The sequence below is a fragment of the Hemicordylus capensis genome, chromosome 6 (genome assembly GCF_027244095.1).
Source record: "Hemicordylus capensis ecotype Gifberg chromosome 6, rHemCap1.1.pri, whole genome shotgun sequence".
Classification (NCBI taxonomy): domain Eukaryota; kingdom Metazoa; phylum Chordata; class Lepidosauria; order Squamata; family Cordylidae; genus Hemicordylus; species Hemicordylus capensis.
The window spans coordinates 56079195-56148151 of NC_069662.1; the positions used below are offsets into that span (position 1 = coordinate 56079195).

The following is a 68957-nucleotide window of genomic DNA, read 5'->3' on the forward strand; positions in this document are numbered from 1 at the left end:
CCTGAATCAACCTGAGCAGGATCGAAAATGAACTGAGTGGACATCCAAAAACTTATGAGCGCGTGCACGTGCGCACGTCTGAGGGAACAGTCCTTTTGAGTATTCAAAGATGTACATTATGTTGTAATCAGTGTGCTGCTAAGTGGCTACAGTTGCCCAAACTGTATCCTGAGCATCAGAGCTGACCCCAAACGGCAAATGATGAGGATTGGGGCTGGAAGACCAAGGGAAAATGTGAACATGTGGAGGCTAAGTTATGAGAATAATATGCAAGACTTTAAGACATGTCTACTGCTTGAATAGTGCAGTAGTCTTAAAATTGTTATGCTTTTTGGTACACGTGAATTTGTAAGCAACAAACACTTTTAAAAACAGCTTTTTGATCCTAAAATACTACAGCCTTTAGTAACCAGCCCACCCCTTCCTGTGATAGGGAGAACAAGTGAGACTGAGCAGAGAAGAAAAGTCAGGAATGAGGACAGCAGTGGTAGGATAGAGATTTGCTATTTTCTAAATGTAGTCTAGAGGACTACGTTTGTTCTGATAGCTTGTGTTCTGTATTTTTTAAAAAACTTCCTCAGGCAACCAGTGTAAATAGTTAACAGTATCACTGCTCTGCTCTAAACTTGTCTGACTTTGAAACTGGAGAAAGGACTGTTGTGTCCTTCGTGTAGAGCCGGGGGAGAGCCCATGGTCTTGTGCTGCTGAAAACATGGATTGCAGACAATTCATGCCAGCTTGAACCAAGTGGAAAATTCCCTTCCCTCCCTTAAGCCTCTTAGGGAAATGTGCATTTGACAGATGCTTTGTTTGGCTCCTGGCCAGCTGCTGCTTTAATGATTTACTTGCCCCAAATAGCATTTATAGGAGAAAGGAAAAAGGCAAGAATGGCAACAATACAGCTGTGAAGGCAGCATATACAAGAGATGATGCCTTGGGCCAAGATTTGCAAGAGTTCTTCCTCTTCTAGACTGAACAAGTGTAGCTGATACTTCTGAAGAAGACTGAACTCTTGCTTCTGGGAAGAGGTAGAGAGGTTTTCCCAATGACAAAAATTTTTATTGCAGAGCAGAGCTGACTCATCAGGATGGCCATAAAATTCAGCACTGTGCTAAGTTTTTCAAACCCGTTTGACTCCTATCCCTGCAGACGTGCTCTGCAAGAGGGCTTCCCAGCCTTCATCTATGACCTGTATCTGGGACAATTCTGAGTTATGTGTCAACAGCTTTGCTGTGCACCCACAAAGACAGCTGAAACTGACATGTAACTGGCATACTTCTGATCTCTCAAAAGCCACAGACTATAGATGGTATGGTCTGTGTTTTATTTTACTTCAGCTGGTGGTTAAAAATAAGCAGATTCTGACATGACCTTATATTGCATCTTTTACCCTATGAGATAGGGCAATCAATGGCACAAATTAATCTTAGCTTTTGTGTGTTGAAAATTTGCATGGTCTTACTATGATTCCAGTTTAGAGGAAGTCTTCAAAGCACAGAAATGTTAGATAAAGTAGGTTCAGATGTCAAAGGGGCTACACCATTCTGCCTCTTCTTTGTCCTGCTCAAGGCAGGGCAGGCCTAACTAACCTTCAGCTTTCTGCCTATCTCTATTAGTTCAAACATCCACCTCAAGAAACATTCTTCAGGCTTGAAGCTGAATGAGTAAGCTTGCACAACAAGGAAGATATACTTTTTTGCTGGGCCATATTTGCCTCCCACCCTATCAGATCAGAGCCTCCAACCTCCATCTTCACTCACCTTGCTCACAGAGTAGTTTGCAACAAGGGTAAGCAGGTTAGAGAAACTGGATTAATCTCTTGCAAGAAAACATATGGGGACTGTGGAATTACAAATTTTACAGTGGAATTTTACTCTTATTTTGAATTATTCAAGAGTCTTACTGTCACATTTATAAATATAGCTTTAGTGATGATGGTTAATTGGTAAAATGAAGTGCTACTCCCATAATGCTTGAGGAATCCAAACAGGTAATGGGGGTGGTGTCATCTCTACAACTCAAAAGGTACCTTCCATGCTACTATCTCCCTTTCCAATGTAAAAGGATCACCAATTGTTTTAACTTAATCTTTACAAAAGTTCTCATTTAACAAGGCTACGTTCTCTTACCTAGGGCTACCTTAAAAAGGCAGCTTCTCATATACTGTATACAGAATCATTTGACGAGTTCTTTTATTGACACACCACATTAAATAACTGAATGATTGGGTGGCTTTCACATGTTAGCCATGGCAAATGCTTTACCAATAAACACACTGGCTGATTTCCATACCACAAGAGAGGGCATAAATGCCCTAGAGTATGGCGCAAATATGTCCTCAACTGGAGCCAGAGATGGCATCTTGGGAAGAGTTCATTTGGACCTCTTTGCATCTAAAGTGAGGGGAAAATGGGTCCTGTACTGTGTGAACCTCAGTCTGCTGGGGTTTTTGCTGCTTTGTTCTGCAGGACTTTGGCCTCCAGTTCCAACTCATCCAGAAAGCGTTCTTGGGAGACAGAATAAAAGGTGTAGCCATCTGTGCATAGGAAACTCAGAAAAACAAATAATTTAGAAAGGCACTTGCCCCCAAAGGAACCTCCTGGTCATTCCCAGCAACAGCCAGACTGCTGCCCTACTCGGACACCTAGCTTTAAAGCTTTTATCTCAGAACTAGCTCATGTGAGGAAAAGCAAATGCTGAGTTATCTCTGCTGAGCTGCCCGAGAGAGCCATTTCTCATAAAACTATTCTGTATTACTGGTAGATTCAAAATGCTGCCACCAAGCACCCTAAGACTTGCAGAGAACCAGACCAGTGGATTGGGTGCTGTAATCCAAGGTTCCTCTGTAACTGCGTATTGGGCAAATACAAAAAACCCTTCCACATGTAAGCTTACATAGGATGAGAAAAACTGACAGCTGCTGAGCTCCTGAGGATCTGTTTGCACCAAAGAAATCCCCCTTCTTCTACTGAGTTAAAAACCCACTCAGAGAGGCTTGTAAAAAGTAAAAGAAAGACAGCCAACATAATCTAGTGGTTATAGAGTGGTGGACTAGGACCAGGAAGACCAGAGTTCAAATCCCCGTTCAGCCATGAAGCTCAGTGGGTGACTCGGCCAGCCACTTATCTCAGCCTAACCTACCTCACAGGGTTGTTGTAAGAATAAACACATCCATGTACACTACTCTGGACTCCCTGGAGGAAGAGCGGGATATAAATGTAAATAAAATAAATAAGGCCTGCAAAGGACAAGTGCGGGTGGGGTGGAGAAGAAAAGGCGAGTTAGGTAATACAATAATATTTGTCGCTTTCTCTTCAAATCCACACTCCTTCCGTTCTTAGAATGGTCCCCGTCCGAGACCATTTTTAGAAGATAGAAGAAAGAGAAAGGGTGGGTGGGTGAGATAGTATGATTATTAAAAATATTTATGCCCCGCCCCTCCCGTTCACTACTGCTCAGGGTGGCTCACAACAATAAAACAGATACAATGTAAAATAAAACTCATAAAATCAACCAAAATAAGTGAACAACTTAAAAGTCAGGCTAAACCCACAATCAGAATTAAGTTTCAAATTAAAGGTTATTTTAAAAGCTAAAAATTGAGATTTGTTTATTAATTACATTTATATCCCGCTCTTCCTCCAAGCAGCCCAGAGCAGTGTACTACATACTTAAGTTTCTCCTCACAACAACCCTGTGAAGTAGGTTAAGCTGAGAGAGAAGTGACTGGCCCAGAGTCCCCCAGCAAGTCTCATGGCTGAATGGGGATTTGAAATCGGTTCTCCCAGGTCCTAGTCCAGCACTTTAACTACACCACGCTGGCTAAAGACCCTACCAGATATAATAAAAATGGAGCATTAAAAAGCATATTTAAAAATGTGTTTTAATTGTTTTTCAAAACTGAAGGAGGGAGCATGGCAACGCTCTTCAGGGAGGGTGTTCCAAAGCCGAGGGGCTACAACTGAAATGGCTCTGTCTCTAGTCCCTGCCAACTGGATCTCTGTTAGTGGCGGGGCCATGAGCAGTGTTCCCTGTAACAGGGAATCCCAGATGTTGTTGACTTCAGCTCCCAGCATACCCAGCCAAATGCCATTGCAGCTGGGGATGCTGGGAGTTGTAGTCAACATCTGGCATTCCTGTTACAGGGAACACTAGCCATGAGCAGGGTCTGAGATGATGAGTGGAGGGCCCTGGCAAGTTGATATGGGGAAATGCATGTAGACCCACAGGGTCTACAGGGTACCCAAGGCATGTAGAGCTTTAAAGGTCAAGACCAGCAACTTGAATCTAGCCTAGAAGCGGATCGGTAACCAATGAAGTTGCTGCAGGATGGGTGTGACACTTATGAAGTGACTTGCACCCACAAGTATCCTTGCAGCAGCATTCTGGACCAGCTAAAGCTTCTGAACTGTCTTCAAGGGCAGCCCCACATAGAGTGCACTGCAGTAGTCCAATCTGGATGTTACCAAAGCATGAGTGACTGAGGTCAGGTCCGATTCCTCCAAGTAGGTTCACAGCTGGCGTACCAGCTGTAGCTGGTAAAAGGCACTTTTGCACACTGCCACCCCCTGCACCTCCAAGGACAGCGTCAGGTCCAGAAGCACCCCCAAGCTGAGGACTTTGTCTTTCAGAGGGAGTGTGACCCCGTCCAAGACCAGATTTACCTCACTAGATAGACCAAATTACTCCTGTAGTATGCAGCAATTAAACTAAATTACTCCACCCCCATCAGTACTGAAGGGCAGCACCTGCAGGCTGTCCTCATGCTGCTAATGGAAGTTGGTAGCAGTGTTCTCTCTAATTTTTTTCATCTGTGTGCGGAATGAGTTTTGTTCTGGGTGGCAGTATCAAGGAAGTGTGCGCGCACATGTATTCAGAATGGGGCCTTCCTGATTCAACCTGAGCGGGATCTAAAATTAACTGAGTGGACATCAAAAAACTTGTGAGCGGACACATGTGCACACGCCTTAGAGGGAACACTAGTTGGTAGCTAAAAGTACAGTGCAGGTGCCAGCTCTCAGGAAGCAAGCAGCCTGCACCTTGCTGGGATATGAAGCCAGGGAGGGAACTTGCTTGGGAAGACAAGCTCCCGCCAGTGTTTCCTGTAACAAATTCCCAGATGCTGATGACTACAACTCCCAGCATTCCCAGCTGCAATGGCCTCTGGCTGGGGATTATGGGAGTTGCAGTCCACATCATCTGAGAATCCCTATTACAGGGAACACTGGTCACCTTGCTCAACTTCCTTTTCGGACTCCAAAGCCACTGACGAGACTTTGGTTAGGTTGGCAGTGGGGGAGAAAATGGCTCCATAAGTCATACTCACCCATGGGTGGCCCTTTCATGAGGTAAGGTGAGGCAGTCACCTCACACAGCAGAATCCTGGGGTGCCAAGATTCCCACAGCCATCACCACTGGTGAAATTCTTGGAGATCAATCTGGCCCTTGCAAACGCTGCGAAGAGCATTTCCCCTCAGACTCCTTGTGCAAGAAGCACAAGTAGAGGAGGTGGCTGGAAGCAACCTTATCTCCTCCCTGCTCCCCATGTATTTTTAGAGGTTGTAACTGTTGGTTTTGAAAGGCCCCAGACCCCCAAGGGGGCATGGGGTAGGGCCAACGGCGTAGCCACTGTCTGACACGGTGGGGGGAGACAACTGTCCCTGGGCCACTGAGGTCTGCGAGGCCACCACAGTACTCTCTCCCCCTTCCCCCAGGGCACCCTCACACTCTCCTCCTGCACCCAGCTGATGAAGCAGTCACCACTGAGAGAGACACACAGCCCATCAGGCCCTTCCAGCTGGCAAACAAAGTGCGGGCAGGGGCAAGCAGCGGTGGAGCAGCTGTGAGGGTAGGTGGCCGTGGCTTGTCGCAGGGCTTGCGACATGGCTAGGCAAGGCAGCATTTGGTGCCTCACCTCAGGCACCACCATAGCTTGGGCTAAACCCCTCCTGTATTCTGCCAAAGAAAACCACAGGGCTCTGTGGGCGCCAGGAGTCGAAATTGACTTGATGGCACACTTTACTGCTGCACACACCTTAAGTGCCTGCCCTTCCAGCCCAATTCTTGTCCTTGAAGGAAACAGTCCCCTGTGAGGTTAGCCCTTCAGTCTGACGCAGACACTTTGCAGGGTGGAGGGTTATAAAAGGAGAAAATAGAAGTCATCCTCTTTGCCCTAGACCTCTTCTTTCCACAGCTACAGTATGCCTTGTATTAGCGAAGGCAAGAACAAGCTTTCTGAGCCACTCAGAACTCTTCTTCAAGGACTGTTTTTCCAGGGAACCTGAATACTTTGTTTTCTGCATCTTATCGCCCCACTTGGTCCCAACAATTAAGGCTCCCACCTACTCTAGTCCCTTGTTATGCCATTTCTTAATCTCTTCACAACAACTTCTACCCGGCTTAACTCTGGGCCATACGAAATCAAGAGCACCTCTGAGCATGTGCCGAGTGCTTTCGCTCTTCATCAGAAAGGAGCCACAGGGGGGCGAGCTTCCCCGTTCCCCCAGAACCAGTTTATCTGCGAATTATGGGCCAGAACCTGCAACCTAAATGATCAAGCGCCATTAAGGGAAGCGAGCAAAACAAAGAGATCCCTGGCAACCAAAGTCATCTCCTCCTCCGCCGCCGCGCCCCGGTCCCTCGATGGGAAGGATACAGATCCCCACGACCACGGCTCCGATGGCCAGGGCCGTGAGCGCGTTGCGAACCTTCAGGCCGCGCCGAGCCGCATCCACGCCAGGCCTGGAAGCGAACCCTCCAGGGGGATCCCTGGCGCGGGGTATCTCCCCCTGCCGCCTGGCGCTGGCAGACGGACCACGAGAGGACTCTCCTTCCTGCGCGGGCGTCGACATCTTTCCGTATCCGTACTACAGCGTGGCTCGAAGCTCCTCCTCCTCCCTCAGGAAGGGCGCTTCGCTCAACAAAACGCGCCTCCGGCAGCACTGCTGAAGTGGGTGCAGCCATATTTGGTGAGGGCCAAGGAGACGCTTGTCAATACGCGGTGGTCACCTTCGGAGGGGCCCCAAGTTACGTGACGGGCTCCTCAGGGAGTTAATCTTACTTGCGCCATCTTTGGTGAGGGCGAAGAAGGCGGAGCTTGAGAAAAGGCCGGAATATGACTCGTCGTCATATTGTTTGAAAGCTGCCGGTGCCTGTGTTAGAAGAATTGTCACAAAGAAGTAATTGTGAAACTTTCTGTGCGAGATAGAAATTAACAATACCAAGAGTGTAATAGAGTTACAGAAGGCTGCAGTCAGGGAAAGGCATGGAGGCGGGAGTTTTGAGCCCTTCGCTTCAGGCTTCAGCGTTATGCGCACTTGCTTGGAATCCCACTGACTGAACTCGGGGCTTATGTCTGAGGGGAGATGTTAAGGACTGCGCTGTTGACCAGCAGACCAGAGCAATCCTGGGGATGCCTCCTGAGAAGTAAAGCCCACTGAGTTCAATCGGAGGACTATCTCCTAACTCAGTGTGCATAGGACTGCAGCCTAAATCTCCCCTGATGAGAAATAGAAGTTGATTTTGCGTGGCACCTTTCTCTAGTTTTCTGGCCTCCCTCTGATTAAAAACCACTGTGAGTGTTGTTGGCAATACTCGTGGATTGCAACGTCGGATTCTAGAACTACAGAGAAAGAGAAAGAGAAAGAGCTAAACAACGTGTGTGTCTGTGTCTTGTCTGACTATCCATCTAAAACAATGTTCCTCAATGTTTTTGGAGTCATGGACCAGTACATTATTCGTGCGCAGTTTCCTGAACTAGCTGTTAGTAAGAGGGGTGCCCTCTTTGCCCCCACCCCCTGGCACCCCCCCCCAAAAAAAAACCCCCCACCAATTTGGGGCAGCTCTCCAGCGCTCATTTCCAGGCAGTCCTTGCTGCTGGATAATGAAGAGAAATGAACGTTATCCAGCAACAAGGATTGCCTGGAAATGTATGTTATGTATAGAGAAAGAAAGGTCTAAACAAAGTTATAGGTTATCCACACATGCTACAGAGGAGGGTGGTAATTTCCCCCTTCTCTGGGGAGCCCACTCACCACACTCTGGAGTCCAATCTTTAGGGACATATTTTTGGGAGGCATGGTGGGCTTTCAAGGGAAGGGAGATTGGCAAACATTGCTCCTCTTCGTAACATGCTACCTCCTACAGAAAATACCACCACTTGGCCACACTGGTCTTTACTTGCAGCAACTTTACTTTTAACCAAAAGTGCTATCTAACCATAAAAGGCACAACTTTGGGCACTTTCATGGCTCCATCTTATGCCAATCTTATTTATGGCAAATTTGAACAAGTTATTCTTTGAGAATCCAATAACAGACCAGTTGTATGGTCATGTTATACTGACAATAGCTTTGTAATCTGGACCAATGGCAAATAAAGTTTATTTAACCTGCCCCCCACCCCACGGCATATTCCAGTGTCAAAAGTAGTACATTCAGCTAATTTGAGTTGCAGGGTTGTTAATGCAAAATTTGGTATCTGTAGGTCATCAGGCTGTATGACTTTGTTTTGCACAAACATACAAACAAATTCTTCAAAATATATAAAAGGTATTGCCAAAGAACAAGCTTAGGTAAAGACCACCTTCAACAGATGGGATGTTTTGTTTTGTAAATTGCCCAGAGAACTTGCGTTTTGGGCGGTATAGACATGTATTAAATAAATAAATAAATAAAATATCTGCATGTGATTGACTACAATATCAATGGAACATCAATATTCTCAAGAGAGTATCTTCTTTGAAAAAAACAAACTGTGAATGTCAATAAAGCAGGTCATATCCCTGTCATGGCTGACTTCCATTCAGCATCTGTGAACTATTACGTGACTGTTAAGGAAAGCTACCCCTTGGGAGCCAACTTACATCTTGATAAAGTCATCAGCAAACCTCCTGTTATTGCCTTCTGCCAGTTTACTAATCTTCATAAATTATTTATGAGAGATGAAATAAAACCACCTATCAATCCTGGATTACATCCCTGTGAATCCAGTCGTCGTATCATCTGCATTTATTTTAGGGAAACAGAACTTAAAAAGCAGAATAACTGGTAAAAGCTTTTTGATTAAGTAGAATATCACATGCAAGTGATCACATGCAACACAATATGCATTACAGAATGCAATAACTCTGGGTTTAACATTGGAAAAGTATGAGCAGACTTTCATACACAGTTTAGAAACCACAGGTCAACAATCACAACAAAGAAGTTCAAACAATCTGTAGCAAAACATTAATTCTGATGGCCACAACCTTTCTGACCTGAAAATATTTCCTATAGAGAAACCATCTAGACCAAGGATATTAGAAGAAAGAAATACATTCTACATCTATAAACTTGATCCTAACACCCCTTGGTCTAAATCTTGAAGAGAGAGTGAGTGAGTGTGTAAATCTTGAATATAATTGTGTGTGTGTGTGTGATTCTCTTGTGTTTAATTGTACCACCCTCCACATTTCCCTCTCCTCGTTCTTTAATCTATCACTTTGGTTCACAGTGTTCATTTTAATCACAACTGTGTGTTACTGAGGAAAGTGGAAGTCAAAACTTCTGACTAAAAGGGTTATGTTGCAATGGGAGCGAAATATGGGAACTGTGGTGATGATGTTTCTTGTTGTTTGAGGTATTGGAAGAACTCTTGAGATGGGTTCACCTGCAAAGGTGGCAAACAGGTACCAATCTTCAGAGCCTGTCTTTGGAGCAGTGGCTGCTGAAGCTATCCAAGATGCTTTGCTTCATATGGCCAAGGAGAATGAGCACTATTTGAGCAAGATATCTGCAGAGGCAGGCTGTTTCAAGGAGACACAGATTGTGGGTGAGAAGTGACTTTGGAACATTCTCAAGACTGAGATGCCGAGAGAGCCTTCAGCTAAGATTCATATAATTCCCTCTCTGTTTCTCCCCCCACCCTTTCCACCAGAATTTGTGTTTCTTGTGTCTGAAAAATGGAATCTGACTGAATCTGCCAGATACCAAGCAATAGAAATATTCGAAAGGTATGCTTTCTTTTTCCTTTTAATTGTGATGGCTTTAGGGTAGAGCAGCCTGAAAGATCCAGGATATATCTAATTGTGTTTAAATTACTTTTATTTATGAATTTGTTGAATTTATAATCCACTTTTTAAACATTATTCTTAAAGCAGATGATAATTAGGTTTAGTAAAATATCAATAATTGTATAGCAGTTAACAGTAAAATGGTTAAACAAAACACAAAACCAAACCAGAGATGCAGCAGTAAAATAGTACTTTAGCCATAAAAGGTGTAAATTCATGGCAGCCAAATCATGTTTGTAGATTATGAGGTTCTTATAATTTCTTCCCCTTTAGAAACAAATAAAACAGGTTACTACAGGAATGTGAACTAATCCTAAATTCCTATGTAGAGGTCCCCAGTGAGAGCCCTGCTTTGAGCAGACAGAGCCCACAAAGGCAGAGTATGGTGGTGAAGTTGTATAGCTATGATGGAGTGGAAAGCAGGGTGGTAAAGTTAAAATTCAAACATAAATATTTTTGCCTCTCAATAAAACCTGCTGATTCTTTACCAAATGCAACCTAACTAAAAGTCTCCCAAAGCCAAAGTATGCAGACAGGTTGAGGCAGCTCTATCAAGGCATTTTTATTGGGTGAATGTGATTTAAAGAGCTCCTGAATCTTGGCGAGGAAGCTTGTTCCTTGGATGCCAGGTTAGCTGAGCTGATGGAAGAAAACAGGTACTGTATATAGATGAGACAGCTGAGGGTATAATACAGAAGTGCACCTTCAAGAAGTTGAGAGCTTCTGTGCTTTTGCAGATAATGAGAGTCTTAGAATAGGAAGAGATCATCACAATGAAGAAACAATCCATCAGAAAGGACTTCTACAAAATGGCATGCATTCCATATAACTTGATGCAGCCCAAATAGACTGAAAGGGCTGACTTAACACGAGTTTCTTCTAGTAGTCAATAGGACCACTATAATAGCAAGAGTGTTATGCAGAACGCAAAGGCCGTACATAATGAAAAAGTGTCTAAGAAGGTGTTCAGAATTGTTCCTCAACATGTAGTGTGCTGACTAGTCATATCAGGCCCACTAAGCCTCTGTACCATTGCTCTTGCTCTTCTGCTTGTGGTGGCTGCTAAGTCTCAAATCCTGGCTATCATGTTTGCTGGCATGCACATATCTTTGTCTGCACAGCAGCATAAACTGCCCAGAGACGCAAGTTTTGAGTGGTATAAAATGTAATAAATAAATAATAAATCAATCTAAATGAAGGAATGAATGAATGAACATGGGATCCAAAATCACAAGCAAAAGATGCAGGGGTAGTTGATGGGGGTTAGACTGGGTTACCACTCTCTCATGGCTCTTCCACACATTTACTTTGTCACTGAGCAGGACCCCTTTACTACCTGAAATGAATGGAAGCAAGCTGCTTTGAAACCTACTGCTGTAAGCAGCAAGCTGGCTCTTTGTGGTTGCCACCAGCCTTGCTCCATTTTCTCCAGGAAGGCTTTTTACACTTATGTCTTTTTAGGTTCATGCTCACACTTGCTGAAGAGTTATCTGATTCCACTGGAGGAAAGGATGAAGACATCAATTGGGTCTCAGTAAAACAGCAAATTGAAGGCACATATGTGCTGCGACTGGTCTCTTGCATCCAGCTTGCCAGCAAGCTCTCCTTCCACTACAGTGTAAGGAAATTCCAGACTTGCCCTGTGCTTTAGCTCTCTGTACAATTTTTATGCAAGTCAGAGAAATTCTTGATGGCGGGTGTGTGTGTGTGTTGAAATAAACCTTTTTTGTGTGCATGCATTTATGGTTGTCCCTCCCTCGCTGAGTAATCTGCCCAATAAATGAAAATGTTCTTGCTTGTAATGAATTTTTAATATGGCTAGTACTTATAGCACCATGGGGATATGTTAAGGCTATGCACACGATTGGGCAGGGAGGGTGGTGGATGGTAAGGCAGGGACAAATCTACCTTCCCCACCCCACCCCACCCCCGCCAGATGATCGATGTCTGTTGGTGGGACATGTGGATCACACACCCACCTCTCCGGAGGCTGGGACAATCCTGCTCATGAGAATAGCCTTATTGAATGGCTTTCACAATGATCAGGTTGTAGCTGAAGGAGAAAACTTTTTCTGTTATTGGGAAAATAATATGGTAACTAAGTTTTGGATGTGTTTTCTTCATAGCTGCATAAACATTTGCAGATTCTTTATGGCTTTACATATACTCGCTTTAAGTTTTATATTTTAAGAATTGCTAGCAGAATTCTACCCATAGAACAGGCTTTCTCAACCCCTCCTCCTTCCCAGTTGCCCCTTGTGCCTCTAGGAAGTAATTCCAGTGTGTCTGGGGATCACCCATAACAATGCAGGCTACTCCTGAGGATTGGGAGACCCTCTGGAATAGCCTGAGATGTGATGCAGGCAGCTGGAAATGAGAATAGGCAAAGATGGTCTATTTCCACCCTTGCTCAGGAGAAGCACCTTTCTTCTTATTCAGGGGTATAACTATAATTGAGCAGATGGATTCAAAGAACCCAGGGCCCCAAGCTCCACCCCTCCCTTTTTTCTTCATTATTTACCTCACTCCGAGGGGCCACCGGATAGAGGAGTGAACATGGACCCCCTTTCTCCTAGCTACGCCCCTGTTCTTATTGTTAGACACTACTGCATTCAAACCTATGATTTAATAGCATGTTATTGTGATGTAATGTGGTGTTTTTAATTAAACAAATGAACAACAACAAAATGCCTTTAACACCAGATAATGAAATGAGCAAGCAAAGAAATCTGACTTTGTGAGAATAACGTTCACCCTTCTCTCTCCACACAGATAGTTAATAACAACATGGTTCTGAAGTTTCTGCAGTCTTTGGGTTTCTCTTATACCACAGAGGAACTTCTGGAATCAGAATTGGTTATTTTGAAGGCTCTGCATTTCCAGATAAATGTTCCAGCCCCTTTTGCTTATGTTGAGATGATCCTGGAGGTTTTAGGTAAGGGCCAGAAGCAAGGTACACTCTTAGGCCAATGTTGATTTTGGGGTAAAAATGGCACAATATTGTTGCCTCTTACTTGAGGAGTGGAGTGCTTCAAGCAACCTTTGCAGAGCCTTTTTTGCTTGGAGGAGAGAGCATAGAGCTTGACTGGTGAACTGGACTCCTTGCTTCAGTGAAGTAGCCATTTGATCAACTTGCACTGTTCCCATTACAGTATTTACCGTAGTAGCTCTTGCCTGAATAGCTCAAATTTTATTCGCCTTTACAATTAACATACTTAGAACATAAACTGGGCTGCTTGGGATAGATAAATATTTTCTTAAATAACTCTACCTCTGAATGTCCTTGTCTAGGCAGCATGCCCCCCTGGTGCCTGGGATTTGTCAAGTTTGTTTTAAGGAGACACTATTCATCAGAAAGAACAGTGGCACCTTAAGGACCATCAGTTATTGATTGATTGATTAAGTGCAGTCAAGTCGGTGTCAACTCTTAGCAACCATATAGGCTTGACTATTGCAACACGCTCTACGTGGGGCTGCCTTTGTACGTAGTCTGGAAACTTCAGTTAGTTCAGAATGCGGCAGCCAGATTGGTCTCTGGGGCAACCCGGAGAGACCATATGATGCCTGTTTTGAAACAGTTACACTGGCTGCCAGTATGTTTCCGGGCAAAATACAAAGTGCTGGTTATTACCTTTAAAGCCTTAAACGGCTTGGGTCCAAGATATCTTAGAGAGCGCCTTCTTTTACATGATCCCCACCTCATGTTAAGGTCATCTGGGAAGGTCCGTCTCCAGTTGTCACCAGTTCGTTTGGTGGCAACTCAGAGGCGGGCCTTCTCTGTAGCTGCTCCTGGACTGTGGAATGCACTCCCAGCAGAAATTCGTAATCTTGATTCCTTACTGACCTTCAAGAGCGCCCTTAAAACCCATCTGTTTGGCCTGGCCTTTCAGGGTTTTTAATCAGTTTTAATTGTTTTAATGTTAACCTGGTTTTCAGGGTTTTAATTGTTTTGATAGTTTAATTGTTTTTTTAAGATGTTTTAAACTGGTATTTATATTTGTATCTCTGTTTTAATTGTTTTTAATGATTTCTGTTTTAATTGTAAACCGCCCTGAGCCATTTCGGAAGGGCGGTATAAAAATCGAATAGATAGATAGATTCTCTCCAGGATGACTGGTCTTCAGCTTGGGCTTTAAGGTCTCTCAATAGTGCATTCATTGCTGTCATAATTGAGTCTATCCACCTCGCTGCTGGTTGTCCTCGTCTTCTCTTTCCTTCAAGTTTTTCCAGCATAATGGACTTCTCGAGGGAGCTGGGTTTTTGCATAATGTGTCTGAAGTATAATCGTTTGAGCCTGGTAATTTGTGCCTTGAGTGAAAATTCTGGTTTTATCTGTTCTATGATCCATAGGTTTGTTTTCCTGGCTGTCCATGGTATCCTCAAAAGTCTTCTCCAGCACCAAAGTTCAAAAGTGTCAATACTTTTTCTATCTTGCTTCTTCAAATTCCAGCTTTCGCATCCATAGTGTCACAGGAAAAACCATTGTCCGAACGATTCTAAACTTTGTAGGTATAGACATATCACGGCATCTAAATATCCTTTCCAAGGCCTTCATTGTAACTCTACCAAGTGGCGTATTTCTTGACTGCTGGATCCTTTACTGTTGATGGTCAATCCTAAAAGGCAGAAGCCTTTTATCCACCACTTCAATGTCTTCACTATCCATTCTGAGGCTGGTGACCGTTATCATTAGTTTAGTCTTCTTTACATTTAGTTGTAGTCCAATTTTTTCATTGTGTTCCTTGACTTTCATTATTAGAGCTTGTGGATCATCCTCATTCTCAGCTCTCAGTGATGTCATCGGAGTAACATAGGTTACTGATGTTTCTTCCTCCAGCTTTAAAACCACACTCATTTTCTTTCAATCCAGCTTCTCTCAGTATATATTCAGCATATAAGTTATTATTATTTTCTGTTTTACCATGTTCTGTCTGGACTGTGGCTTCTTGTCCTGTGTAAAGGTTTTTCATGGGAACAATGAGATGTTCTGGGATGCCCATTTTCCAAAGGATATTCCACAACTTGACATGGTCGGCACAATCGAAGGCTTTTCTGTAATTAATAAAGCACATTCTGTAAATAAAGCAATTCTGTAATTAATAAAGCACATATTGACTTCTTTCTGGTATTCTTTGGCTTTCTCAGTTATCCAGCGTGCATCAGCAATGATGTCTCTTGTTCCTCGGCCTTTTCTGAAACCAGCTTGAACATCCGGCATTTCTCTTTCCACGTAGGGCTCTAATCTGCATTGGATGATCCTGAGCATTATTTTGCTAGCATGTGAAATTAAGGATATTGTGCGATGGTTTACACAATCTGTTAAGTCTCCTTTCTTTGGTGTGAGTATGTAGACTGACCTCTTCTAATCTGTTGGCCACTGTATCATTTTCCAAATTTGCTGGCATAGTTTGGTTAGAGCCTTGACTGATTCTTCTTCTGTTGCCTGCCATATTTCTGTAGCTATTCCATCAATTCCTGTAGCCTTCCGACTTGGTAATGACTGGAGTGCTGATCTAACTTCATCTTCCTGTACTAAAGGTTCTTGCAAGTAGGGAATTTCTTCTAGAGTACCTTGGATGTTGACATCCCTGCTGTACAAATTTTCAGTATCCTCATTCCCTATCTGTTTGATCTTCTCTGAATCAGTTACTATCTATCCTTTGGCATCCCTTAACATACCACTTCGAGGTTGGAATCTCCTTCTGAGTTCAGAGATCTTTTGAAAAACTTTCCTTGTTTTTCCTTGTCTATTTCCATCCTCAAGGTCTTTACAGATGCCGTTGTAGTACTGCTGCTTGTCTCTTCTAACAGCTTTCTGAAATTCCTTATTAAGTTCCTTCCTGAGGGTTAGGGTAACCCTGAGGTCTTTATCTTTCTTGACTTTGGCTTCTCTCCACTTCTTGGCAATTTCCACCATCTGTTCTGATTTCCATTTTGCTTTCTTCTGTATCTTGGTCTTTGGCAGTCTCTTTTCACATTCATCCTTAACCACTTTGATTTCATTCCACAGTTCCTCTGGTTCCCTATCAATGAGGTTCAGAACTTCAAAGCGGTTCCTGATGTTCTTCTTGAAAATGGTGGGTACATTCTCAAGATCATATCATGGAAGCTGGGTAGCTTTGTTTTTCCACTTTAGCTTGACTTGAAACTTGCACATGAGCAGTTTGTGATCTGTTCCACAATCGGCCCCCGGCCATGTCTTTGCTGTTATAACTGAGCTCTTCCACCTCCTCACACCAATAATGGAATCAAGCTGATTTCTGTGTACTCTGTCTGGTGATGTACATATGTGTAGGCGCCGCTTTGGTTGTTTGAAGAATGTGTTAGCAATGAAGAGATCATTGGCTTGGCAGAAACTAATAATTCATTCTCCTGCTTCGTTTCTGTTTCCTAGGCCATATAGTCAAACTGTGTTTTCCTCCTTACCTTTTCCAACTTTGGCATTCCAGTCTCCAACCACGAGCAGCACATATTGCTTGCATGTTCTGTCAATTTCAGACTGGACTTGAGCATAAAACTAATCGAGGCAGGTCTCACAATCCGTGAGACCCGCTTTGGCCGAGTTTGCAGGGAGCGCAGGCTAAGCCCACTCTCCCCGCAGACGAACAGGGCAGGAGCCCTGGGCGGCCGGGTTGGCCGCCCACATGACTGCCGGCTCCGTAACGGAGCTGGCGGGGGCTGGGGAGTTCGGGGGCTGCACGGCCCCTGGAAGCTCCAGTGTGCCCTGCTCAAGCGTGCAGGGCATACTGGAGAGACCCCCCGGAGCCGGGGGGTGGCTTTTCATCTCCCCTACGTTGGTCTACTCATGAGTAGCCATGGCTACTCATGATTTTGAAAACTGGGTTTGTGGAGCGCTCGCTCCGCAAACCCGGTTTAAGGGGAGGATACTTAGGTGGGTTAACCGCCTGGGAGCCACTGGGCTCGCCTGCGAGCCTGGTGGCTCACACAGTCAGCCGAAATCGGGCTAGGCTCCCCTAGCCTGATTTCGGCTGATCATCAGAATAGCCTCATCAATTTCCTCTTCTTCTGCATCAGTCGGGACATAGATTAGAAGAACTGTCATGTTAAAGAGTTGTCCACAAAATCTAATTGATATTAGTCGGTCACTGACCGCATTGTACCCAAGTACTGTTATTGCTATATCCTTCCTGACTATGAAAGCAACATCGTTCCTTCATTGGTTTTCTTGTCCTAAGTAGTAAATGGTATGATTTTCTGACTGAAAGTGTCCCATTCCAGTCCATTTTAATTTGCTGATGCCCAAGATGTCAATCTGTAGTTGATTCATTTCATCCTTCACGGTGTCGAGCTTTCCCATATTCATGCTTTTTACGTTCCACGTTCCCATTGTAATTCTGTCTTTGCAGCTTTGGATTTTCTTTTCCCGCATGGCAACATCAGCTGTTAGACGCCCAAAAGGCTTTAATCTAACTGCGTCATAAACACCATCGAAACTCTGTGAGATTCTCAGCTGTTCCTCAGTAGCATGTTGAGTACCATCTGACCCAAGGGGCCCATCATCTGGCACTACATCGACAATCATTCTATTTTGTCTATCCATGTGGTTTTCTTGGTACAATACAGGAGTGGTTTACCATTAACTTCTCCCACACAGTATGAAATGATGCCTTTGTCGTCGTCACTGAAGTGATTGTCTGCTTCCAGCACCTTCCTGTATAGCTGCTGGCCAATATAGGTGCCTGCTTGCTTTAGCTGGGCAGCTGGCATGACCTTTACGCTTTGGGTGACCCTACTGGGAGTATACCTCCCACCGTACTTCGCTCATCCCTCCCAGGAACACCCCACCCCTGCCACAATGAGGCAGCATAGCAGGACTTGGGTGTGTGTGTTGTGGGGATCAGATATATTATGACATATTTTTTGCCGCAACAGGCTAACATTGCTACTGCTCTGTTAATTAAATAAAGCCAGATCATCATAGCACTTTTAAATCTATATTTTATCCATCATGACACTTTTAAATCTTGTGTGTTCCTCATAACCTCCCTTCCTATTGTAAATTGTTCCCCTTTGAGATGTTGTACATTTTTTGTTTTGTTTTTAACTTTTTGGAAAAGGCTACAGAAATTGTGGCTTAAATAAGGGCAAGCACATCCTACCTACAATATTTTAGGCATGTAGAAAGAAAGAATGAAAGAAGCGGGGTGGGGGTGGACATAGCAGAAGGCATCTTAAATAGGTCAAAGGGAGCCCAAGGTACAGATGGCTAGATTATGCTTCTAAATAGAAACCTAGCTAGTTTCCTTGCTATAACTTCTGATACTGTTTGTTTTTCCTCATTATTAGGATACAATGGCTACTTGCTTCCCACAAAACAACTGCACAAAATGTGCAGACATCTGCTGAGTTTAACTTATCTGTTGAGGAGCAGCATCTACGACACCTTGCTGAAGGCCTCAATTGAAAATCCATCTCCAAGTGAGCTGCAGCTGTAAGTTCTAGAAATTGCCAAGCTAGAAATGAATTTTTGCTGTAAGGGGCAGAAATAACCAGAGTGGTGGTGGTGGAGGAATGGAGAACATTTATTATACTTCTATACTAAAACACGTTTGTTGAAACAGCACAAAGTACTTTACACACCAAGAATATCTGAGTCACTTTTCCTCAGGACACACTTTAACAGAGGCCTCTTTGTAAGCAATGCACTTAGGATAGAGTCTGGCTTCAGACCTGAGATTGCATCATGAAACTTGGAGTGTTAGCAATATCACAACATACATGGGTCTCAGCATAAGGGAACTTTTAATTTGAATGCGTCAACAGTAGAGGTAGGAAGAGGAGGAGGCTCTAACTTGGGATAAGACTGTTCTGGCTGTTAATGTACTCAGACATTCCATGAACTGAACAACTACAGTAAGAAATACTATTTTGAAGAGATGCTGGGAGGGGACATAGTTCAGTCACACAGCACATTTTAGGGGGCAGGGAAGGGGTTGCTCAATCACAAAAGTAAAGAGAAACACAGGATACTTCTCTTAACATTTATTATTGAACCAGACCATCAGAAAACAAGCATCAAGTTCCTAGCATTACACAGGTCCTTTAGAATGAACCCTACAATCAACACCATTCATTTTCCAGAAAGAGTTCCAAGGAGTTGCTCCTCACCTATTTTGAACTGCTTGTATAATTAACCAATTGAAACACATCGTTTGGATTACTGTAATGTGCTCTACCTAGGGTTGCCTTTGAAAATGATTTGGAAGCTTCAACTAGACAAGAATGCAGCAGCCCACCTCCTCACGGGCGGCAGTAGATTTGATAGTGTCACACTTCTTTTACGGTTGCCGCACTGGTTGCCTGTTCACGTCAGGGTCCAATTCAAGGTGCTGGTTCTCACCTACAAAACCCTTATGGGCTTAGCACCTGTATATATCTGGGATTGCCTCTCTCGGCCAGTTGTATCCTGTCTTGTGAGGTCTTTTCAGCTGGCCTTCCTTAGTGTCCTGGGCCCTGGTTTAGTGTGTGGTGCCTGGGCCCATAGGAGGGCCTTCTCTGTGGCCACCCCTCTTCTTTGGAACACTCTTCCCTACCCAGATTCATTCATCCCCCTGCCTGGTTGATTTTAAGTAGGAGTGTGCATGGATCCGGGAGCTGCGGTTCGGCACTGGGGTGAGGGGGTTCCATGGGGGGGGGGGGCGCTTTACTTACCCCTCCCGTGCTTTCTACCTTTTGAACCGTAGATATTGAAGAAATCCGGGCGGCAGGATCCCTCGCTGCCCGCTTCAATTCAAGACGATGGCGCCTCCCTGTTAAAGAAATCGGGCGGCAGGATACTTCCCTGCCGCCCCCTTTTGCCCCCTTAAATCTCACCCGGACCCGACTGCGCTCTCTACAAATGGGCGGGCAGCAGCGGGATGTACTCCCGCTCGCCCGCCCCCTTCCCTGCCATCTGCAGAAGTGCTTAGGAAGCCTTCTGCGCGTGCATGCGCAGAAGGCTTCCCGAAGACTTGCAGGACGGACGCCAGACAAGGAGAAGGGGGCGGGCGAGCAGGAGTACATCCCGCTGCCGCCCGCCCGTTTGTAGAGAGCGCGGTTGGGTCCGGGCGAGATTTAAGGGGGCAAAAGGGGGCGGCAGCAGCAGGGGGCTTCAAGGGGGCGGCAGGGAAGTATCCTGCCACCCGATTTCTTTAACAGGGAGGCGCCATCGTCTTGAATTGAAGCAGGCGGCGAGGGATCCTGCTGCCCGGATTTCTTCAATATTTATGGTTCAAAAGGTGGAAAGCGCGGAAGGGGTAAGTAAAGCCCCCCCCCCCCGCCACCCTTAATGGAACCCCCTCACCCCAGTGCTGAACCAAAACCACCCCATGTCCGGACCGGTTCGGAGGCCAGTAGAATGGCCTCCGAACCGGTCCGTGCACATTCCTAATTTTAAGGCCCTTCTTAAGACACACCTGTTTCACCAGGCGTTTGCCCTTGAATCATTTTTTTAAAAAAAAGATTGTTGTTGGTATTTCTGTTGTTCACTGCCTAGAGTTTTTGGAGGAGGGGATATATAAGAAGTTTCAATAAAAATAAATAAATAAATAAATAATCAAATCTTGTTAAAGAGATGTATGATAGAATCTCTCTGCTGCAGGACCAAATTATACGGATTATGGGGAGAAATCCGTAATTTATTTTAGATATTGTACTGCACTTCATTTTATTTCATTATTTAAATGTTAGAGATGTCTTCCAGGACTTTCCCCACATGATCATTTTATAACACACAAATGTGATCCATTGGTTGTACACAATTTATATATTTTCCCTTGTGGCAGGGGATTGCATTTTTGCAGCATTTATTTCATAGTTATGTCTGGGATAATACACCCCCCACCTCTTGCTAGTGAGATTTGGCTGCACAAGTGTTGCAGGCATCAGTGGGATATTGCCCATGACTCATAAGAACAGCCTGGCTGGATCAGGCCCAAGGCCCATCTAGTCCATCATCCTGTTTCGCACAGTGGCCCACCAGATGCCACTGGAAGCCACAGGCAGGAGTTGAGGACATGCCCTTACTCCCCTGCAACTGGTACTCAGAGGCATCCTGCCTTTGAGGCTGAAAGTGGCCTTTAGCCCTCCAACTAGTAGCTGTTGATAGACCTTTCCTCCATGACGTTATCTAAACCCGTCTTAAAGCCATCCGGGTTGTTGGCTGTCACCACATCTCGTGGCAGAGAATTCCACAAATTGATTATGCGTGATGTGAAAAAGTACTTCCGTTTGTTGGTCCGAGATTTCCTGGCAATCAATTTCATGGGATGATCCCTGGTTCTAGTGTTATGTGAGAGGGAGAAGAATTGCTCTCTATCCACGTTCTCCACACCATGCATGATTTTATAGATCTCTATCATGTCTCCCCACAGTCGTCTTTTTTCTGAACTAAAAAGCCCCAGGTGTTGTAGCCTTGCCTCATAAGAAAGGTGCTGCACGCCACTGATCATATTGGTTGCCCTCCTCTGCACCTTTTCCAGTTCTATAATGTCCTTTTTCAGATGTGGTGACCAGAACTGTACACAGTACTCCAGGTGTGGCCGCACCATAGTTTTGTATAAAGGCATTATAATATTATTCGTTTTATTTTCAATCAATTTCTAGCATGGAATTGGCCTTTTTCATAGCTGCCGCACATTGAGTTGACACTTTCAATGAGCTGTCCCCAAGATCCCTCTCCTGGTCAGTCACCAACAGCTCAGATCCCATCAGCATATACTTTAAGTTAGGGTTTTTCGTCCCAATGTGCATCACTTTACACTTGCCAACATTGAATCGCATTTGCCATTTTGTCGCCCACTCCCCCAGTTTGGAGATCCTTTTGGAGCTCTTCACAATCCGTTTTGGATTTCACTACCTGAAAGAGTTTGGTATCATCTGCAAATCTGGCCACATCGCTGCTTACCCCTTCTTCTAGATCATTTATGATTAAATTAAAAAGCACCGGTCCCAGTACAGATCCCTGGGGGACCCCACTTCTTACTTCCCTCCATTGTGAAAACTCTCCATTTATACCTATCCTCTGTTTCCTGTCTTTCAACCAGTTAGCAATCCACACATGTACTTGTCCCCTTATCCCATGACCACTAAGTTTCCTCAGGAGTCTTTGATGAGGAACTTTGTCAAAAGCTTTTTGGAAGTCCAGGTATACTATGTCAACTGGATCACCTTGATCCACACACTCGTTGACACTCTCAAAGAACTCCAAAAGGTTTGTGAGGCAAGATTTACCTTTGCAGAAGCCATGCTGGTTCACTCCCAGCAGGGCCTGTTCTTCTATGTGCTTTACAATTTTATTCTTGAGGATGCTTTCCATCAGTTTGCCTGTAATGGATGTTAAGCTAACTGGCCTGTAATTTCCCAGATCGCCCATGGCTCCCTTTTTCAAAATCAGTGTTACATTTGCTACTTTCCAGTCCTCCAGTACAGAGCCCAATTGCAGGGATAAGTTATATATTTTAGCAAGGAGGTCGGCAATTTAACAGTTGTTCTTTGAGGACTCTTGGATGGATGCCATCTGGCTCTGGCAATTTGTTAGTTTTCAGTTTTTCCAGACAGTTTAGAATATCATCTCTTGTCACTTCTATCTGACTCAGTTCTTTAGCCTCCATCCCCGAAAAGCCTGGTTCAGGAACAGGTATATACTCAGTATCCTCTGCCATGAAGATGGACGCAAAGAACTCATTTAGCTTTTCTGCAACCTTCATATCTTCCTTAATAATCCCTTTCACTCCCTCATTGTCTAATGGTCCAACCGCCTCCCTGGCAGGTTTCCTGCTTCTGATGTATTTAAAGAAGTTTTTGTTATTCCCCTTGATACTTTTGGCTAAATGTTCCTCAAACTCTCTTTTTGCCTCCCTTATTGTCACCTTGGATTTCTTTTGCCAGAGTTTGTGTTCCTTTCTGTTCTTTTCATTTGGACAAGCCTTCCAATTTTGGAAGGAAGTCTTCTTCCCTTTTATGGCTTCCTTGACATTACCTGTTACCCATGCTGGCATCCTCCTGGACATAGTGGTACCTTTCCTCCTTTTGGGTATACAGTCTAACTGGGCTTCTAGTATTGTGGTTTTGAGTAAACTCCATACTCTCTGGAGCCAAGTTACTCTCCTGATTTTCCCTTTCAGCTTTCTTTTCACCATATTCCTCATTTTGGAGAAGTTTCCTCTTCTGAACTTCACAAGAAGCAAAATTCACAAGAAGTCTCTCCCACCACACCCAAAAATCACAAAATGACTTTGAAAACATTTCATTTTACATTTTTAGAGGCTCTCTCCTTGCCATGACATTACTGTACATGTCCTTTCAAGTGCAGGAGCACTCATGTAGCCTTTGAAGGTGGGGGGAAAGCAGCAAAATTGCTCCTTTTCCATGCAGCCGTGCCTGCCATTTTCATCTTTGTGCATCATACATATGGGATTTGCACCTGCGCAGAGACCAGTTCAGAACCTTCCAGCTATTAAGGAGAAAAGACACAGCAATACTGCCACAGATTCAGTTCAGATATAGCCCAGTGGCAAGTCCCCATTTCTTTTATTTTGTGGCTAATCACATAAGCTCTTCAGATGGTAACAACTGGATGGTCCCATAGGGGCATGTTGCTCTGCTGTATAAAATGAAATAAGTTTCTCTTTTGGGGCTTTGGAATGGATATGCACTTCCTCAGACTGCAAGGATTAGAAACTGGCTTCTTTAAACTGAGATTGAAGAGATTATACATAAAACAAGGTAGTTTGATGAAATATTGGGAAACAAGACATGACGTTGTTGTGGAGACTTTACCATCACAAATATGGTTATGTGAGCTTTCCTAACATCATGGCAGGTGAGTTGTATTCACTGATTCTGAGTGGCTGCAGTAGCCACCAAAGCAGCCTATTTAACAGCTTGTAAAGGGAAGACTACAAAACAAAACATTTAGATTCCAACAGTCGCCCAGGGAATACAATCTTAGGCAAGCGTCAAAAAGCTAATTTGATGTCAAATTGCCCTTGCTTTCTGTAACCATGTGGTTTTGTGCTTTAGAATGTATAATACTTTTACTACTAGTGCTGGAATACATAGCCATGCCTTGTCTCACTTTGCTGTTTCAACTGAATAGAGCCAAGTTTGTGTCAGTGAAGGAAGATCTCATGCTACTGGCTGTGGGAGTCATTGGTGCAAGCTCTTTCCTGCTCAACCCTGAGGGCTGGAATCAGGTACATGTAGTCAGCCCAGTGGCATTATTTGAGTAGGAACAGGCTGTAGTAAGCCAGAAGTCATGGATTGGAATCCAATACTTTGTTCCCTTGTAAGAACTCCCTAACCTTGGTTAGGGAATTCCCTGGTGTCATTTCTTAACCATACTCTATTTCATTTTGAAAGGTTATGGAAAACCTTGGTGACACCACAGGCATCAGTCTGCGGAGCATTGTTGAGGCAGTCCACGCAATCCTGAAGCACAGCATTGGTACTGCTGTAGATTACTGATAGACATCGCCACCTCCCAAACAGCTGGGGGGCTGTACCAAGTGTACTACCATCTTTCACATGCATATGGACTCTCAAAGAGATGGTTAGTTATCTTCAAAAAGAAAGAAGAGTCTCTATTATAGCTGAAATGTTCATGGGTATATCATAGGCTTTAGTTTTGTTTTAACCCTTAGAGAGGGGATAGGACAGAAATCTTAAGGAAAGGCACCTCTGGCCTTGCCTCAGCAGTAATAGCCTTTAGGCCACAGCTATGAACTCCAAGCCATTTACAGTGGTGCCACACATGGTCACAACAGTGGTGAACTTTGGCTGCTTGGGACAAATGCTGGAGGTAGTGTGTGCTGGCAAGCTGGGGGATGAGTGTTTCTTCTAAAGGCTGAAGTCTTGAACATGGAGAGGAAATATTTAATGGTCCAGTGCCTGTCTATGATAAATAAAGATGCTTCCAGAATACAAACTGGTTTTATTTATTTATATGCTTTCCAGTGCACCTTCATGCAGTAACCAAACTGCAAACTCTAGTTACCGTTTTGCCAAGTGGAGTCCATAACTACCACTGTCTTGTCTGAAAGCTCTATTTAAAACAGGTCTCTTTTTCCTGCTCTAAGCCGATGCTGCTGCCTGCTTACTCTGTCACTCTCCCCCCTTCCCCAAAGCAGCAGCAGACAATGTCCTGGCAGAGATATCCAACCATGCTATGCAGCCATTTTGCTTCATTCTACTGGACAACGAAGTTGTAGAACAAAATGCCTTGAAGGTTTTTTGGTCTTGTAAAGGTGGTGTGCTGATGTCACAGGACAAGTCCCATTTTTGGCATGTCCCATTTTTGGCATCCAAGAAACAAACTGCAGCCATGTTGCAGGATAGGCTCCTGCCCCGTTGCTGCAATCATCATTTATTATAGAACTGGGAAGAGACCCAAGCTAGACCCCACTTCAGGTTTGTCAGCATGAACTTCAGTGCTTTTGTCCACTGCTCCTCCGAGTTAAACTGTGTCTTAATGGAGTAGGACCCACCGCTTCCACCTGTGTCTTCAATCTTGCCCTTCTCCACATCCATTCTGCATTGGAGAAACACAGAGTCTGTTAGACATTAGTACTGAAACTGCTGGTAGCTGGTCTCGGGGCACCATCATATTCTTATCTAAGGTGCGTCAACAAAACAAGTTGTCCTGTTCTGTAATGTTCTAATCCAGGGGTGGCCAGCCTGAAGCTTTCTAGCTCTTGGTCTTTAACTCCCATCATCCCCAGCCACAACTGATTGCAGTGGGGGATGATGCGAGCTTTAGTCCAACACCACCTGAAGCACCTCAGGCTGGCTAGAGGGGCCTTCATGACTATACAGTCATTGCAGAGTGGAAGAGTCAAGCAAGACAAGTGGAGTGAATGTTCCATTTTCTCTGTATTACAAGCAGCATGCATGCAGTCATCCCCAGCAACCCCGCTCCACCACACCCTTTTAGGATACATTGGAGAGTGTTCTAAACAGCAGTCCCAGAATTCTTGTGAACAGAAAAAACAGATGTCAAGTCCAGAAGAGCAAACAGTGCTCCAAAGTTGCAGCTAGCCTACTGCTATCCTGCTCTGCATAAATACAGTATGCTCAGACTTCTGTTAAGGTATTTAAGATCACCAGAATTATCTTGCTAGGATAGATTAAAAGGACTATCTCCTCAGTACAGTTTCAAACATTACCGAAACAGATACCCAGAAAAACTCAACAGTGGAGTAAAAATGGTGACAATCACCCTCCCAGTTGGTCCTCTGCATCTGACACATCAAGAGTTATTCTGCTTCTAATCATGATGGTTCTGCTGTCAGCTATCAGAACTAATACCCATTAATACAGTGAAACACAAGTCTATTTATTCAGTTTTAAAAGCTGCATGTCAACAGCCATCACAAGACATCATGTGTCAATGAAATCCTTCACTTAGTTGTATTTGGCATGAACAAAATGCATACTGTCTCTGCGACCAGAGATGCGGGTTTTGGGCGGTATAGAAATATGTTAAATAAATAAATAATAAAATAAAATGTATTTTTGTTTGTCCTGAATCTACTGTCATTCATTTGCAGTGGACAATTATTTTTGGGAGAGAATAGTTTCCCTATCACTCTCTGTCCCGAAGGAGTGACTTTTTACCTGTAAGGCAAACAGAAGCGTGTCTCGCCCTTTTCCACTTCCTCTTTGAACTGCTGCACACAATCCAGGAATGCCACCATGGCATGGTCAAACTTGTTGTCCCAGAAAAACCGCAAGCCTCCTGAACAGTAAAGGGGCAGCTCCTTGAAGACACAAATGCTGATGCCAGGAACAAAGGCATTGCTCTGAAGCTGCCCCAGGACAGCTTCTCCTTTCAGTGACTGAGGGCATTCCTGCTCAATTACACACATGCACCCTGGGAATATGGTCAGCTCGATCTTATTCTGCCTTTACTGCTTCCCCAAATGACTTGGGTATAACAGGAACTAACAACGCTGAAAAATGCTTTACTGCGGTGTGGAGAAGCCTTGATTTAACAGGCTTCTCTCAAAGTTTCATCTTTGCATTATTTTAGAGAGAAGTCCAGCATTGCCAAGTGCATCAAGATCTTAGTGAAGACCAATGGCACAGCCTATGCTCTATTCTATGAACAGAATTTGGAAAAATAAAACTTGAATTACCAAGTTGTCTGTTCAGCAATTTTCACCCATTCCTACATCACAATCACTTAGATTTGCTGAATATTACTTTTATTTACAAATCAGGGGCGTAACTACCATTAGGCAAGGGGAGGCGGCTGCCTGGGGGCCCCCATGCTTCGAGGCAAGTCACATGTGAAGTGAGTGTGTGTGTATCAGCGAGGGGCCCATTTTAAAATTTTGTCTCTGGGCCCACTCCAGCCTCGTTACGCCCGTTACAAATAAAACTTTTATTCAAACCAATGAAAAAATATGTATCGTGTACACCTGTCATTCAGATTAATGATAGATTAAGTCAACTGGTAAAGGTAAAGTGTGCGATCAAGTCGGTGTTTATTCCTGGTAACCACAGAGCCCTGTGGTTGTCTTTGGTAGAACACAGGAGGGGTTTACCATTGCCATCTCCCGTGCAGTATGAGATGATGCCTTTCAGCATCTTCCTATATCACTGCTGCCTGATACAGGTGTTTCCCATAGTCTGGGAAACATACCGGGATTTGAACTGGCAACCTCTGGCTATGTACATTTTTATATATTCTCATTGTTTAGTTTGATAATTTTTCAATCTCTCCAATATATTTGTCTTATTTTGACCTTGGTTAGTTGATGCAAAACCAACTTATGTAGCTTTTAGTTAAGTGTATTTCTTTTTGTTTGTTCTAAATGGCTTCAGCCATGAGCCTAGGCACACATGAGGCAATTGCTGAATGAGCTTGCTTTTCCTAGAAGTCTGTGTTGGTATCAGAGGCACTACAAGACCTTTGTTTTGGGGGACTATAATCTTTTAATTGGGAATGGATTTTAGAGTATATATTCTCAGTATCATGACTCATCCTGAACCTTAAAAGATGGGGCACTCTTCCAAACTAAAGTGCATTTAAAACTGAGGTTCTAGACAGCTTACGCATAAATAAACCAAACCTCTTACCTTGGATTTGTCTGTAAGGGACTCTAAATAAGAATGGTTTCCATATGGGATGAGACGGTACCTGAAAGAAAGAACACAAGTTCATTAGTCTTGCTGCTCCTGTAGCCCAGTCACCAAGAAGGGAAAAGGTGGCTTGTGCTCCTACTCCTACCTTTGAAAGGTCAGACCCATTTTGTTGGCAAGGGCATGGAGAAGCAGCACCGTCTGCCCCCACGCTGCATTGATCTCGTTCCATTCCACAGGGACACTGGGGAGGCGGCCCAGACGAAAGTTGTTTATTGTGCCAAACTGTCCACTATGCCTGTGCAAGAAGGAGATGTCCAGTCAACCAGCCCTTAGTGAGATCCCATAGAATTAATAACAACCATTATTTGTTAGTCATCCCATAACAAATTGTTCTCTGGGCGGCTTACAACACAACATTAAACCATGAGATAAAAACATACAACACATTAAACCATAGCAGTAAAACAAACAAACAAAAACCCACCGTGTGTGTGTGTGTGTGTGTGTGTGTGTGTGTGTGTGTGTGAAATACAAGATACAATACAATACAATTTAAGAGATTTAAAAAAAAAAAAAAATCAGACCAAAATTTAAAATGGCTTGAGTGAACAGGCAGATTCTCATCCAGGCAGCTTTTTAAAAACATACAGATATCCAGGAACCAAACAGAATAGCTAGAAAACAAGAGCCACTGCCTTTATTTGCTTACATAATGCTTGACTATTCATGTTGCTTGCACCAGGCTGAGCCAAAAGAGCTCCAGAGTTGGCAATAATGCATTCTAGACAAACTGTGGCTATAAGACAGAGACTTTATATTCTTGGGTAAGGCTCAAATTTGGCTTGCTACCCAACTATCGCTAAAATGTTTTCGTGCCAAGAGTATATTGTTCATAGCATATAAAAAAGGAACAGATCATTGGAGAAAGGGCTTATAATCCATGGAAAAAAGGACAATTATGCAGTACAGCAATTTATTCCTGAACTACAACTTGGATAAGTGATATGGGTTCCTTGTCAGCATTTGAACTGTTTTCCCTACACAATGGAAAGATAAGAGGAATTTTCAACAATTTGATCCAATTTTAATGAATGTCTCATGTTTTAAAGAAATGTATCCTTAGGCTTTTTCTTCTTTCCAAAAATTATGTTTATATCATGCTAATGATCAAGGATTTTTAAAAAAATTGTTTTTACATATTTCCTATCCTTGATTATATCATGTAATGCTGTAATCTTTAGTTGAAATCAAAAATAATTATCCATGCTGAGTAACCAGAGGCTCTAATTACAGGGGGTAGCAGCACCTGAAGAAGGGCTGCTTTGGACAGGAAGAGGATGTGTGTTTGCATAAGGGCTGCAGTCTCATTGCCCCAATGTTAAGACTTGGCAGTCGAGGGGAAAAGAATGCCAGGAAATGGCAGAGAGTAGCAAGGTTGAGCTAGGGAAGACAGTCTTCCAGAAAAAGCTCCTCCAAGCCACCTCCATTCACTATGAATCTGATAAATCCCTAGTAGAAGCAGCTATACAGAAAGCAAAAAAGAAACCAGCCTGGCAAATTAGGTCTGTTTAAAGCATGAATTTGCAAGTATTCAGCTAAGCATCTGTGAGGAACTTAAGCAGAGCTGTCACCTTCTGTCTCTAATGCTGACCAGAGGGCCTTCCAGAATTCTCAGCCAGGAGTGGAGGTGGGGAGAGAACTTGCATGGCCAAATAAGGTTGAGGCATTTGCACAGGAATTTCAAGGCATTTCTCACAACCTGGTTCTACTACTGATGCCTCATCACATCCTCCCACAACCCCGAGTCAGCCTCCCTGCCTTACCAGATATGGAAGGTGGCATTAAACACGTTTGTTTTCTTTAGCTTGTCCAGCTGCATCTGGGCATAACGCATTTGATTATCAACACTTTTCAGCTCATCATCCAGTTCCAGTTGTTGCCGCTTGAACTCGCTGTATTCTTTCTGGTACCTCCAAGGAGCAGCAGAAAGACTACATTATCCATCCACAACACAGGATGGCATTATCATCCCCCCACCTCATCCCAATACTGAACAAAATGAAGGGGGACCAGCATGCTAGGTGCATAAGCGACTTTCTTATTTCCCCCCCTTCTTGGATATAGGAGGCAGGTATGCTCTACAAAGAGCAGGATGAAGTAGGGGTAATGGTTTTGAAGAGTAAACAAAAAGTGGTCGATGTAGGTGGAGTGGGAAATTCCTGGCCCAGTGAACAATACAGCCAAAAGAGATGCAGGGCTCAGTTATTTGGGAACTATGAATGACCTCTCTCTTTTCCAAATGACTCCCAGGGCTACACAAGATTCACTGGGAGTCTTATTAGCAAGGCCTCAGCAGGAAAGGGATCACTTCACAGGTAGAAGTGGTTGCAGAGTGCAACAGAGCCAGCATAAGGTCTGAAGTAAGGGACAAGGAGAGAAGAGGAAGTTTAGTAGAGATGCAGTCAGGAGAAGAATACAGATGTGAGGAATAGCCAGGGAGTCGGTGCAGAAGTTTAAGAAGAGGAGAAAATGCTTTTAGCATTATGAGAAGCTAGTGGTGGGAGAGAAATGAGAGGAAGCAAGGTCGGTAAGGAAGAGCTTGCAAAACAGTAAACCAACAGAAGATGAGAACGAGGGTTTCAGCAGCAGGGTCAGACAGGAAAAGGCAAGTCTTGGAGATGGTAACAGTTGCAAGAACTGGCACTTACTCCACTTCCTCTTGATCCAGCCGCTCTGCCTCAGCCCTGACCTTCTCAACGTCGTTGGCCATTGCCTTGCGTTTCTGCTCCACATCCTCCAGCATCTCAATCAGCCTCTCCTCCTCAAGAGCAAATTCCTTCAGCTCCAGCTGCAGCTTCTCCTTATCATCCTCGTTCATCTGCTCAAGGATTTCCAGGCATCTCCTGCAGACAACACCAAAGCACAAGTGTTTTAGGGATGGGTGAGGAACTACACAGAGCACTGAAACCCTATCTCCAAGTGCTGAAATCCACACAGTACCCACTCAATTTCATGCTTACCTCTGTAATCAAAAAGGGTACAAATCTACTTTGTTTTAAAGATGAAAGCTGAGATTTTGCACTTGTATAACATGACTGCAGATGTGAGGAAACACATTGCATTCTTTAAATATTTTCCAGGAAACAGAAGCAGAATTATTTTCCTTTCCATCACAATAAGGCTGCTGTAGGCATTGGGGAGACTCCCTTGAAGCACCCCAAACTCTGCCCTCACTCACTTGTAGTTCTGACATTCATTCTCTGTGATATTAAGCTGTGTGTCCAACTGATCCAAGAGTGTATCAGTGCATTCTTCACACAGAGGATGGTCCACATCTGTCTGGCCAGACATGATGTCAAACAGGTCACCTGTAACCTGAAGGAAAAGCAGAGATTATTTTTAGCAAGAAAAACAGGGAAGAAACTCCCATCATTTATTAAATGAGAGACTTAAGTTCCCATCCAGCAAAACCAAGCACGGGCTCAGTAAAGCAAAAGAAATTCAAAGGAGTCAAGTTCTGAACTTTGAACTGCTCTGACATTTCCAGGACAGCTTGCCTTGAGTCTTCTGCTGAGGTTTTCCATGGTGCCTCCATCAGAGGCCTCTCCAATCAGAGTGAAGCTGTTGGCACTTTCTGTTGACATCATCCTGAAAGACATAGCAGGATTTTGCCTTGAGGGTCATTCACACAGACTTTTTCCAAAGGCTCAGATTCTTGGTCACTGCAGTTCACTATGCCCTGTATATTCCCTGTAATTCCTAACAAAGAAGTCTTGTTTCCATACTTAAGATGGGAAAGGAACAAGCAAAGGCTTCCAGTTGCTACTAGGAAGGCCCACTAGGACTTACCCAGAACTAAAGTAACAGCAGATACCAATGTTTAGGCCTCAGCCTTCCAGAAAAGAGATTGTATAACTCTCAAACAGATCGTAGTAGGTTTAAAACAAAAAACAACACCACTAATCTTTATATATTTCGATATGATTGTCTCCACTGCTGCTGCTTGTATTTTGTACTGTTTTTATGCTTGTGTTTTAATTTTTTTTTAAATCAGATTTGTGGTTTTTTAAATTGTTTTAATGTGTCTTTTTTATAATCTTGTTTTATGAGCTACCTTTGGATTTTGTTTAATGAAAGGCGGGGTATAAATTTAACAATAAATAAAAAATAAAATAAATTTATATTTGTTCCACCCTCAATATTCCCTTGGGTTTATAATAAACTAACAGAAACTTTCCATCCTAAATGGTGTATTTTGAGAATTGTCTATTGCTTTGTCTTCTCCATCAGTGTGCAGCGTGGCTTCTCTGAACAGGTCACCTGAAGCAACAATTCTGTAAGCAAGTCTTATGATAGATCTGCTCATCTAGGGGAAAATCATAAGAACATAAGAACAGCCCTGCTGGATCAGGCCCAAGGCCCATCTAGTCCAGCATCCTGTTTCGCACAGTGGCCCACCAGATGCCGCTGGAAGCCACAGACAGGAGTTGAGGGCGTGCCCTCTCACCTGCCATTACTCCCCTGCAACTGGTACTCAGAGGCATCCTGCCTTTGAGGCTGGAGATGGCCCACAGCCCTCTGACTAGTAGCCATTGATAGACCTCTCCTCCATGATTTCATCCAAACTCCTCTTAAAGCCATCCAGGTTGTTGGCTGTCACCACATCCTGTCATGGTCAGGACTATCATGGACTATATCCTGACATCATGGTCAGGACTATATGAATTCATCCTGTGGCAAGGCTGATAGATGGATGGTTCTGGCTCATAGCAGTGGAGGTCAGAAACAATCGTCTCTTGGTCCCTTCCAATTCTGAGCCCAACCCAATCCAGAGTTCTCTCTCCAGATATACATGAGAAGCCTGGGACCGGTGAAATACAGCAGTATATGAAGTACAAGCTCAAAATTAAGGTCAGTGTCTAAGAGCACACATTTTTAAAAGAAGCAGCAAAGGATGAAAAGCCACTTTCCTTTCAAGTCCGACAAACTGGTGTGTGCGCGCGCTGGATTTTAGGTGGTCTTTCAACCCCTTTCCCACTAGCTGAAACAGATCTTCTCTAATTCACAACTGGGCGTGTGTACAAATGCAGGGCCCGCATCGGAGAATGAAGACATGTGACCCATTGAGTGCTTGGCTGCTTCACAACTAGGGCAGTGCAATATTTGCAGTCTCTGAAAAGAGACATATATGGCATATACATGGGGTGGAGAGCATAACCTTTGGTCAATACCTGGCTGTGGGGATGAATCTTCGGGACACGCCATCCTGGCGGTTTTCAACAAACACTTCCTGAGAAAGAAATTCAGCATCAGCACCTTCTTGTAGGTCCTTACTAAAGGGAAAGCATCATTTACAGTCAAACCTGTTTGCCACTGAGCCAGTCAATGTGTTCTTCACACAGCCTTGCAGATAAGCACACAAGCCTTGCAGGCAAGAGCATGAACTGTTTCTGCCCATAAACAGTTTATCAGCCCACCCACCTGCGTCATCTTATGTGCCACAGAACAGATTAAACAGTAGGTCTGGCAAGCAATATGCCCAGAAGAAGAAAAATCTTAATTTGGGTTTGTGGCTAACTGCAAGACTGCCTGTTTTATTTTAAGAGTCAGAACCAAACTCTTTACCTCTGTCAAAGTGGTCTCTTCTTCCTGTGCATCCCCTGGTTTTACTGGAGCAGTAGTAAGGAGTGGAGCTACACAAACAGACAGACAGACATACACACAAAGTTACTGAAGAAAAAGTCAGAGAACCGCTTTACCATGTGTGGGGACTAGTTGTGGTTGCCCAATAGCAAGGGAAAGGCACTTTCACTTGTACAGACACACTCTCTGTTTGAACTATTATTTCGGCATATCCGACAGTGATGACAGGCCTAGTACCTCAAATTGTGCTCTTCATGACAACCCTACGTTCCACTTCAAAGGGACTCACCCTGGTTGGCATCTGTTGTCACCCACCTGTGCCCCACGTTGCTTTCTCTACCACTTCTTTACCTGTCAGCTCTTGGATGGTGACTTTGTCAAGGACCTTGAAGGATGTATCCAGTTTAAGGGGCTGACTGCAGCGCTGGCAAACAAAGCTGACGTGCATGGTGCAGGCAGGAGATTTTGACCCATCCATACCTGTGGGAAGAAGGAAAAACAATGATCCCAGAAACTGCATATACTCCTGGCAATTCCTAGGTGGATAAGTTTACAAAGGGATACTTTATGGATTTGATAGTTCACTGGGGCCCAAGTCAGGATACTAAATAGACAGATGCAACAATATCACATGCTGCGGTAAACTGGAGTTTCCACAGGTTGGGGGAGAAATTGAGAATTAAAAACAAACAAGATCTGGCCATATAAAAAACTACCAATCCTAGACATATTTGGACATATGTATTGAGTTCAATGGAACTTACTTCCTAGTAAGTATGTATAGGGAGGATGCAACCTTAGCCGATGGCTTTTGCGTCTTTCTCATGAAACAGGTTTAGTTTAGCTTAGCACCAATATAATAGAGTGGATAAAATGTGGGTGCCAACCTACACAACGTTACTTAGAGAGTAAGTCCCACTGCACTCACTGTGATGGGGCGGCTGCCTAGATGCAGTCTTTGGACCGGGAAGACCCAGCTGCAAATCTCTACCTGGGCAAGTCTGTCTGCCACTCTCACCAGGTGAGCCGAGCCTCTCAGAGGAAGGGGGCGATTCAAATACGACAAATTTACTTTTGAACGTGCTTCTCGAGAAGGCAGCTCAGCAAACGACGCTCATTGCGGGATGGATTCTTCCTCTCCTGCGACGCTACCCGCCCCGCGCCCGGCCTCCGAGGGCCGGGCCAGCCCCACTCCAGCTCAGCTCAGCTCAGCCTTCCTTTCCCTTCCCTCCCTTAGAGGCCCCTCCGAAATAGCCCCTTCTCTTCGACGGCAGTTTTGCAGAAGAGATTTCTTTTCCGGGGAAAACACAGGCCCTGACGTCACTGGCGCGCAGGGTGACGTCAGTGTAGGCCCCGCCTTCGCCCTCTCCATAGCAACCGTGAGGCCTACGCCTTCCGGGGCCGCGGTTTTTGAGATCGTTTGCATAGCTGAGCAGCTCCCTTCAGATAAAGCCTTTATTGACTATAACCGTTATGTATAAGAACTCGCGCGTGCAAGCTTGCACGAGCAGTAGTAGTGAACTGGAGGGGCGGGGCATAAATATTCTAAATAAATAAATAAATAATCTTTCGTTTCAAAGGGGCTAAATAATATTAAGGGCGGCCAACTAAGGATGATGGCGAAACGGCGGCTCGAGGAAAGTGGCTTGAACTGGCATGGGCAGTGTAGCTTCTGGAGACATGTAATTCCGCTTGAGACCACTGGCGTTAGCGGTGATCCAGTAGACTGGATGTACTTGGACCTTCTAAAAAGCTTGGAACAGCAAAGGCTCGCACCAAAGGCTCCTGATAAACTTAGCAGATCGCTTATTATGGATTAGTAACTGATTAAAACAACCGGAAGCAGAGAGTAGGCGTAATGAAGCAGTTGTCACAGTGGAGGAAAATTAGCAGGGAGGTTCCCCTAAGGATCCTTATTGGTACTGATGCTTTTTAGTCTATTCATAAATTAGGTGTGCAGTGTGGCATAATCGTGTATAGCACTTAAAGGGTTAAAGGTTTAACATGTTGAGGTGGAGTTGAATAAAGGAAAGACTGCCTCCTCTGGGAGGCTTCTGCTTCAGTTTGTGTTTTTCTAACATGGCTGCTGGTCTCTTTCTTTGGAAACACTACAGACAAGCAGTGAAATTTGATGTCTGCAGCAAACTTGCACACTAAGTGTCTCTAGTTTGCAGAGGACATAAAATTGTTCTGGACAATAAATATTCATGGATCTCTTCTAGTTAGATGAATGAGCAACAAAATAGCAAATTAGATTCAATGTAACTGTCAGGTGGTGCACACTGAGGCATAAAGCCTTAATTCCACATGATGGGAATTAATTAATTAATTCACTGATGGGATCTGAACTGGTGGGGATTAATCAGAAAATATATTGGGCAGCTGTGAAAACATAAAATTCCATGTAAATATAATTAGCAAAAGCAACAGTCTTGCAGCACCACAAATACTAACAAATTTATTAGCATATTTTTGTGTAGGCTACAGTCTACTTCATCAGATGCATAAATTGTTATCCTTACTTCGAAGGTATCTGGAACTCATGTATCTCTAACTCACGTATCTTATTTTATGTGAAAAATGTGAACTTTTGTGGTTTTTAAACATTTTAAAGGATGTGCTACAATTGCAAATACAGTCCATAATTATTGTCCCCATATTGTGGGCCATGAGGGCTGTGGCTTAGACAGCAACTTCCAGGTTTAAAATGTAGTCCACTACATTTTTTGTTATTAATAAAATGTTATTTTATTCTTATTTTGCAGGTTAAACAGCATTAATAAAAATTCATTAAGAAAGCATTTAAGAAAGAATGGGAAGCTGTAGATGCTGAAAGGCATAATCTCATACTGTGCAAAACCACATGACTCTGTGGTCGCCAGGAGTCGATACCGACTCGACGGCACAACTTAACCTTTAGAACTGACTGACTATTCAGGGGTATGAATTAATGTCTAAAGACCTTCACTTCAAAGTGGCCATGGCAACTATGGGCCTATCCCAACAGGTCTCAGGACTGATGCACATTGCAGGTCACATGCTTGATCTAGTCTTTCACTCTGATCAGAGTGGTGTTCCATGGGTGAGGACTCCTGTGATTTCCCCATTGTCATGGACGGACCACCATCTGGTTAAGATTGGACTCATAGTCACACCCCACCTTTGCAGGGGTGAGGGGCCCATTAGAATGGTCCACCCGAGAAGGTTATTGGATCCATTAGGGTTCCAAGAAGCCTTGGGAGGGATTTAGTGTTGGCTCTGCCACTGATCCTGTTGATGCCTGGTGGAGAACTGGAACAGCAAGCTCACCAGGGCAGTAGACATGATCGCACCTACGTGTCCTCTCCGGACCACTTCAAACTTGGCCCCTTGGTATACGGAAGAACTACAGGGGCTGAAGCAGCGAGGAAGACTCGACTTGAATCCGACAGATTACAAAATAGAGCACATTTGAAGATGTGCTCTGGCTAAACGGGCGACAAAGAAGTTATTATTTTCTGCATGTATTGCGTCCGCAAGTTCACATTTGGCTTAGTTGTTCAGGGTTGTGAGAGGGCTAGTGAGTGTCCCTCCTCCCTTGAATCAGAATTTGGAACCTGCTGTGACGTGTTTAATATTTTTCTGGATAAAATCTCTTGTATTTGGGCCGACTTGGATTTAGACCCCACAATTACTACAGTGTCTGAATTGGAGGTGTCCAGCGACTCCTCTTATGTGGTTAGGCTGGATCAGTTTCAGTTTGTGACTCATGAGGATGTGGACAAGCTGCTTGGAGCGATGCGGCCTACCACCTGTTCTCTTGACCCTTGCCCAACATGGCTAATATTATCTGGCAGGGTTGTTGTAGTAGAAGGCCTAGTAGAGATCATAAATTCTTCTCTGAGGGAGGGCAGGATGCCTCCTTGCCTTAAGGAGGCAATTATTAGACCACTTCTGAAGAAGCCTGCCCTGGATTCCTCATAGTTGAGCAACTATAGGCCTGTCTCCAACCTTCCATGGCTGGGCAAGGTAATTGAGAGGGTGGTGGCCTCCCAACTCGAGGCAGTCTTGGATGAAACTGATTACCTAGACCTGTTTCAGATCAGCTGTGGGGTGAGCTATGGGAGCCTTAGTCAGCTTGATGGATGATCTCCAATAGGGAATTGACAGAGGAAGTGTGACTCTGTTGGTCCTTTTGGACCTCTCGGCGGTTTTCGATACTATTGACCATAGTATCCTTCTGGAGCGTCTGAGGGGGTTGGGGGTGGGTGGGAGGCACTGCTCTGCAGGGGTTCCACACTGATCTCTCAGGTAGATTCCAGATGGTGTCCCTCGGGGACTATTCTTCAAAAACTGAACTTTGGTATAGTGTCCCTCAGGGCTCTGTATTGTCTCTGATGTTGTTTAACATTTACATGAAACTGCTGGGAGAGATCATTAGGAGATTTGGTGCAGGGTGGTATCAGTATGCTGATGACACCCAAATCTATTTTTCCATGTCAGCATCATCAGGAGAAGGCATAACCTCCCTAAATGCCTGCCTGGAGGCAGTGATGGGCTGGATGAGGATGAATCTGGATAAGACGGAGGTACTTATTGTGTGGGGTCAGAACTCGGGAGATGATTTTGATCCGTCTGTTCTGGATGGGGTCACACTTCCCCAAAAGGGATAGGTACGCAGTCTGGGGGTGCTTCTGGACACAAAACTCTCCCTGGTGTCCCAAGTTGAGGCAGTGGCCAGAGGTGCCTGTTATCAGCTTCGGCTGATACTCCAGCTGCGTCCATTTCTTGAGATAAATGATCTCAGAACAGTAGTACATCTGCTGATCACCTCCAGACTTGACTACTGCAATGGGCTCTATGTGGGGCTGCCTTTGTACGTAGTCCGGAAACTGCAGTTAGTCCAGAAAGTAGCAGCCAGGTTGGTCTCTGGGTCATCTCGGAGAGACCATATCACTCTTATCTTAAAAAGATCTACATGGGCTGCCGATAAGGTTATGGGCAAAATACAAGGTTTTGGTTATAACCTATAAAGCCCTAAACAGCTTGGGTCCTGGGTATTTAAGAGAACACCTTTTTTGCTATGAACCACACCGCCCATTGAAATCATCTGGAGAGGTCTGTCTGCAGTTGCCACCGGCTCGTCTGGTGGCTACTCTGGGACGGGCCTTCTCCATTGCTGCCCCGAGGCTTTGGAACACACTTTCTGCTGAAATAAGAGCCTCCCCATCTCTTACAACTTTTAAAAAGGCAGTCAAGATGCATTTGTTCACCCAGGCTTTTAATTAGACATTGTTTTAATTGTGTTTTAATAGTTTTAACGTTTTAAATTTTAATTGTTGAAGTCTGAACCGCCCAGAGAACTTGCATTTTGGGCGGTATAAAAATGTGATAAATAAATAAATAAATAAAGGCATGTGTAAGCCTTACACATGCCTTTGAAGAGAAGGTCTTTAGACATTGAAGAGAAGGTCTTTAGACATTCTTCAACATATTTTAATGCCCCTGAATGGTCAGCCTCCCATTCCTTCCACTGTAAGAAAGAGCTGCAGACGCCCCATGTTCTGGGCTCCTTATGGTTGGCATTAAATGTATTATGCTTAGTATGTGTACTCTTACCGTTGGTCAGAATAAATGTGACTAGAATGTTTATGTAGCTGCAAAGAGTCTTGTTTCTAAAAAAAACCCACATTATTTATTTATTTTATTTTTTACATTTATATCTCACTCTTCCTCCAAGGAGCCCAGAGTGGTGTACTACATACTTAAGTTTCTCTTCACAACAACCCTGTGAAGTAGGTTAGGCTGAGAGAGAAGTGACTGGCCCAGAGTCACCCAGCAAGCATCATGACTGAATGGGGATTTGAACTCGGGTCTCCCCAGTCCTAGTCCAGCACTCTAACCAATACACCTGGGTTAAGCCCCTTGATTTCATGATGTTTACATATCAGAGGGTGACTGACAGAAAGTCACATACAACATGCTAAAAGAACTGCCACCTTTTCCATCTTGATTGGAGAAATACACCACAGTAAAAGTACTTCAAGTGAACTTATTACAACGATTAAAAAGAACAGAACAAGCAGCCAATTATTGGTTGATGAACAATAACTGATTTTGTCAAGCTCTATCACAGTACTTGTGTATGCAGTTCTAAAGTATACTTCCTGGCAATATGGCACCTAATTTGGATTAAGAACATAAGAACAGCCCTGCTGGATCAGGCCCAAGGCCCATCTAGTCCAGCATCCTGTTTTGCACAGTGGCCCACCAGATGCTGCTGGAAGCCACAGACAGGAGTTGAGGGCGTGCCCTCTCACCTGCCATTACTCCCCTGCAACTGGTACTCAGAGGCATCCTGCCTTTGAGGCTGGAGGCGGCCCACAGCCCTCCGACTAGTAGCCATTGATAGACCTCTCCTCCATGAAGTCATCCAAACCCCTCTTAAAGCCATCCAGGTTATTGGCTGTCACCACATCCTGTGGCAGAGAGTTCCACAAGTGGATAGCGCGTTGCGTGAAAAAGTACTTCTGTTTGTTGGTCCTAGACCTCCTGGCAATCAATTTTATGGAGTGATCCCTGGTTCTAGTGTTGTGTGAGAGGGAAAAGAATTTATCTCTCCACTTTCTCCACACCATGCATGATTTTATAGACCTCTATAATGTCTCCCCGCAGTCGTCTTTTTTCTAAACTAAAAAGCCCCAGGTGTTGTAGCCTTGCCTCATAAGAAAGGTGCTCCACGCCCCGATCATCTTGGTTGCCCTCTTCTGTACCTTCTCCATTTCAACAATGTCCTTTTTAAGATGTGGTGACCAGAATTGTATGTAGTACTCCAAGTGTGGTCGCACCATAGTTTTGTATAAGGGCATTATAATGTTAGCTGTTTTATTTTCAATCCCCTTCCTAATGATCCCTAGCATTGAATTTGCCTTTTTCACAGCTGCCACACATTAAGTCAACACTTTCAACAAGCTGTCCACCACAACCCCAAGATCCCTCTCCTGGTCCATCACCGACAGCTCAGATCCCATCAGCATATACTTGAAGTTGGGGTTTTTCATCCCAATGTGCATCACTTTACATTTGCCAACATTGAATCGCATTTGCCATTTTGTCGCCCACTCCCCCAGTTTGGAGAGATCCTTTTGGAGCTGCTCACAATCCGTTTTGGATTTCACTACCTGAAAGAGTTTGGTAGCATCTGCAAATCTGGCCACATCGCTGCTTACCCCTGCTTCTAGATTATTTATGAATAAATTAAAAAGCACTGGTCCCAGTACAGATCCCTGGGGGACCCCACTTCTTACTTCCCTCCATTGTGAAAACTCTCCATTTATACCTACCCTCTGTTTCCTGTTTTTCAACCAGTTAGCAATCCACACATGTACTTGTCCCCTTATCCCATGACCGCTAAGTTTCATCAGGAGTCTTTGATGAGGAACTTTGTCAAAAGTTTTTTGGAAGTCCAGGTATTCTATGTCAACTGGATCACCTTGATCCACACACTCGTTGACACTCTCAAAGAAGTCCAAAAGGTTGGTGAGGTAAGATTTACCTTTGCGGAAGCCATGCTGGCTCACTCCCAGCAGGGCCTGTTCTTCTAGGTGCTTTACAATTTTATCCTTGAGGATAGGGGTGTGCACGGAACTGCCAACTGTGGTCCGGCACTGGGGTGGGGCGGTACCTTTAAGAGCGGCGGGAGGGTTTACTTACCCCTCCCGCCGCTTTCCCGCTCTTTCGCCGTAATTCCAAGTGTAATTGGGGTGGCAGGGAGGTATCCTGCCGCCCCAATTACACTTGGAATTACGGCAAAAGAGTGGGAAAGCGGCGGGAGGGGTAAGTAAACCCTCCCGCTGCTCTTAAAGGTACCCCCCCATCGGATCGGACCGCCCAGGTCCGGATCAGACCGGTCCGGAGGTTATTTCAATGGCCTCCGGACCGGTCCGGGCCCATCCCTACTTGAGGATGCTTTCCATCAATTTACCTGGAACGGACCTTAGGCTAACCAGCTTGTTATTTCCTGGATCGCCCCTGGATCCCTTCTTGAATATCAGTGTTACATTTGCTACTCTCCAGTCCTCTGGTACAGAGCCCGATTTCAGGGATAAGTTAAATATTTTAGCAAGGCAGTCGGCAATTTCATATTTGAGTTATTTGAGGACTCTTGGATGGATGCCATCTGGCCCTGGTGATTTGTTCGCTTTCAGTTTTCCCAGACAGTTTAGAACATCATCCCTTGTCACTTCTATCTGACTCAGCTCTCTAGCCTCCATCCCTAAAAAGCCTGGTTTAGGAACAGGTATATGCTCAGTATCCTCTGCTGTGAAGACAGATGCAAAGAACTCATTCAGCTTCTCTGCAACCTCCACATCCTCAATAATCCCTTTCACTCCCTCATTGTCTAATGGTCCAACTGCCTCCCTGGCAGGTTTCCTGCTCCTTATGTACTTAAAGAAGTTTTTGTTATTCCCTTTGAAACTTTTGGCTAAATGTTCCTCAAACTCTCTTTTTGCCTCCCTTATTGTCAACTTGCATTTCTTTTGCCAGAGTTTGTGTTCCTTTCTGTTCTCTTCGTTTGGACAGGCCTTCCAATTTCGGAAGGAAGTCTTCTTCCTTCCAAAATTTTATTAATTATTAATTTTATTATGAATAATTGTATTCGATGTTACAAATGAAACTGAACATAACTAGGGATTCAAGACTAAGAATTCTGTGGTCCTTTTGTACAGCAATCGGAGTGGTCAAATAGTACTTAAAAATGTTATAGTGCAAAGGTTCTTAAATCAGATGTTGTTGGACTACAACCTCTATTGTCCCCAGTCATAATGGGTGACTGTGGCCGGGGAAGATGTGAGCTGCAGTCTAACAGCATCTGGGGACCCAAGTTTAAGAACCTCAGCTATAGCGGGTTACCAACCCACCACTTCCACATCAGAAAGGAGGAGTGGGGGGAGAGACACTTCCCGCAAAACATGCCGCATATTGTATCAATCGTCTAACTTTTTAACTCCCAAACCAACACCAAAGCTCAGCTGAATACAAGCGCCTTGTTTGTAACTGACTTTCCTACCATTACGTTGCCTGACTTTACCCCACGCAAAACAAAGAAATGAAAACTCTTTACATGGACTCGGCCGCAGTTCTGCTTCCATCCATGCTCTTATAAACCCCGCCCAAGCCAGCGGGAAGTTGCTTACTCGGCGCAGGCGTATTGTTGCAGATGAGGCGCAGACGACAGAAACACAACGGGGAAATCACGTTGCCTGAAAACCCGTTTGGTGATTGGCCAAGGGAGGGCGGCGGCACGTTATGTCGTCATTTCCGGCGGCGACGAAGCCGGTGGTTTGCTTGCTCGGGTGGTCGCGCGCGAGGGACAGAAAGAGACGGATCTGGCCAGAGATACCGGCTCTCTCTCCCCGCCATGGCTTCCCTGCTTAAGGTGGACCCGGAAGTGAAGATCAAGGTACGGGGGTGGGGGGGAAGAGCTGAAAATAACCGCTTCCTCGCGGCCATGCGCTTGAGCATGTGCAGAGTGCCGACCCCGTTTCTAGAGATGAGTGGATGTTTCCCAGGCAGACTTCATCCACGACATCTCTCCGGTCCAAGATGGTATATGAAGAACATATTAGTTGCTGTGTATGGTGACACCAATGGTTCATGTGGCTGAGCGCTCTTATTTCCAGTCATGTCCAGTCAGATGCCTTTGGGAAGCTCTTCTACAGGACAGCGTGATGTTGTTGGCTTTCCCATGTTATTTGTTTCCATCTGTTAATAATCGGAGATATACTGCTCCTGGCCATTGAGACTACTCCCTAGCACCTATGATAGACCTATTTTGTGCATATGTATTCTGTAATACATATGTGTTCCATATCCATCAAGGCTAGTGGCTATTGCAACATGCTGTGACAGTGTCTTCCATGGCCTAATTAGGTGATGTGTTGCAAAGTATCCATTTTTGCCTTTCCTGAACAGGGTGGATTGAGTTAATAAACAATAGGATCATAGAATTTTGATCTTTTGTGTTTACCTCATGTTTCTTTTTGGATTGTGAACCCTTTGGGGACAGGGATCCATCTTAGCTTGCTTGCTTGCTTGCTTATTTATTTATTTATTTATTCTCTGTGTAAACTGCCCTGAGCCATTTTTGGAAGGGTGGTATAGAAATCAAATTAAAAAAATAAATCTTGAAAGACCTTGCAGGCCTTCTAGTCTATCCCTTTGCTCAGTGCAGGAATCTGCTACAGCATCTCTGACAGATGGCCATCCAGTCTTTGTGTGAAAATCTCTAGTTCAGGAAAGCCCACCACCATGCAAGACCAACTATTCTACTGCCGGATTGCTCTTATAGTTAAGAAATTCCTCCAATGTCTAGTCCGAAGCTGCTTCCTTGCAACTTCAATCAGTTAGTTCTAGTCCTGCCCTCAGGAACAACAGGGAACAAGTCTCCATCTTCTACATGTCAACCCTTCAGATATTTGAAAACTGCATTCCTAGTCCCCTTTAGTCTTCTCTTTTTCAGGCTCAGCATATCCAACATCTTTCTCATCAGACTTGTTTTCCAGACCCTTCACTCTCTGTGCTGTCGTCCTCTGAACCTGTTCCAGTTTATCAATGTCTTCCTTAAAATGCAGTGCGAAGAACTGGACATAGTATTCCAAGTGAGGTTTCACCAGTGCAGAATAGAGTGGAACTGCTTAATTATTGTCTTCTAGTTACGATGTGTCTGTTAATGCAGCCCAAAATTGCATTAGCTCTTTAAGCAGCTGTATCACACTACTGGCTCATGTTCAATGTGTGATCCACATTAAGGGTCACTTAAATTGCCCATAAAAAGTGTAAATTTAAATCAGGTTTCCAGGTTTATAATTCACATGTTTCTTTAGTAAGTATGTATATTGATTAGCTGATGTAACAACTAAACCAAATGTCTTTGCAACCAAATGTGTTCCATCCAGGACATAACCGCCTAGAGACTTTGGTAGGGGGTGGTATACAAGTATGTTTAAATAAATAAAAGGCTCTGGTCATGCAAGCAATGTGTCTTTTACACTGCATAGTTCTTATCTGCTTTGGGGAACAATTGTGTATTTAAAGATTTCTAATTGGCTTTTTGTATACATATGAAGGAATGCTAAGCAAGATGTATCTGCAACTTTTCAAATACAATGGCTGATAGTTGCTAGGTGAGAGAGCATTTCTCCATGACATAGAAAGTAAATGTCTATGTTGCTTGGCAAAGAATATATAATTATCACATTAATAAATACAAGATATGCCTGATTACCCCTGCTAACTTGGCAAAGAGGCACCTTTTAACGTGGTGATTCTCTTTATTTAGCAGGGGGAGAGTAACTGGCCCTGTCCACCCCCAGCACAGTACTGTTGCTGGTGTCTATCTTATGTTTCTTTTTAGATTGTGAGCCATTCGGGGACAGGGTTCCATCTTATTTGTTTGTTATTTCTCCGTGTAAACCACCCTGAGCCATTTTTTGGAAGGGCGGTATAGAAATTGAATGAATGATTGTGCCATATTTGTAATCCTCAAAAGTTGCACATTCTTGCCCCAATTTGATTTTTTTGCATAGAATTTTTAAGAAACATTGAGTGTAAACTTGAATATGTTTCTTTTCCATTTAAATATTTTCATGTTTATTTTAAGTGTTCTGAGGAGCACTTAATATAACTGAAATGTTTTTAAAAAATATGAAAACTGATCTAAAATTTTAAAACCCAGTTTTAAAATTGAAGAATAATTTGTTTTAATTATCCTTGTTCTGAACCCAGAGCACATCAGGTTTTTTAAATTGCCCCATATGATAACATTTAGACAGAGTATGTTTCAGATGTTGAACTTGCTTTGTATATTAGTAGTCCAGTGGGTTTAGAGAATGAACAATTTCTCTCTATTTGTTCATCACACAGTTCATGATTTTAAGTATATTCTAGACCAGTGATTCTCAAACTTGGGTCCTCAGGTGTTATTGGACTTCAACTCCCATAATCCCCAGCCTCAGTGGCCTTTGGTTGGGGATTATGGGAGTTGAAGTCCAATAACACCTGAGGACCCAAGTTTGAGAATCACTGTTCTAGACGGACCTTTTAAAAACATAATTTACAGCTAATCTTAATAGAAGGTGGTGCAGTCCTAAATGCCACTGTTCATCTGTGTATTTTCTGATGATTGTGGGATTTTTAAAAAGTCACTATCAACCTTGTAGTTGGAGATGTAGGTCTTCTTATGGTTAGTCTGGATTGCAGAATCCCTCTTCTTACTTTTTATCCTTCATTATTACCACTACTACTACAACAAATATTTATGTACTGCTTTAAAAAAAATGTTTCCAAAGCAGTTTACATAGAGCAATAAGAAAGATGGATCCCTGTCCCCAAAGGGCTCACAATTTAAAAATAAACATAAGATAGATACCAGCAACAGTCACTGGAGGGGTACTGTGTTGGGGATTGATAGGACCACTTGCCCTTCCCCTGCTAAATAAAGAGAACCACCACTTCAAAAAGATTTATTTATTTATTACATTTATACCCCACCCCTCCAGTGCACTACTGCTCGGGGCAGCTCACAACAATAAGATAGACACAACATACAATAAGAGTAATAAAATTAACGAAATCAAACAAGAAAAAAAAAGAAAAAAAGTTGTCAGATTAAAAATCACAATCATTAGGTTAAAATTAAAACTGAAAATTATAAAAAGCTAAAGAACCTACCAGATATAACAAAAATAATAATAGAGCATTAAAAAGCCTCCTTTAAAAGGTGCATTTTAAGATTTTTTTTAAAAACACTGAGGGAAAGAGCATGGTGAAACTCCTCAAGGAGGGTGTTCCAAAGCCAAGGGGCCACAACCGAAAAGGCCGTGTCTCTAGTCCCCGCCAACTGGATCTCTGTTAGTGGGAGGGTCATAAGCAGGGCCTGCGATGATGCTGGAAGGGCCCTGGCAGATTCATATGGGCAAATGTGGTCCGACAGTACTTCGGCCCCAAGCCGTGTAGGACTTTAAAGGTCAATACCAGCACCTTGAATCTAGCCCGGAAGTGGGACCAGTAGCCAATGAAGCTGATGCAGGATGTGTGTAATACTTGTGAAGCGACTTGCACCCATGAGCATCTCTTTGCCCAGTTAGCATTGTTGGAGCCCTTTCCTTTTTTTAATATTAGAGTATGTGCTGATTTACTCTTTGTTTAGGTAGAAGCTACATCTGACTGTTTCATGATCTTAGGGTTCCAAAACATTTCCCCTCCAATATGCTGTGTCAAATTAATTGAGATGGTGCAGTTGGCATAAATTAATTATTCTAAGTGAAAACAATAAAAAAAATAATCTGTAATTCTAGGATAAAGATTACAGAAAATGCACTAAGATGAGTACCAGTACAGAGATGAACTGGTGTAATGAAACCCTTGTCAGCCTTCAGGTTGGGCTATGCCTAATTATTATTATTAGTGCATAAATTACACAAGGTACTATACAGAAGTAAAATGAGCAGGTCCCTGTCTGCAGGCTTGCATTCTAAAAAAGAAAGGAGACAAAAGAAAAGTGGACTTGCAGGGAAAGAGGAAAGCTGGGGGAGAATTAAAGAAGTGGGCGGGTCTGTATGTAAAGAACATAGTAATTAATCTATGAGTATGTTAAGAGTCAAAATAGTCAGCATTAAGAAAGATGCGCAAAGGAGAAAATGTGACTTAAATAATGTCTTAATGTGAAACAGATAGGTGGTCAGGTAAGTAACTGGAAGGAGACAGTTCAGCACATAAAGGGGTGTGTGCAGGAGAATCATTCATGGAGACAAGAAATAGCTCAGTGAAGTCGAGATATAATAAGCGTGCAGTGTTTGAATGGAAAAACTGAGAAGAATAGAGATGAAGCTATGAAGATAAATAAGAAGACCACCATGAGAAGGCTTGAAAGTTAAAAGAAAAAGTTGAAGCTTAATATGAAAAAGAAGGAAGCATATGGAAGTGTAGGATGATTAAAGCACAGAGTGGGGGGGGGAGGGGAATAATGAACAGAGCCAAACAAAAAATGAATCCTGGAAAAAGGAGAGGTACTAGGTTTCCTTTGGGAGAAAATTAGACCAATAAACAAAACATTAATCAACATGAAAGCAAGTGAATATGTGTTTTTGTAGAGACAGTAGATTAAGTGAACAGACTAGATTTACAATAGAGAGGACCAACAGTGTGATGATAGGTTGAGTTGAGAGGGATCCGAGATAACACCCAAATTCTTAACTTGCTGAGAAGTCTGAAGGATGGTGTTGCCAACTGAAAGAGAAAGTAAAGGTTCAGGGGGATTTGATAAATTTTGTTTTCTGGGTATTGAGCTTGAGATAGTTCTGACATTCAGGCAGAAATAGATGTAGAAAAATAAAAAATATTACTTAGAACAGGAGAGAAGGATGGAATGGTGAAAGAAAGGTAGAGCTAGTTATCAGCAGTATAACTATGATAGATAACAAAGAAGTTATTAGATTACCAAGACCAAGAATATAAAGTGTGAAGAAAAGGGGGGCAAGAATTGAGCCCTGTGGGACCCAAGCCAAAAGAGGTAACTGAGAAGATAGAGAGCCATTAGCAGCTTTTAAAAAGAACAATGAGAGAAATTAGTGAATCCAAGAGAGTAGCACTGATTTCCAAGATTGAAGAGTAGCCGAGAGCAGTGATCCACTATATAAAAAGCTGATGAAAGCTTAAAAATAAGCATCTCTTGTTACTTAGTAATAATTAGAAATTACTCTGTAAAGCACCTTGATCTGTGGACACTCAATATCTAATAATTGTATTTATTTGTCCTAGCTGTTGGTTTATAAGATCCACAAAGCTCTTTGCAATCAGAGTAGAACATAACCACTCATGCAGGTGTATGGATGTTTAGAGGATGAGCTACGAATCAAGAAATCCTCAGTTCATATTTCATTGGTGCTATGAACTTGCCAGGTCACTGTAGGCAAGCCACTCATTTTATACTCACTGCACTGATTTCAGCAGGATGCATGTTCCAGTTTGCATTCAGGCTATGAACATAGGAACATAGGATGCTGCCATATCCTGAGTCAGACCATTGGTCTATCTAGCTCAGTATTGTCTTCACAGACTGGCAGGAGCTTCTCCAAGGTTGCAGGCAGGAATCTCAGCCCTATTTTGGAGAAGTCAGGGAGGGAACTTGAGAACTTCTGCTCTTTCCAGAGCGGTTCCATCCCCTGAGGGGAATATCTTACAGTGCTCACACAGAAAGTCTCCCTGTGTATCCTTTTGAAAGCAGAGCAGTGCATTTGGATGTGCCTCTTGTATAAACTTGCAGTTCCTGGTACAGCAGGTGATACATGTGCAGACCTTCTAAGTTGGGTGACGCAGAAGCAGCAATATAGATGTCAGGCCTGCTGTTCTCTTCAGATGTGTGATGAAGTCTGAAGGTGTCTGCAACACTCAAATAAAATGAAGATGATGAGCAACATAACCGAAGAGATGTTAACTTTGATGCGGTTGCAAATAGTATTTCTCACTTTCCAGCTTCCTTCTTTCTTTTAGATCTAGGGCTGTTTTGGCTGTGACTTTTCTGCACTTGTTTGAGGTGACTGGCATTTTTTTTAAATGTTGGGACTGGAAAAAATGTTCCAAAGGCTTAGCTTCCACCATCACATTTTGAGGAGCTAATTGTCAGGCTTCTTGGTGCTAACCCCTTTGGATCCAATCTTTAGGATTCTAGAGCCCTATTCAGACATTATGTTGTACATGTGTACAGATGTCTTTTGTGTATCACATGCTTTTGTGTGAATGACTGTGCATATGTTCCCTTTAAAAGTGGGTCTAATAAACCCCCGGAGCCATTTTTGGAAGGGTGGTATATAAATCAAATATAAATAAATAAATATAAATAAATAATTTTTGCTGGTCAATGACCGAATAAACTTATAACTAACTAACTAACTAAATAATAAAATAAAATAATACAGGCCCCCCGAAAATGCAGGGTGGAGAGAGGAAGTGTATATATGTTGAACATAAAGTGTGAATAATAACGTATAGATCTGTTGTATACGTGTTGAACATAACGTGTGAATGAGGCTTTGATTTGAGTGCATATTGCCTTTGGCAATTGGTTTATGGACAAAAGGAAAGTGCTTTTTGTGATGGTAATAGCTCAGTAGAAGAACACATGCTTTGCATGCAGAATATTCTGGGTTCAGTCCCTGCATCTCCAGTTATGAGAATCTCTGGTCGGAGGTTTAGAAAGACCTTTGCCATTTGGTCTACATGGATCAGTGGTTTGACTCGGCAACTTCATATGCTCATGTGATGTTAACGTGCTTGTATACTAAAATCACTAACCTTTGGTACATACTTATGTGGCATTTTGTGGTGAAGGTCCCTAGCAATACTGATTGTGTAGGGACTAGACAATAGGCTAATCCAGGACAGGAAAAAGATGGTAGATTCTCTGGGTCAGTGTTTCTCAACATTTTTGGAGTCATGGACTGGTACATTATTCATGCGCAGGTTCCTGGACCAGCAGCTAGTAAGGGGGTCACCCCCCCTTGCCCCCACCCCCAGGCACCCCCCAAAGGAAGTGAAATGAACTTTATCCAGCAGTGAGGGCTGCCTGGAAATGAGCTCCGGAGGTCCCCGCTGGCCGAAAATTGTTTTTTCGGGGGGTGGTTTTTATTAGTGATGCCTCACGGACTGTCACTGGTCCATGGACCGGTGGTTGAGAAACACTGCTCTAGGTGACAGCATCAAACTTCTAGATGGCCAGACAGTAAAGGTTGTGATTCTTCAATGGCTGTTAACCAAGATCATTGGGGTCTCTCAGTATGTGGGATGTAGCTAATTACTTAACTAAATACATTTAAATGTTTATTTTTGGCTTTATGTACATTTGCAACCGCAGTTGTTGGTTTTATACCATTCCTGTGTTCATCTTTAGCCAGTAATGGACTTCACAATTGTATATTATACCAGAGCGTGACAAATCCCAGGTGCCTTGGCGCCTAGAAATTCAATCATGGCACCTAGACTAGAATATTCAGAGCTAAAGTTACTTAATAAAATCTTCATTTGTCCCAGGCAACTCTGTTTCTGTTCTAAGTAGGTTACTTGTAGAGGGGGTAAAAGAAAAGCACACGCCTCCCATGTTCATTACAAAGTCTGGTTATTTTGTCAAGTGTCTGTTGTCTGCTTCCTAAATTTTTGGGCTGTCTCCTAGATCCAAATAAAACTTGTCAAAGCCTGTTCTTATGCAGAGGGGCACAGTGTCTGGGCGGATGTCTCTTACCCAATGTGGACTTGCTGATCTAAGCTGCTTTTCTCCTTCCTTACAGGTAGACTCTTTCAGGGAGCGGATAACAAGTGAAGTAAGTGTCACGATTCATTCCCATCATCCCTTTCATACCAACACTTAATGATACTAAAAGGGGTGGGTGTTTCTGCTGGATAATAGAAGATCTTGCTGCTTGCCAGAGCTTCAGCCAGTCAATGAGGGAGGTTGCCTGTAGCTCTGCTCTCCTGGAATGTGCAGTTCCTAAGGCGAATGCCCTGCCCGTTGGTAGATGCCCAGCTCCGAGGGGGTTTCCTCCTGCTCTTCTGCTTATTCATGTTAGAGCCCTGACTTCATTTCTGGACTACCCATGCATATTTCTTTAAGGGTAGCACATGCATCACAGCTGATGTTCTTTCTCCTTTAGGCTGAGGATCTGGTGGCAAATTTTTTCCCAAAGAAGCTTTTAGAACTCGATGCGTTCCTTAAGGTAAGAGTTTGGAGTCTTCTGCCCCTCACTGGGCAGTCTTGAGAGCGGCTTCGACTATAGCAGACTGTAAAGCAGATGGTAAAAGGCTGGATTTGTTGTTCAGGTTTGATGTGCTCTTGTGTTTGAACTTGAATAATTCTGTTTGAGGGCATTTGATGGCTGGTTGACAACACCTCAACCCCTTTCTGCTCTTCCTTTAGGATCCCATTCTGAACATTCAGGATCTCACACAAATCCACTCAGATATGAACCTTCCGGTCCCAGACCCGATCCTGCTCACAAACAGCCATGATGGACTGGACGGGGTAAGATTGCTCACCTGGATGTGATATTTAATGTCTGATCAAAACAGCATGTGGCTTACAGTAACTGGAAGGTTCTGGAGAGGAGGCACGCTACTAAGAAACAGAGAGTAGACTCGTCTCCTCGCTCTGGATTCCCAAGGCCTCATGGGTCCAGTACATGTGGTTAGCATATGTTGGCAAAATTCCCTGTTTTGTGTTTCCTCAGCCCAATATGAAAAAAAGAAAGCTGGAGGACTGTGAAGAGACTTTCCAGGGTAAGCTCCCAGGTCTCTACTGCTGCTTTCAAAGTGCCTTTGTGCTATCTATGAATATTGGCTTGAGGGACTGGTTTTTATCTTTTGAAACATTCTCCATTTGGGTGAAGTCACAGGGAGGAAATAGGGCTGGGGAAATCTAGACTCTTAATACTGGGACCAAGAAATTTTCAGTATCTTGTCAGCTTTGTCTGGCTGGCTCCTAGTAATTTAAAATGCTCCTTCTAGAATGCTCCAGTTTTTGCCACGCTGCCAGCAGAGAAGGCTTGATCTCTTATGTGGCTTTAATAATGCTGCTGTGGTGTTGTGAAGATTTTTTAGGAGTGCTCCTGGGCCTGGAACAAAGGAAGCCTCGTGTTACTGGTCTCCTCAAAGAAATGTATCATTTGTGGTCTGGCTCATGTTTTTAGCCTTCTCTTTGCCCTTGCTGATAGTTAAGATGCCAAATCTCCCAAGAAAAGAAACAGATATTTGGGATCCCAGACTTGAGTGTCCTAGATAGGAGTGTGCACAGACGGTTTGGTGCCGTGCAGTCAAAATTCAAACCAAATCCGGACCAAACTGCAGATATGTGAACTGGTTCTGTCAAACCAATCAGCTGGGCCGGCCGGTTTGATGAACTGTCTCGAAGCGGTTCGTGCTCGAACCGTCTGGCTTCGTAGCAGTCCAGTTCGCGATTGAAGTGGTTCTGCCCATTAGATTTGAAATGAAGAAAATGGGAAGTGCTTCACACAAAATGTCACTAACTTTTGAAACTGGTTCACATGGCATTATGTGGTAGAAATCAATCTTGCTGTAGGAATGGTCACGCTCTCCACACTTGGGCTTCTGTAACCTTAATAGTTGTGTAGAAGAGGACATGCTGGCAACAGTGTTCTCTAAAAAATTTTCATCTTTGTGCAGAATGAATTTTGTTTTGAGTGGCAGTATCAAGGCAGTGTGGGCGCACATGCATTCAGAGTGGGGCATTCCTGATTCAGCCTGAGAGGGATCTAAAGTTAACTGAGCGGACCTGTGAGCTCAAAAAACCTGTGAACGCATGCACGTGTGCACGCCTTAGAAGGAACACTGGTTGGCAAGTGCAACTTTTCTGGCATGTGCAGCCTTGCGATGTGATGAGCTGCACTTCCTGAAATTCCCTCTACTGCACACCTGTCAAGAGATGCATGATCTTGATGGGGCATGGCTGACAACCCCTATGATAATAAGTTTAAAGGGCAGGTTAGAGAACTCCTGGAGAAGTAGTCTCATCAGGATGGGAAAATAAATTTTAGGTTTTTAGGTGCCTGCGTGGAAAATGTTGGGTGACCTACTGCATGACAAACTCTGCTGCTGCTGCTACCACCACCACCACCACCACCACCACCACCCCTGTTTCATGGACTAAGTGCCTAGTCTCTTCATATGGCTGCAGGTACCAAAGTCTTTGTCATGCCTAATGGGATGCTGAAGAGCAACCAGCAGTTGGTGGACATCATTGAGAAGGTGAAACCCGAGATCCGGCTGCTGATTGAGAAGTGCAACACGGTGAGCGCTGGAGTGCCTTCCCCGCCCCTTGAGCGCTGACTTGTAGATCAGTTGCCTGATATTGCTGCTTGAACTGCAGGGTAAAGTGAGATGTGTTTTTTGTCAGCTCCCCAGGTAGAATGTGGTGGCTAATCCTGCCCGCCAGCCTCTGTTTGGGAAGAGGGCCGTGCGCTTTACTGTGGATCTCTGTCTCTCTTTGTAAGAATCTGTATCTTACTATGGAAAACCTTGATAGATCCACTCTGTTGCAGCAGACATTGGCCTAGTTCTCACTGAGGCCGTAAACCTATGCCTGGGGTGCAGCACTTCAAATCACATACAAAGGCTTATGTAACAGAATGCTCCCCGATATAGCCCTATTCATAAAATACAGTCCTACCCATGGAAAACCAGCATGTCAGGGAGAAAGCCAGACTAGAACCTCCCTAGTCCCCATACCCTACTACAGGTGTTCCAACCTTGGATCTCTGGGTGGTGTTAGACTGCAACACCCATCATGCCCAGCCACAATGGTCTTGAGCCATGAACATCTGGAGAACCAAGGTTAGGAACCTCTGCTCTACTGCAACTAAACCTAAGTGTGTCAACACAAAATCATATCTCTTCTTCTTCAGTTTCTCTTTGCCTCCCCTCCTTGTTGTTCCCCCTGTATCTCTTTCTAAATGGCTAGTTCCTTGGGGCAGGGACCTGTCCCTGCATCTGTTGTAAAGCATCTTGTACATGGGTGGTACTATATAAATGATAAAAATCCCTTAAATAATGTAATAAATAGTAATAATAACTAGATAGCCCAGGCTCAGAGCATCTGCACCTCTAGTTCTCCCTCCTCCTTCCCCCCTCCCTCTTGGCTCTCTCCCCAGTTCTCAGTGCTACTGCCGTTTTTCACCCACACCTCCAGCCACTGCCCTCCCCCCACCACCCACACGCCTTTCCACTGCTGCTTTCCTCTGCCCCTCCTGGCAGCTCGAGAACTGCCACGCATGGGATTAGTGACAGGCACGTCTTAGAGAATTATATAGATAGATAGAACCCTTCTTCCCAACCTGCTAGTTTTTATGCATTAAGGGTTGGTTTTTAAAAAAAACAAAAAACAAAATTACATCTTTGGGTGGTTTTCTTATTGTAAGCCGCCCAGAGATGTAAGTTTTGGGTGGTATATAAATGTGTTAAATAAAATAAATAAAATGGTTTATTTATTTTTTGACAAACACATAAAATAGACTGTTGCACAAACAGCTAATTAGGATGATTCTGTACTGTAAAATAACAAAGCAAATATGCATTATTTGAAGTTACAGGGCACGATGTACTAGCTTGTGTTTGGAAAGTATATCCTGCTGTATATTCCCACCCATTCCCTTGCTGGGATCCATAGAGCCAAGAAAGGGGCTTTGTTAAGCACAGTAGGGCAGCAACCCTTTGTGTTGGCAATATGGGTACTGGGGCTGTTTTTGTCTGGATTCAGTCATGTGAGCCTGGCCCGTGGTCGGAGCGTACAGCCCTCTGCAGGTGCGCGTATTCCACTCCAGTGAGAACCAGGTGCACGTATTCCACTCCAGTGAGAACTAGGCCAGCATTGGATTAGTGCGCAGAAGACTAGGGTTTGGATTCCTGCTCGGTTCTGGAGTTTTCTGAAGGAAAGCCACCCTCTCCGCTTGATCTCCCCTGCTTGGGAGTAATCTGATGCTGCAAGCAGTGCAGTCTGCCAGGTGTTCTCTGACTTTTCCAAAAAGGCCGTGGCGCTTCCTGATGACATGTCTTTTCCCCTGCAGGTCAAAATGTGGGTGCAGTTGCTAATTCCCAGGATAGAAGATGGCAACAACTTTGGTGTTTCTATTCAGGTAAATCAGCTACTGGTGTGGGAATCCAGAGGAAAGATGCCTTTGCTGGTGTCCTCTGTGCATGTCCTGGGGAGTGGGGTGGTGGTGGTGGCTTGGAGCCCCCAGTTCCCCCTGCACATTGAAGAGGAGAGCATTTCCCTGATTCAGAAATGCAAAACTGCTTTTAGAGATCAGGCTTTTGGTAGCTCGCCAAAGTCCCTGTGGAATCCAGCTGCCTCTTTGGAAGCACTCTCCCTGGCATAATTCTTTGCCCTTGATCTTTAAACTCATACAGCATTTTGGTTGGGTCAGTTTGGGTTGGTGTTTCTTCCTGAGGGTCAGGCGTCTTGGGTCAAGGTGGTGGTTCATCAGATGACTGGCCTGAATGGTCTGTGCAATTACTGACCAGTTGAGTACATCCAGACATGTGTGGACCTGGTGTTTTCTTCTCTTAATGCTTGCCTGCTCCCTCCCTTTCTTGCAGGAAGAGACAGTGGCTGAGCTCCGAACTGTGGAGAGCGAGGCAGCTTCATACTTGGACCAGATCTCTAGGTGGGTGCCCCTCTTAAAGCCATCCAGGCTGTTGGCTGTCACCACATCTTGTGGCAGAGAATTCCACTTTGATTATGGAATTCATTGATTATGCATTGTGTGAAAAAGTACTTCCTTTTGTTGGTCCTAAATTTCTTGGCAATCGGTTTCATGGGATGACCCCTGGTTCTAATCTTGTGAGCGAGGGAGAAAAATTTCTGTCCACTTTCTCCACACCATGCATGATTTCATAGACCATATGATTTTATATTTTATCTCTCATCCCTCCCCTCAGTTAACTTTTTTCCTAAATGAAAAAGCCCCAGGCGTTGTAGCCTTGCCTCATAAGGGAGGTGCTCTTGGCCCCTGATCATCTTGATTGCCCTCTTCTGCACCTTTTCCAGTTCTACAATATCTTTCTTAACCAGAACCGTACACAGTGCTCCAAATGTGGCCGCACCATAGATTTGTATAAGGGCACTATAATATTAGCAGTTTTATTTTCAACCCCCCTCCTAATGATCCCTAGCGTGGAATTGGCCTTCTGCCCCCTTGCCTTCCATTGAGTCATTAAGCTTGCCTTTCTGCTTCTCTTTCAGATACTACATCACCCGGGCAAAGCTGGTTTCTAAAATAGCAAAATATCCTCACGTGGTAAGTGCTCTACTCAGATATTCAGTTGCCTACTAGCATGAGAAATAGGAACTTCAATAGCATTGGCAACAGCTAAGAGAAGCATAGGCAACAGCTAAGCCATTTTGGAAGGGCAGTATATAAATAAAATAAATAAATAAAATAAGAGACCGCTGGAATACATTTAACTCTGGGAAAATATTGTTAGCATGAAGTCTCAGATATGCTTATTGAAATATATTTGCAATTTGTACCTCACCTTTCCATCACAAAGGTCACTTACTTTAATTATAGCTCAAGATGGTTTACATTAATAAGAAGCAATTAGTACAACATGAAAATCAAATCAAATTCAAGCAGGGTAAAATCAAAGAAGAGCCACAGTAAAATAGAGAGGCTTGAACAGAAGCCCTTTCCCCTTTCCCCGCACCTCAGTCAGTGGGAGGGAGCGGAGGAGAAACCCTCAAAATTTATCATATTTTTATACCACGTGATGTGTACATCTCTAGGTGGTGTACAAAATTTAAAACACAATATAAAAACAGTCAAAAACACAATATAAAAACAATCAGAATTTTACAAAATACAGTAGAAACAGTCTGATGAAAACAAATTAAACAGTTTTTAAAAATGAATTAAACAGTTTAAAATTAAAATGACCCTCCACTGTGGAGGGTGGGTAGAATAATATGGGAAGAGGCAATCCTTAAGATATCCTGGTCCCAGATTATGTAAAGGTAATGACCAGCAGCTTCAATTATTCCTGAAAGCCACCAGTAACAGCTGAAGTTGGAAGAGAAGTGGAGGAACGGGCTTCCTAAAACTGGGCCCAGTTAGTAACCTAATAGCAGCAAATTGAACTAGCTGAAGTGGCTGCATTTGAGAGCATCTTTTTCTCGGGCCCTCTCTTTCTGTGGATTTCACACAGAGCTGCTGCTCAAGATGGCAGTTTTGGAGGTAACTTTTAACTGGGAGATGGAATTGGACCCTTCAATCACAGTAACTCCCTTTTGGTACCTAGTGGTGGCAAAGATATTTTGGCTGAACAACTGTCTCCTTAGGAGGATTACCGCCGCACAGTGACGGAGATGGATGAAAAGGAATACATCAGCCTGCGGCTTATCATTTCAGAACTGAGAAATCAATATGTAAGTCAGCTGTAAATGCTTCTTGCTTCCCTGTCCACTAGCTTCACTGCTTGCCCTTCCACGGTTGGCTGTTGTGTTCCTCTCCTCAGCTGGAAGGGGCAGCATGGGGACTATCCATGGGGCTGGAGGGTGCTTATCCAGCTGCTTTTTCTGACTTGGTAGCCAAGAGGTGAGGCCACAGGAGAATTTTGTGCTCTTTTGGAAGTAGGTGGGGTGGGAGCGAAAGAGGGACAGGTGCTTTCATTTGGTCACTTGGGGCAATGGCTGCCATTTTGAGCTCTTGCTGAAAGAATCAGAGTAGCATATCCGTGTTGAGGATTAACTTGGCTTGCCATAGGCAAGCTGGTGGGAGGCAAATGGCGTGGCTGATGCAAAAGTTGCAGAAAGAGATCAGAGCTGAGGAGAGAACTCTTTTGATGCCAGTGCAGAGGCTGTTGGTGTTGATCCTGTAGTGTAGAATATAGGATTGGACAGATGAGGCTTGTTGGTCATGATCAGTCTGAAGCTTAGAGCTCCACTTCTGGTGTAAACTACTACTACTACTACAATTACAATAATTTATATACCGCTTCTCAACCAAGTTCTCAAAGCGGTTTACAAAGAAAAATAAATAATACATCAAGAAGATGGTCCCCTGTCCCCAAAGGGCTCACAATCTAAAAAGAAACATAAGGCAGATACCAGCAACAGCCACTGGAGGGATGCTGTGCTGGGGTTGGATAGGGGTTGTATTTAACTACTTTAAAATCTCTCTTCACTGCCATAGTTTAAAAAAACAAAAGCAAAAAAACAACAACCCCCCCCCCCCGCTTTGAGGAGCTGTAGTCCTTAGAAGAGAGCTCTATGGAGAAAATGTTTTTTTCCAGATTTTCAGATACTTAGGGTCCCTTTGGGGAATCTCTTAACAGTTGAATGAATTTAATCTCAGTGTAGATGTGACCCAAGAACCTTGCAGTCTTCTCTGGCATACAGGTGCAGCATGGCATGCTGGGCTGTTGTTGCCTAGGGAACATGAGCTGTCTGTCCCTTACCGGAGGGCTGGACAAGGCGATTCACGGCAAGCCAGCTCTTCCCCGAGTGAGACGAATCACCAAATCACCTCCTTCTCTCCCGCTAGGTGACTCTGCACGACATGATCCTAAAGAACATTGAGAAGATCAAGCGACCCCGGAGCAGCAATGCAGAGACCCTCTACTGAGCACATCAACACTCTGAACTTATGAACTGTTCAGTAGGCTCAAGACAGTCTTTGCCTCCGTTTGTTATTCGACTATCGAGATGGGGAAGCTGGCTGGAAACAGTCCTCGCCACACTTTTAGTTAAAAGTCTAAAGAAACTCCTAGCTTTCTCTGGTTGGTTTTTATTTGGCTCTCGGGATTTGCCCCCCAGCTGTGTCATGTGGAAGGCATGGGGCAGAGCTACTCTTCCTACCTAGGTGGGAACAAGATGAGTGGCCAGCCCTGTTCCAGACAAGAACCCCCCAAGCCAACAGCTCTGAATGACTCTGCACTATAGCTGCCCGGAGGAACTCTCCCTTCTAGGTAATTTAGCCCTTGACTCTTGTCAAGAGCAGCCTCAAGTGCTGCTGAGAGCTGATTGGTTTGATCATTAGCTCCACCCACTTCAGTCTTCCCATTGGAAAAGCAGTTTGGGGAAACGAGTGCCCTTTTCGTCTCACCTGGCTGCCCACCTCCATCCTTGTGACCTGTCCAATCATGCAGATTTTAATGCCGCCGTAGGTTTCTCCTCGCCACCCCCACTTCTTCCATCAGGCTCATTGTTTTGAATCCACATTAACCCCCTCCAGAATTCTACAGGCCAGTAGCTCTCCTCCTGGTCTTGGCACTCATCTGCCTGGCAGGGGACCCTCCTACGTTGCTTCAGTGCAGTGGGCCTACCCTGGATGTCAGGCTGGAGCAAGGCAGGCCTGCTCAGACTGTTGACCCAACAGAATCGATTTGGCTAACAGCAGCGTGACTGATCAAGCACTGATGGCCCAGACTTAGTTCGATCTTCCCCACCCCCAATTTAAAAAGCCCAGCAATTGGTCAGAGAGTCCTGGAAAGTCCAGCTTGCGTCCTTTCCCGCCCCTCAGCCACCTCGCTGAATGGGTCCAGCTAGATTTCCTCCGCTTTGTTCTTTTCGGGTCTTCAGGGAAGCAGGAAGGGGGTGCCAACTACCTGGGATGCTGTGGTTTCCCTTGAATTTTATTCTTAATCTGTATACTCCTCTCGTGCTGTAGTCTTGTTAGTGGTGCTAGATTGGTAAAAACAGTGGCAGGCAGAATGAAGTTCCTTGGTTCCTTCTCCCTCTCCTTTTAAATTTTATTTTAAAGATTCCTTTTCTCTGCCAGCTCCGAAGAGCACAGGAAGCGCCTCTTCCCTGCGCTCTCTGCAAACGCCTTTGTGTCATTGTCATTGGTAGCTGGGCAAGCCTTAGTCTTCCCCTGAGCAAAAACTCTTTAACAACTGCCCTCGTTGTCGCTGCGATCTGCGAGCAGCCCCTCCCCTCCCCACGTGTTTCTTTGTATCAGCTGCTTTGTTGGATTGTTCATATTTCCTTGCCACATTGAACGTATGTACAACTTTTACTATGTCGACAAATTAAAAGTAATAGGTACTTTGAATTCATCCTTGGCAGTCGCCATGCATCTGAGTGGGCAACCAGTGTCTCTGCCTGCTGCTCAGTTTTCCCATGTCCCATCTTGCCTGTGTTGGATTTTGTCCCGCCTCGCTCTCCTAACAGCAGCAAAAATCCATGAAGTTGGGACCCTGTTCAATGGAACACAATACATAAGAAGCTGCCATCTACTGAGTCAGACCATTGGTCTATCTAGCTCGGTAATGTCTACACAGACTGGCAGCAGCTTCTCCAAGGTTGCAGGCAGGAATCTCTCAGCCCTGTCTTGGAGATGCTGCCAGGGAGGGAACTTGGAGCCTTCTGCATGTAAGCATGCAGGTGGTCTTTCACTGAGTTATGACCCCATCCCCTAAGGGGAATATCGTACAGCGCTCACATGTAGTTTCCCATTCCAATACAAACCAGGTAAGACCCTGCTTAGCAAAGGGGACAATTCATGCTTGCTACCACAAGACCAGCTCTCCCTTCTCTGACCCTTTCTGGGTAGAGTCCTCTTGGGTATAACTGTGAGGTAAGGTGAGAAACCTGGAGGGTGGCGGGGTATGGATTAAGTATCCCCTTGAGACCCCTTCCCAGCTTCTGAAGCTATTAAGAGCTTGAGGAGCACATCACTGGGCTAATCTTTGTTGCTCCTGGCTCCTAGGGTACAAGAGAGAGTCAATTGGAAACCTGCCCAGCATCTTGCTGCCAAAGCAGTGTACACTGAACCTGTACAGTTCGGGGTGTGTATAGATCCAAACTTCAAAGTGGAAGGAAGATTGACCGGGCCAAGGTGAGGCATGGATGGCCTCTGCTTCAAGTAACCACCTTAAGAACATAACATAAGAACAGCCCAGCCAGACGTGCACCTAGGTAATTTTGGAGCCTGGACCTAAAGGCCTTTGGAGGCCCCCCGGCTGCAAGTTAAGCATCATTTTTTAACATGTAGGCTCTTGAGGGCACAAACCACACCACCCGGGACAGACTAAAGAGGATTTGGGGGCCTCCAGGGTGTGTGGAGGGCCTGGACTTTGGCCTTGTCCAGGGGTTAGAGAGCCTCTGGGATCAGGCCCAAGGCCTATCTGGTCAAGCATTCTGTTTCACACTGGCCCAGGCATCTTGTCTCTGCTTTAGTGTAGAAAACTAATTATGCCCAAAGTGAGCTAAGCAAAACGTCAGCTATGTTAAGGAGACTACAGAGTAGCATCTCTGAATCAAGGGTGCCTGCTAAGTTCTGTGGGGAGCTGTTCTTAAACAAGGGAAATGTGTCTCAACAACATGACTCCCTTCAGGCACACAGTGCCACGGTCATCTGGGTTCACAGGCTTGCTCTGGGTTCAGGTTTTGGAGCTGCTTCTCTGCTCTGTCTCTGCAGCTTTGGTGCTGCCCCTCCTGAGCAGTTACTGGGGAACCAAACTTCTGAGCCATGGGCAGTTGTGTGGGCCCAAAGCACAGCTCATTACCACCCAACCTTTGGCTTCTACTCCTCTTGCCCCCTTAACATTGAACCTCACTGGTGAAAGCAGATTGTGCTGAGAACTCTGCAGTACCCTCATACAGGGTTTCTTAACCTTGGGCCCCTAGATGTTGATGGACTACAACTCCCATCATCCCCAGCCATGTCCATTGTGGCTGTGGGTGATGGGAGTTGTAGTCCATCAATATCTGGGGGCCCAAGGTTGAGAAACCCTGCCCTAATACAAACCTTCTTGTGTTGCCTTGACCTTGCCCTGTACTAGTCCCCCCCCCTCCGAGACTGGGCAAAAGGGAGAACTTAAAATTTCATGAGTCATTAACCAGTGATCCCTCTCCCCCCCCACTCCGCATCTGTGTGCAGAATGAGTTTTGCTCTGAGTGGCAGTATCAAGGCAGTGTATGCACACATGCATTCAGAGTGGGGCCTTCCTGATTCAACCTGAGTGGGAAGTAAGATTAACTGAGCAGACATTTAAAAGCCATGTGTGCCCACGCACATGCGCACGCCTTTGAGGGAACACTGCATGTAACCACAGAAGGGCCCTAGTCTAGTTGTGATTTCTATACATCTCTACTAGTATGTCCATCTCCAAAACCCACTGTGGACACTCTGTACAGTATCTTATGCAGTGAAAACTTTGGGATCTTGCGTAATTATGTATTGATGTGTGGGGTTTTTTTGTTTTTTGGGTTTTTTTGCACAACCATACCCTTGTTGACAACTAACCATCTTGACAGAACTGCCAAACCAGTAAGTTATCTGGCATCCTACCACAATAAAATTGAGTGTGACTGCTGCTATTGCCATGAGATACATCTGTTGCTGCTGCCCTAGATGCAACTGAGGTGGTTGAGCAAAGCCTCACATTGTAGGGATGGGTCAGAGGCCCTTCTCTGAATCTTGAGGTCCAGGTATACAGGAGCAAACGTGGCAGCTGCTAGAGGCCACTCTTGTGCCCCAGGATCAAAAACCTGCTTTGGTGCTCAAACCAGAGCACTTCCATTGTGTTGCACTGAAAATGGAGCACATCCTTCAAAAAGAGCAGTAGGCCCGGGAGAGCTGACATCTTGGGTTTCCGCTTCCCAAGGAATCCCCTGCTACTCTTATGCTTCCCCACTGTGTGGCAAGCAGCTTGAAGTCCGGGTATTCCAGATTCTTGCGGGTGGGGGATGATGGGAGTTGTAGTTCATCAACAGCTGGAGAACCTCATGTTGGCCACTTCTGTGCTATAAGGAGAAAGAGAAGGCCCGGCTTGGAAAAGTCCCCTGCCCCCAATTTCGCAAGTTTGATCTGTTGCCACAGCTCAGAGGAATTAACATTCACCCAGTCTGACTCCACAGGGGCATGAAAAGCTTTTCAACACAAACACCCTCTATAGCCCTCTTCCTTGTGCAGACTCTGCTGCTTTTGCTTGGAGGTTTTGCCATTGATCTGCCATAATAAGGGAGCTGGGACGTTGCCAGTTCTCAAATCTTAAACAATTACTGTTGTTTATTTTGAAGTGCAATTAAGGAAAAGAGAGACTGACTCCAGGTAGCAAAGAAGGGAAAGGAAGAGCACAGGGTTGGTGGCTGGCTCCTGTCATTTGGAGTATTGGAGGGAAAAGTTCTCTGGACACTTTCTTTCGTGGGCCAGACAAGTTTGAGAGCTCCTGTGAGTTTTCTCAGTGTCACAGTGGGCCTGATACTGAGATGTAGACTTAGGCCTTCTACTAGACTCACTTTGAGGAAAAACCCATTGTGCTCGATTTAGACCGAACTGACTGGGCCCAGCTAGGAAGTGGAAAGCATGGCAGGGATTACTGTTTTATCAGTGACATCAAAATACCAGCTTGCACCTGAACCATTTTCAAGATATAGTCAGTGTTGATTCTGATGATGGTTCTAATAATAGAAACTTGAAACATGGTTTTTGGATCTGGGTTGCTATAATCTGTGTGTGTAATCCAGGCTCCAAGGAGGATTGCCAGTTTATCCTTGGTCTATAACCAGCAGAAGAGGGGTGTTGTGTTCAGCAAACCAGAGCTTCACTTGCGCATTACAGTTCAGGAACGTCACTTTATTTATTTTAATCAAGGTACATTCCTGACCTGTAAAGCACAAGTGAGGCCCTGATTTGCTGAACACAACACTTCTCTTCTACTGGCTATAGACTAAGCATAAACTGGCAATCTTGTCTGGAGACTGGATTTGGGAAACTGAATTACACACTTGTTGGTTTATAGCAACCCAGATCCAAAATGGAGTTTCAGCTTTCTATTATTATTTTTTAATAGAGTGCGCAGTTCTTTAGCCTTTGTAAACAACTCCCTGTCCCTTTTTTTCTAGTCCTCCCTCTGTGAGCTAAAAGTGACAAATTGACTCTCCTAATACATTGAAACCTCTCTCTCTAAATAGGACAATGTATTCCTTCTTCGCTATACACATTTATTTGGCATAACAAACTCAACGTCTATATTGGTTTGCAAATACATAAACTCAGTACACAGTCTCGAGTACTGTGGCGGAAGCCTTTTCTCTTGCAAGATGTTGCCTTTTATTTTGAATGCTGCTTCTTATTTTTATTTATTTTACATTTGTATTCTGCTCTTCCTCCAAGGAGCCCAGAGCAGCATAAGCTGAGAGAGGAGAGGCTGACCTGGAGTCATCCAGTGAGTTTAATGGCTGAATGGAGATTTGAATTAGAGCGGGCATAACCAGTCTGGGGCTCTCCAGTCATCCTTGGTCTACAGCTCCCATCATTCCCAGCTGCAATTTATTGGAACTAGGGATGATGGGAGTTGTAGTTCAACAACCCACTAGAGTCTCAGATTGGTCATACTTGGCATAGTGTTCTGTTTTTAACTTCATCTTGTCATCTGTGTGAAGTTAGAATCTTCTTGTGCTGAAGAATAGTATTCTGGTAACCGGGAGCAAAGGTTTCTGTTGAAAATGATAGCTGCAGCCGCATGAACCATTGTAGAGTGCAATGTGGCTCTGTAGTTGCACAGAAACGTATACATTTCCAGTTTCTTTTTTTCAACTGCTGAAGCACATAGGATGCTATAGATCAGGGGCAGGCAACCTTCGCTCTCCGGCTGTAGGTGAACTACAACTCCCATCCTCCCCACCCACAATAAATTGTGTCTGGGGATGATGGCAACTGAAGTTCAACAACAGCTGGAGAGCCAAGGTTGTCTATCCCTGCTATAGAGCGATTGTTTGTTATATAGTATAGCCTGCCTTTCTTCCTGACAACAGGCATCCAAGGTGGTTGACAATATGACAGAATAAACAACATTTTCTAAAACAGAAGCAACAGTGACTAACAAATGGCTCTGATGGGACTGACTGTGAATATCTATTCTGCAGGTCCTAGGCAGGGTACCTGTAACAGGGATTCCCAGATGTTGTTGACTACAACTCCCAGCAATCCCAGCTGCAATGGCCTTTGGCTGAGGATTCTGGTCATTGTAGTCAACAACATCTGGGAATTCCTGTTAGAGGAAACACTGGTCCGAGGTGTTCCTTTTGCTGCTGCTGTGCAGGTGTTCCACTGCTGCTCTCCAGATGTTTCATGGTGACCATAGGGGAGAAATGGCATGCAGTGGGGACAGGGGTGTAGCTAGGGGAGAGGGGGCCATGTTCATCCCTCTCTCTGGTGGGCCCCCAGTGAGGGAGATAATGAAGGAAATAGGAAGGGGTGTATCTGGAGGGCCCTCAGGAGCTGTGGACCCGTGTTCTTTGAACCCTTTTGCCCAATTATAGCTACGCCCCTGAGTGGGGAGATACTGTCTAGCAACCAGGGCCAAATAGCAGCAGATGTGTTTGTCCCTGGAGTGAAGGGCATCCTCTTGCCCAGGCAGCTGTGTAGTCTGCAGCTCTTGGTTCTTCTTAGTGGCAAGGATGACATGAAGACTTCAGGCAGATGATACCGTCAAATGTCTGTTCCCCATGCCTCTTATAGATGCACTTAAAAAAAAAATCAAAAACAAGCTGGCCCAGGTACAGAGCATCTGCACCTCTAGTTCTCCCCTGGCCACCACCACCGTTTCTGCCCCCCTGGCCACCGCTGCTGTTTTCTCCCCTCCACCTACTGCCCCCGTTTTCTTTTCCCCCTCCACCTGCACACCTGTCCACCGCCACTTTCGTTTGCCCCTCCTGGCAGTTCACTCGCGAACTCTCATGAGTTGCCACACATGGGATTAGCAACGGGTACGTCTTAGAGAATTATATATATAGAAGATGTGTCAGAAATTGCTGAAATCTAAATTAATTACATCTAGCATTTTTGCATGTATTCACTGATTTCCCTTAATTCTGCATCTGCTAGTTTTGAAGGAGACTGTGTACATGCTCCTCCTCTTCTTTCCCCAATTTCATCTTCTGAGATTTTCCTTTATAGGTACCAATCAATGTTGAAGCTTATGTTTGAACATGTGAAAACTACTGTTCTGTCTTGTCTTGGGGAAAAAGAAAGAAAACGATGCAGAATCCTTTGTCTAATATCAGTTTGTTGTTCTGCACAGTAGAATACTGGAATACAAACAGTTCTGGGTAGTCTTCTTCCCTTTACTTGTAACCCCTCCCCCACCCCCATGCCAATCCAAGCAAATTTGTTTATATGTACTTATTTTGCTTTTGTTTGTTCTAATGCCAGGAACCAGGTTTCCAAAGAGTTTGAAATCATTCTGGCAAGGATTCGGAGGAAGGAGGAAGGAAAGCATACAGAGTGTGGATGTATACAGAGCATACCGAGGCTGTAAGCACTATGGGGGAGGGACAAGTTGCTGGGCAGGCCAGCATAGCAGCCCAACCATTTCCCCCACCCCCACCCCCCGCTTTTCTCGCTTGGAAGACATCATCAGGCACTGCCGGCTTGTTTTAAGGGTTTCCTCTGCAGCCATAAAGAACATGCATTTGTTTTTTTGTTTCTTTCTATCTGGAAGCTCTTAGAAGCTCAGCATTCTAGAAGAATGAGTTCTGCATTGCCCAAATGTCCCTGCACAGTCGAAGCCAAGGGTGTGTTGGAAAGAATATGATTGCAGCTCAGTCAACAGAAAGGTCTGCCAGTCCACATGCTGTTAGTGGAAAGCTGAATGACTGACTGTGTGAGCACACTCTGAATGCCAATAATGGACAATTAGAATGCACATCATATGGACTTGCCTTTGACTCTTCAGCGGGCGCAGACCAGAGCTTCCTGTTTCTCAGTGGGGATGGATCAGCAGGAGCACATTGTTGCACAAGGATCTACAGTACAGGCTCTGTCTGTCATTTCAGAGGCTCATTTTAATAGCTTAAATAGTTTTTAATTTCAAATAGTTTAGGCCCCCACATTCTGTAGATGACCACCAACTTCCCTTGCATTCCACCACGATCTTTTCGCTGAAATCTTCTCCATCCAGCATGTAGCAAAATCTTCCTTGACAGCCGCTGCTCAGTTGTGGACTTTTCTTCTTCAAGGGCAGGAGTTGCCAACTTTTGGTCTCCAGATGTTGGACTACGTCTCCCATCATCCCCAGCCTTTGGCCATTGAGACTGAGTATGATGGGAGTCCTAGTCCAACGACATCTGGGTACCCAAGTTTGGCAACCCCTGTTTTAAAGCTTAAACTAGGCATGCTCTTTTAACAAAAGATGTGCTTAAAACCAGAAGTGCCTCATTTCACAGAAAACAGGACCGCTGATACTGATGGAGTGAAGCGGGGATGGGAGGTTAACTCTTTTCCCCTTGAGTATTTTTCATGCCAAATACCACTCACCCCAGCTATTTGTTGCTGAGGCAGCTGTTTGCAACCACAGCTGCTTTGGGGAGAAATAACTTGGGAGGATTTTTTTCTGAAAGAAAACTGGCACAAGATGAAAGAATTATCCTTTCCTCCCTGTGTGCTGAAGTTGTGATCAGGATCAGGCCCCCAAGGCTGCCTTGTTTGAATAACAAGCCCTTTGTGGTTTAAGCACATATCCTATTTAAAAACACAAATTACAGTAAGTGGTCGTCTAGTTAGACCTTGGCCAAAGTCTCTCTTGGGTGTGATATGTGGGGTTTTCCTGGGTAAATAAAGATAAATGGAGGGAGGCTGGTTCCTAATGAATATCTAGTAGTTTATCTATTTGGAGCACATATGGGTGTGTGTGTGTGTGTGTGTGTGTGTGTGTTTGTGTTTGTTTAAGTAAGTAAAAGTCATTCTTAAATCTCATTAAGGCCATTCACACAATCGAAATTGAGGAGAGCTGGTCTTGTGGTAGCAAGCATGACTTGTCCCCATAGCTTAGCAGGGTCTGCCCTGGTTGCATCTGAATGGGAGACTTGATGTGTGAGCACTGCAAGATATTCCTCTCAGGGGATGAAGCCACTCTGGGAAGAGCAGAAGGTTTCAAGTTCCCTCCCTGGCTTCTCCAAGATAGGGCTGAGAGAGATTCCTGCCTGCAACCTTGGAGAAGCTGCTGCCAGTCTGTGAAGACAATACTGAGCTAGATAGACCAATGGTCTGACTCAGTAGATGGCAGCTTCCTATGTTCCTATGAAAACGGAGTAGGACAAGTGTGCTCCTAATTTTCACTTGTATGTGAGCAAACTACTAAATAGGAGGATGTCATGTGTGATCATGTGTGAGTGAGACAGTGCCACCCTACCCAGGCTTTTACCAAGGTAGAAGGAAAAGCTGTCCTACTAACATTCCCAACAACCATCCCAGATTAAGTCACGTATCTGAGGCAGAAATGCTGTTTGGCCCATATTATTGGCAGAGCCTGGGGCTCTCCCTCATCCCTCAATGCATTTGCATTGAGCCCTTTGAAGTCTGGGTGAAGTCCAAATTATAATGTGAAAGGAACAACAAAGTTCACAAAAAATGTCCTAATGGTTCTGCATACTTGCAGAAGCAACTGACAGGTTTACTTATATCCTGCAAGTTGCTAATCATTTACTTATTTAATGTACATAGACCCACAGACTCCTGCTAAGTGACCTGCTATTTCTGGCAGATAAAGCAGTCTTTCAGCGAGGCTTTCAGTGACTCCATGGCAAGATGGAGTGGGGATGCAGTGTGTATGTGCAGGGGCAGATTAATCTTTTGGATGCCCATAGGCAGCCAAAGATTTGCCACCCTGGGTACAAGAGTAAGGGGGC

At 44.3% G+C, this 68957-nt stretch overlaps 4 protein-coding genes across 17 annotated transcripts; 2 read left to right on the top strand and 2 right to left on the bottom strand.

Annotated features, from left to right (window-relative positions):
* Positions 1 to 2175: 2175 nt before the first annotated feature.
* On the bottom strand, positions 2176 to 6851 carry LOC128328958 (uncharacterized). The gene is made up of 2 exons (XM_053259272.1): positions 6656 to 6851; positions 2176 to 2536 (listed from the first exon to the last, which is right to left on the bottom strand). The coding sequence occupies exons 1-2, from the start codon at positions 6849 to 6851 to the stop codon at positions 2433 to 2435; spliced, it is 300 nt and encodes a 99-aa protein (XP_053115247.1). The 3' UTR covers positions 2176 to 2432.
* On the top strand, positions 5758 to 24980 carry CNTD1 (cyclin N-terminal domain containing 1). 7 transcript variants are annotated; one of them, XM_053259269.1, is made up of 8 exons: positions 5758 to 5848; positions 9622 to 9813; positions 9919 to 9994; positions 11516 to 11672; positions 12827 to 12989; positions 18362 to 18506; positions 24153 to 24249; positions 24416 to 24980. In XM_053259269.1, the coding sequence occupies exons 2-8, from the start codon at positions 9642 to 9644 to the stop codon at positions 24518 to 24520; spliced, it is 915 nt and encodes a 304-aa protein (XP_053115244.1). In that variant the 5' UTR covers positions 5758 to 5848; positions 9622 to 9641; the 3' UTR covers positions 24521 to 24980. The 7 variants fall into 7 exon arrangements, with proteins under 7 accessions (XP_053115244.1, XP_053115246.1, XP_053115241.1 ...); XM_053259271.1 differs by lacking the exon at positions 5758 to 5848 and adding an exon at positions 6861 to 6968; XM_053259266.1 differs by lacking the exon at positions 5758 to 5848 and adding an exon at positions 6944 to 7074.
* On the bottom strand, positions 24967 to 42997 carry BECN1 (beclin 1). 8 transcript variants are annotated; one of them, XM_053259254.1, is made up of 12 exons: positions 42888 to 42997; positions 34136 to 34264; positions 33767 to 33834; positions 33373 to 33431; positions 31699 to 31789; positions 31380 to 31516; positions 30850 to 31044; positions 29965 to 30111; positions 28287 to 28436; positions 28136 to 28196; positions 26669 to 26811; positions 24967 to 25583 (listed from the first exon to the last, which is right to left on the bottom strand). In XM_053259254.1, the coding sequence occupies exons 1-12, from the start codon at positions 42913 to 42915 to the stop codon at positions 25415 to 25417; spliced, it is 1377 nt and encodes a 458-aa protein (XP_053115229.1). In that variant the 5' UTR covers positions 42916 to 42997; the 3' UTR covers positions 24967 to 25414. The 8 variants fall into 8 exon arrangements, with proteins under 8 accessions (XP_053115229.1, XP_053115235.1, XP_053115236.1 ...); XM_053259260.1 differs by having other exon boundaries at positions 42961 to 42982; XM_053259261.1 differs by lacking the exon at positions 42888 to 42997 and adding an exon at positions 42834 to 42852 and having other exon boundaries at positions 26669 to 26789.
* A 53-nt stretch (positions 42998 to 43050) lies between these two features.
* Positions 43051 to 60379, top strand: PSME3 (proteasome activator subunit 3). The gene is made up of 11 exons (XM_053259263.1): positions 43051 to 43226; positions 51106 to 51138; positions 51469 to 51531; positions 51732 to 51836; positions 52042 to 52090; positions 53505 to 53617; positions 55390 to 55458; positions 55922 to 55989; positions 56568 to 56622; positions 57663 to 57749; positions 58867 to 60379. The coding sequence occupies exons 1-11, from the start codon at positions 43185 to 43187 to the stop codon at positions 58945 to 58947; spliced, it is 765 nt and encodes a 254-aa protein (XP_053115238.1). The 5' UTR covers positions 43051 to 43184; the 3' UTR covers positions 58948 to 60379.
* Positions 60380 to 68957: the final 8578 nt, after the last annotated feature.

What these genes read in the sequence shown, in the direction of transcription:
- LOC128328958 (XM_053259272.1), bottom strand. Translation starts at nt 6,851, where the DNA reads ATGTCGACGCCCGCGCAGGAAGGAGAGTCCTCTCGTGGTCCGTCTGCC. An exon ending in AGCCGTGGTCGTGGGGATCT is followed by an intron (nt 2,537 to 6,655) that starts GTATCCTTCCCA and finishes TCCTATGCACAG; the next exon opens with ATGGCTACACCTTTTATTCT.
- CNTD1 (XM_053259269.1), top strand. Translation starts at nt 9,642, where the DNA reads ATGGGTTCACCTGCAAAGGTGGCAAACAGGTACCAATCTTCAGAGCCT. An exon ending in AGCTCTCCTTCCACTACAGT is followed by an intron (nt 11,673 to 12,826) that starts GTAAGGAAATTC and finishes CTCTCCACACAG; the next exon opens with ATAGTTAATAACAACATGGT. An exon ending in GATGATCCTGGAGGTTTTAG is followed by an intron (nt 12,990 to 18,361) that starts GTAAGGGCCAGA and finishes CCTCATTATTAG; the next exon opens with GATACAATGGCTACTTGCTT.
- BECN1 (XM_053259254.1), bottom strand. Translation starts at nt 42,915, where the DNA reads ATGGAAGCAGAACTGCGGCCGAGTCCAT. An exon ending in CACCATCCAAGAGCTGACAG is followed by an intron (nt 33,835 to 34,135) that starts GTAAAGAAGTGG and finishes CTGTTTGTGTAG; the next exon opens with CTCCACTCCTTACTACTGCT. An exon ending in CCCTTACAGACAAATCCAAG is followed by an intron (nt 26,812 to 28,135) that starts GTAAGAGGTTTG and finishes TGTGTCTTCAAG; the next exon opens with GAGCTGCCCCTTTACTGTTC.
- PSME3 (XM_053259263.1), top strand. Translation starts at nt 43,185, where the DNA reads ATGGCTTCCCTGCTTAAGGTGGACCCGGAAGTGAAGATCAAG. An exon ending in AACTCGATGCGTTCCTTAAG is followed by an intron (nt 51,532 to 51,731) that starts GTAAGAGTTTGG and finishes CTCTTCCTTTAG; the next exon opens with GATCCCATTCTGAACATTCA. An exon ending in TACTTGGACCAGATCTCTAG is followed by an intron (nt 55,990 to 56,567) that starts GTGGGTGCCCCT and finishes CTTCTCTTTCAG; the next exon opens with ATACTACATCACCCGGGCAA.